Source organism: Polypterus senegalus, chromosome 10 (assembly GCF_016835505.1).
Source record: "Polypterus senegalus isolate Bchr_013 chromosome 10, ASM1683550v1, whole genome shotgun sequence".
Lineage (NCBI taxonomy): Eukaryota > Metazoa > Chordata > Cladistia > Polypteriformes > Polypteridae > Polypterus > Polypterus senegalus.
The window spans coordinates 6,237,601-6,309,421 of NC_053163.1; the positions used below are offsets into that span (position 1 = coordinate 6,237,601).

A 71,821-nucleotide genomic window follows, 5' to 3' on the forward strand; every position below is an offset into this window, starting at 1 on the left:
TCATTGTGGGGAGGGTCCTTTGCGGGGTGACTGCACCATCAGAGGGGGTGACACACAAATGACTGCCTAGAAAAGATTTGTGCAGTTTTGTCAGGCTGAAATCACTAAAGGGGTCATTTAGGACCCCTTACCCAACAAGTTTGACGAAAGAATCGAGTGCCTGTAGGTTGAATTCACTAATGGAGATGCACCCCCGTCACCCCCCCAGATCAAAACAACGGTCAAGTCTTACATGCCAGAATTATGGCAATGTTAATATGTGTTATTTACGTAAGTTTATTCTTTATATACGTTTTGCATTTTTCTCAGTTTTCCTTATTATTTAGCTTCTATGTCTGAGAATTTGTTTTACCACCGTCTATGTATGTTGTGGGTGGTGCCTCAGGAGGCGTGGCCACCTGTTCTTCTCCCTGTAGGGACCGCCCCCTGCCCCATAAAGGCTGAGGAGACAGGCAGTTACATGCGGTTCATTGTATGCGCTTGGTGTTGGTGAGTCTGCTTGTCTTCTGCTTATTGTGGGATTATTGCCCTTCTTGCACTTGTCAAAACTGGTTTGCCTTTTTTTTTTCTTTTATGTTAGCAGATTTTCAAATAAATCTTTAATTCATAAAGATTCTTCATTTGCCCTTTTTGTCTCCTAGCTGTTATATTTCAGAGGGCATCCCCAACCCCACCCGGCTGGGGTTCAAATGCCTCCTTTATGCCTGTTTTGTTCATTTTCTTGTGCTAATTGGGCCCTTCAGCCCAACAAGCTCATCCATCTTTATTCACGGGGATCCCCCAAAATAACGCCAAGTGGAGATCCGAAGGTCCCTAAAGTCCTGTTCTTCAAAAATGATTACCTTAATATGACCGTTTCATCAAAATGTGCTTGTTTAGTTTGTGTCAAAGTATTGTTTAATATGTGCCATGTTGTTTATGGGTGATCGCACAAGAGTTGGAACCCTCCGCCCAGCACCGTCAAAGAAGTTACCTGGAGACCTCAGAGTCCCTTGCGGTTCATTGATTGCGGTACTGTTGGTAAGTTTCCTTTTGCCATTTTTCTCTGCTTTTACGAATGTTTCGGGTGGTTTGACTTTGCCCACTTTTCCTTGGATTTGAATATTGGGATGCTGATGGATTGGCTTGTTTTTATTATTTCAGGTAACTCCTTTTGCTTTGTGCTCCTCTGAAATTATTTTTGTTGAAGACGACTCTTTTTTATTTATAAACATTCTGTCTTTATCCTATTTGTGCCCCTTCTAGTGGACATTTTGAGTCATTTTCTTTGACTCTGTGTGCTTAGGAACTCCAAGTTTATGATACTAGCCAGGGGTTCACGGTCATCCCTTCTCTAGATGAGCATTTGTGATATAAATGGGACAATTAAGTGTACTGAATTATAAACTCACAATGGAGTTGGTGTAGACCGAAGTCAACCAGAATCTCAGGCTGCCTTTGTGTGCATGGGCAGACTGGTGGACACTTCTGGCCATTTTGGGGGCTTCACACCACTGCAGCTTTAGTCTGAGGGGGCTGATCAGCAGGCCATGCTTTGTATATGTGGTCCATCATTCTTCTCTGTGATTGACGTGGAAATAATTTGCTGGTGGTACTCTTTTTTAAAATGACATTTGAATGTATGGATTCATCGATGGTCGAAAGAACAGGTGCCCACCCGAAGATTCTCAAAGAGGTTTTGGTGACCACTGAGTCTCTTAAAAACAGGTGCCATCGCTTATCGTGAGACAGCAAAAGTCGATCAAGATGGGAGGGCCGATGGGAGGGCCGGTTCTCACCGGTACCTTAAGGAAAAGTGTTGGGTACTCCACGTTGAAATGAGCTGAGGTGCCGGTACTGGGTACCATCGAGAACAGAACCCACTTCAGGCATTGGCTCTTCTCCGGTAGATGGACACGTTTAGAGGAGCACAGAAAGGTCCCTGGACAAGGCTTAGTCTTCTAGTTAAGACCACCGTATCCACCGGATACCCCCGGACTTGTCTGATGCGGCATTTTGCATGATGCAGTAACTAGGAAGATGATGGAAGAAATAACACAGCCGTCTCAAGCAAGAACCCCTCTGTTAGTCTGCTATCAGGTTTAGTTTGCTGCATGACAAAGTCGGATTAAACAGACATATTAGAGGTTCGTTTTTGGAGAGCAGGGCCTTCAAATCTTGACTTGATGATGGATGAGCTTGTTGGGCTGAGTGGCCTGTTCTCATCCCAGTTGTTCTCACATTTATCTGCTTCTTTCTTTCTTTCTTTCTTTCTTTCTTTCTTTCTTTCTTTCTTTCTTTCTTTCTTTCTTTCTTCCTTTCTTTCTTGGCAGCCACGCCACCGGCAGTTCAGAGCAGCTAAGTTTGTGCCAAGAATTAGGCAGGGTTGCTGTTGGAAGATGTGTTGGTGGGGCCAGCAGGGGGTCACTGTACTGTACGGTGGTCCAGTACAGTGACTGGGGGAAACTGTGCAGTAAGAATTGGCACCAAACATAAAAGAGGGGTTTGGAATCTCTGGGGTATTAGAAGTTCCCTGGGCATTCTTCTAAAAGAGTAAGGTGTACCCCAGTGGCGTAGCGTAGTGGGGGCGGCAGGGGCGGCCTGCCCAGGGCACTTTTAGGGGGCAAAGAATTACTGTATATTTTAGTCTTTTAAATTGAAATACCTAAATAAGGGGGTGGCAAAATTTTTCTCCGCCCTGGGCTGCTGTCACCCACGCTACGCCACTGGTGTACCCCAATGTCCTGGCTAATTTAGAGGTCACTCTGGCCCCCTAATCCCCACCCCCCCATCTCTGTCTCTTTCACAAATTCAACACCTAATAGATAATGTGTGGTGAGCGGACTGGCACAAGAACAGCTGGCATCACATCGTCCAGGTGGAAGCTGCACAATGATGGTGGCTGAGTTGGTTCTCACTATCTATGTAATGTGCATTGTGTAGGCTATATAAATATAATTATTTATTATTATTGTCTTCTCACTGGAAGTCTGAACTTTCTTTCTTTCTTTCTTTCTTTCTTTCTTTCTTTCTTTCTTTCTTTCTTTCTTTCTTTCTTTCTGTGTGTTAACCATTCTGAATGTTTTGAGAATTCTAGCAAAATCAGGCCCATATTGAGATCTGCCAATTTGTCTCCATCTGGTGAGCGCAAGTGGAACTGCACCAGATAATTTCGGCGGCGGGGAAAGCCCGACTTGGCGACGACAAACAGTTTCCTTATATGCAGGAATTGAAGAGCGTTCCTGTAAATGAGCCCCACAGGTCATTTTTCCGTCATTTTATCCGTCGGCACACATAAGGAATGCAAGAAGGCCCAACACCGACCAGGAAATCCAAGAACAATTCAGAATCCCGCACTCTTGTGCTTCGACATGAAGTCCCGTCGGGCAAATCGCAAGTCGTAACCTGACAGGGAGAACGTGCCTCACAAATGAGATCTAAAGTAACATGGTGAGGTGGGGTGGGTTAACAAAATCCAGCCTCCTGTCTTAGGGGGACAGAAGACCTGCTGGCTGGCAGAGCCCCCGCTGCGTCACTTCATTTATAAGCTGAGACAGCACAGCCATTGTGACAGCAACAGAACGGAATTAGGGAGCACGCACAAGCCACAAGCCTCACAGTTATAAGGGGAGCAATAAAGTCTAATCAGACCCCAATACCACACAGCCTGTGAAAGCAGAGAAACAAAACAAACCTGCCATGTCACTCAAAGGCAGGGGTCCGGTGTGACGCTAAGGCGTTAAACTCCGGCAGCTGCCCACCCAACTAACGAAATAAAACAAATGCAGAAGATGGACAGGCGAACGCTCAGCGGTGACTGAAGGACCCTCTTTAGACAACAGATGTGTGGGCTCAGCGGGTCGAGTTTAACTGATGCCAGGTCAGCACATGACAGCCTGGCGGTGCTGGTGGTGGGCGCGAGGGGGGTTAGGATACAGCTACTTGACTTCTATTTTTACTCTGCACATGCCTTGTGGCATGCATGGGCTGCACAGTGAACCGGCGTGGGGGTCTCCAAACAAGTCCGAGGGAGGGGGGCGCCACGTTGTAGGTAAAGTGCTGCGCCTTAACACTCTGACCGCCACCCAAGCTAACCTGAAATAGATTTATTTGACGGAACATAAATGTTTATTGGGAGTTTTACTACATTTAATTACTAAAGTAAAATAGGAAAGGCATTGGGAAGAAACTGAGCGGTGGTGCCTGTGGCAGTCAATGTGCTGGATACCCGTGGCAAGGAGTGTCGACAGCTCAGGTTTACGGATAATCCCGTTATTTTGGACAGGCCATTCACACGGTGCTATGAATTCCCGTTCCCGTGCTGTCATTCATGTTGCCTAATGAGGGAAACACAAATGAATTAAAATGACTTGAATGGAAGGCCGCGACATAACAAGACTGAATAAAAGCGGAGGGATCCAAACGTGGCACAGCCCACCTGCAGCTAAGCACGCTCAGGCCCGGCCAGTACTTGAATGGGGGAACCAACCAGGGGCTGCTGCTGGAAGAGATGTTGGTGAGGCCAGCAGGGGGCGCTTACACCCTGCGGTCTGAATGTGGATCCTAATGCCAGTGTGCGGTGATGGGGTACACAGTGCTGTTAAAAATGGTGACCCCCCCTTCAGATCAGACGTAAAATGGAGGTCCTAATTCTTTGGGGTCATTAACGATCCCTAGGAATCCTTCATTAAAAAGTAGGGGTAACCCGGGGGTCCTGGCTAAATTGGCCATTCGGACCCCCTAATCACCCCCTGTCTCTAATTGGCTAACTCACTGTCACCACTTCACCCCCTAACAGCTCATGTGTGCTGGACACACTGGAACAAAAATGGCTGCCGTCACATCATCCAGGTGGGTGCTCCACATTGAGGTGGCTCCTCTCGGACTACGTAAAGCACTTTTAGCAGTGAGAAAAAACACCAAATACATGTAAAGAATTATTAATATTATTATTATTATTATTTGCTGCTGAAGGTCTTCTGTTCTGGAGAAGCACGTTGGGCTGATGCTGTTTGGTTTTTCTGAGTGTACGACAGAGCAGAAGATGAAAAAGTGAAGGGGGCTGAAAACTTTCCGAAGGCTGCTGTCTGCATATTTCTACTTTTATCATTCAGTTTACGTAGAGCAATATTTTAAACCTAAAAAAAAAAACTCCAACTAAGGGCACTCATAAGAAACGTAATGATTTACTTCTTGAGGCAGAAGTACGTAATAAACAAGAAGAGTTGCACCTAATATTTGAAATATTTAAAGGTGTGCTTCAATGAAAATACTTAAAGTCCAAGTATTCTCAGCTGTAATAGACACTGGTCAGGCTTCACCCTCTGGTGGAGGTCCATTTGACCCAAAATGAAGGATCAAAAATCAAAAATAACCTCAAATTCGGAATCTGCGACCTTGAAATAGTCTGAAACGATACCCCGCACGCTTAGGATTGAAACTGGTCATTTTGAACCTTCTGGGAGGGGCTCTTAGGGGGGTGGGACCACCGGTAAAGAATCAGATATTCAAAACGTGATGCGGTGCTCAGTAGCCTCGAAACAGGATAAAACGAGACTCTACATGACGACATTACCCCCATTTTTTTCAACGTTTTGTGAAACAGAGTTACTTTGACCCCCTCGTGTCCCATTTTCTGGGGGGTGTCAGTTGATGTGGCCCGCACAAACTCCATTTTGGTTTCATAAGTGTGTCATTGCCTGCACAAAGCTGACACCACTGTCTCTTGTGGTTCTCCGGCGTCGCTCACATACCCCTCATAAGCTGTGGTCGACGAGGCCGTGAGTCCACCGTCGAGGACCCCATAGGGGGTTAGGTTACCCCTCAACATGGAGGCTGGTGGCGCTTAAGGCACTGCAGAAGTCAAGTTTAGGTGAACCCATCGCTGGGGTGGCTGGTGAGAATCATTGTGGTTGTGGGTTTTGTGATGGCCTGGCATCTCATCCAGGGTTGGTTCCTGTGTTGCAACTGGCATCTCATTCAGGGTTGGGTTAGTTCCTGTGTTGCAACTGGCATCTCATTCAGGGTTGGTTTCCTGTGTTACAGCTGGCATCTCATCCAGGGTTCGGTTAGTTCCTGTGTCGCAGCTGGCATGTCATCCAGGGCTGGTTCCTGTGTGGCAGCTGGAATCTCACCCAGTGTTAGTTCCTGTATTAAAGCTGGCATCTTATCCAGTGTTAGTTCCTGCCTGGTGGCTCATACTGATATGTTGTGTGTATATCATTTTCAAACATGCATGTTTCTCGTGGGGAAGACATTTATGGGGACACCAGGGGAATGATTTGAGAGTGGCACAGCCCCCCATTTTCTTTTTGGCCCATTGCTTACTGTTTAGAAGTTTATCCCTGTAGCTTTGGACGCGAGACAGACAGTGACTCTGGTCAGGGGGCCGGCTCATCACAGGGTCCACACTGACTATTTCAAAATGACCAACCCTCTTAACACAAAAGTTTCTGGGGATGTGGAAGGAAAAACCAGAGAGCATAAGAAGAGCATGAGGAGAACATGCAGAGTCCACACAAAGACCAGGTGAGGGACATCAGCCCAGGACACTGCAGATACCACCACTGCACCACCATGTCGCCCCAGACATTTATCTCATCTCACACCTGCCTGTTGCAATTCAGGGTCTTTTGGGGGCTGAAATTTACCCCAGTAGAACTGGGCATAAGGCAGAAAATGGGCATCAGCCCTTTGCAGTGCCCATTTTCTAACACCTTCAGTGACAAATGCAACCTGCAGGTCTTTTGGGATGTGGGAGGAGAGCAGGAGGAACTGAAGAGAAAGGCACACAGACACGAGGAGAACATGCAAACGGCACACCAGGACTGGGTGGAAGGTCTCCTCTTTTGAATATTTCATCGTCGGGTTATCTTATGTAAATGTTTCCCTCTATGGTTTTGTTTTTTTTTTTAAACTCCAAGGAGTCCTTTAGACTCATTTACTCCTGAATGCCCCCTCTGGTTTGGCATTGGGCCGTTTTATTGCCTCCATTTTTATGGCGCTATTGTTTACTCCTGTTGCCAAGACCATCCCAGAGTGGGTGTGTCCTCAGAGGTCATGACCTTGTCAATCACTACACAATGGGATTAAAAGCCATTCAATGGCTTCACAGATTCCAAAGCCCTTCACGCCTTTTTAAATGTTTTCTTGGTTTTGTTTTTCCGGTTTTTGAACTCTCTGCACTCCTTCTGATGCTTGGCTTTGATTACTGGTTGCTGTTCTCCTGGTTTGGCCCCTCGCTTTGGTTTTTTTGAGCATGTCCTTGTGTACCAGTCCATCCATCCATCCATCCATTATACATCCTAACTACAGGGTCACGGGGGTCTGCTGGAGCCAATCTCAGCCAACACCGGGTGCAAGGCAGGAAACAAACCTTGGGCAGGGTGCCAGCCCACCACAGTCATCTACCAGTCGTCCTCTGAAATTTATGGCCTGCTGGGAAAAACAGCAGAAAATCTGTAAGGAAATTAGCACCAACCAAGAGACTTAATTAGAATTACCTGCATTGTCTCTAGGGATGTGGGAGGAAAACTGGAATACCTGGTGAAAAAGGGGCACAGACACGGGGAGAACGTGCAAAGACTGGCTGCAGGATACCAGACCAGGGCAACCGTGCATTGACCTCCTCTCATTCAAAACCTGCCTGTTCCAATTCAGGGTCTCAAAGGGGCTGGAGTAGATCCCAGCAGCAGTGGGCACAAGGCAGAAAATGGGCACCAGTCCATTGCAGCACCACTTACTAACACACCTACACCCACAATCACAATCACTGGCACATCTTTGGGGACATGGGAGAAAAACGGAAAGAAACAATGAAAAATGCACACAGGCATTGGGAGAACATGCAGACTCCACACCAAGACTGGCATGCAGGAAATCCTTAACGGATGCGTACCAACTGCTACACCACCATGCTCTCCGTGTGCTTACCTAATTTCACCTCATTCTCGTACCTGCCTATTCCTATTTTCTTGCCTATTCCTGCCTAGTTTTGGAAGGGCTGGGGCCGATCCCAGCCACACTGGGCGCAAGGCAGAAAATGGGCTCCAGTCCATTGCAGTGCCCACTTACCCCCAATTCATGCCACCAATCAAAATCTCCTCCATGTCTTTAAGGATGTGGGAGGAAAACAGACTGAAGAAAAGACTCCATACAAGGGCTGACCTGCACAAGGGATGCCCACTAACTGCTGCACCACCGTGTAGCAGTGCTTACCTCATCTCATCTAATTCTCATACCTGCCTGTTCCAATTCAGGGTCTTGGAGGGGCTGAAGCCTGTCATGGCTGTGGCAGTACATTGCAGCGCCCACACACTAAGGCCTACACCAGGGGTGTCCAACTCTCATCCTGAGGGGAAGTTTTCATTCCAGCTAAACTGCTAATCAGTGAGGAGCCCCGACTTCTTTTGCCTTCATTGCTATTGACTTGCTGTTTAAGACTCCATCCATCCATTATCCAACCCGCTATAACCTAACTACAGGGTCATGGGGGTCTGCCAGAGCCAATCCCAGCCAACACAGTGTACAAGACAGGAAACAAACTGCGGGCAGGGTGCCAGCCCACCGCAGGGCACACGCACACACACACACACCAAGCACACACTAGGGACAATTTAGAATCGCCAATCCACCTGACCTGCATGTCTTTGGACTGTGGGAGGAAACCCACGCAGACACTCCACGCAGGAAGGACCCGGGAAGTGAACCCAGGTCCCCTAACTGCCAGGCAGCCGCGCTACCAACTGTGCCGCCCAGTTTAAGAATAGGACCCCTTAATTGTTCCTTTTTTCCATAATTAACAGCCAAATGATAACGACATACAAGACAAGCCAGCGGATGACCAGCTAGCCAGCGGATGACCAGCTAGCCAGCGGATGACCAGCTAGCCAGCGTCCATCTTACAACATCTGAAATTAAAGAAAGGAAGTGAAGGTCTCAGGGATGTTCATCTGCTCAGGACCACAAAACATTCTGATGGTGGGAGTACCAACAAGCCACAGGATTAGGTAACGAGTTTAATTGGCTTTAAATATATAAACCAACTAGAGTCCGAGGCGTAAACTTCGCTTCTCGTTTCCGTTGGGCTGCAGCTGAAGAAAAAAGAAGAAGCGATTCAGGGGGCTGAGCCTTTAAACAAACACACAGATACCTGCAGGGCATGCTGGGATCTGTAGTCCCGTGGGGCAGCCCTGTTAGGATCCTTGGGGAGCTGCCAGGACTAATTATTCCTACTTTATGGGACTTCCGTTTGACCCAGAAGTGCTTCATTTGCATTACCCCTTGTGTCCAGAATAAAAGGAGCCACTGAGGCTCATCCAGGCATGTTGGAGTCGGGTGAAAAGTGGGCAAAGCTTGCCTGGGAGGTGCGGAGAAAGAGAAAAGAAGAATTTGATTATGTTATTGTGCCTTTTTAAGGTAGCGTCTATAATAAATACACGTGTGTACACCCGGGACTTGTGTTTGTGCAGTTGGGTTGGGGTGCTTGTTCTCCCCGTGTCTGCGTGGGTTTCCTCCCACAGTCCAAAGACATGCAGGTTATGTGAGTTGGCGATCCGAAATTGTCCCAAGTGTGTGTGTACCCTGTGGTGGGCTGGCGCCCTGCCTGGGGATTGTTTCCTTCCTTGTGCCCTGTGTAGGCTGGGATTGGCTCCAGCAGACCCCCCATGACCCTGCAGTTAGGATATAGCGGGTTGGATAATGGACAGATGGATGGTTTGGGTGCTGAAACGCCCCCTACTGGTCACAACCAAAAAACCCACATTTTTAAACTGTATGGTGACCAGCATTTGGGTTTTTTCTGTCACCGTCAGCTTTCCTCTCAAATGAGCACAAATGTCAACTCACAACCTGCCAGTGGTGGCCCAGAACCCAAAAGGGGGTCACGAGAAACTCGTCACCTTAAGGGAACCACTTTCGAGTCCCCTCTAAACAACCCTGCAGAAAGAATCTTTACTTCTTTAGATCCATAACAGGTTCTTAAATAATGAGTGAATGAGAACAGCTTTGTGAAATAACTAAGGGTTTGAGATTATCTTGATCTCCTCGAGCTGCTACACATTAAAGATGTCGGGTTTGTCCACTTATTAGAACCTGACTGGTGCCACCAAGCACCCAGGATTTCTAAGATTGTAGGTGGGCCCTTCAGATGACCCCCCCACCCCAGCTGCTTTGTAAATTTAACTGCTCCCTGCTACTTTAGCAGCAATAGGAGGCCAGCGTGAAACGTTGCTGACACCAAAAATAGAAAGAGGAACTTAAAGACCACGTCTGCAAATAGTTTGATTCTTTTTTTTTTTTAAGTTGCTGCTACCCAATAGGCCAGCAAAAAAAGCAACCCAGAAATACACAGCGTTATGGCTTTTTACTGATTAATCTTTATTTAGGTTATGCCGTTAATCAGGCTTTAATAATAATAATAAAAAAAATCAATATACATTCATGAGAGAATTGCAAACAGGAATAATGGACTGCATTTCAAACGGACATTCCCAGGCCTCTCAGGTTCAAACCAGGAATCTTAGCTGCCAATGACGTGCAGAACACACCACGAAGAATAAATACGGGCACGCGCGTTTGAATTAAATTAATAGAAAGTCTCCGTCGCACACAAATGTCCGCAGCCTCATGTACAGGTCAGTTAGAAAGAGATGAACTCCGTCCGTTGGAAAAAAAAAAGGAGTTAATATTTCAAAGAAAAGCCTGAAAACGCCGCAGCCTCGTTTGGTGAGCAGCCCCGACATCAGGAGCCTTCGGAGAAAAGTCGTGGCATAAAAATACCAGCAAACGACAGGAGACGGGGGCGCCAGGCCCCATCATCCTCACTGACGCTCGCGTGTTTAGTGCAAAAATAAATTAAAAAATGGCATTAGCACCCCAAGCCGACGCTAAGAGCAGAACCCCACACTCATAATTAATTTGTTCCAAAAACTGTCACCAAAATAATGTTATATCAATCAAAGAAATAAAACCACATCACTCAACATTCACAGCACAGACCAACACAGTACCCCTAAAGCCGGGGTGGTCATTGCAGCGGACAATCGTGAAAAGGGGACTGTCGAGAGGTCACATGATACTAATGGTTAGACATGATTGGATCAAATGAGAAAAAAAAGACATCCAAAGCGGAGTTCAACGGAGAGGTCGATGAACGACATGTAGGGGGCGCGCCCTTTATATACACGGAACACGTCAGACTAAAAGAGGCGGTGGCATCCAGCGCCGCGCCCCAGGTTGGCTGCGTTTTTTTTTTTGTTTTTTTTGAAGCCCATAATTAACCAATCAAAAGTTCGGATCGGACATTCTTCCTTCTCTATTGCAGACCTTTTATGTAATTTGCTTAGCAAGTGTCCAAAAGAACCCAAACCAAATGCTGCTCAGGTCTGTAGTGCTCAGCGCGCCCACTGAAGTGGATGGATGGCGCCACATCCAAGCTCAGCTCAGTTCAGGTCGACGAGGTCAGCCACAGGTGGGTCACCGTGCTGTTGGTTCCGCTTGCTGAGCCACTCCTGCCGGACTGCGTCGACCTCTTTACGGTATCGTTCGTGCAGCTCTACGAAGTTTTCCAGCGGCTCGCTGGTAAAAGTGGACGGTGCTGGCCTATGCGTGGCCGCTCTCCCGTGCACCGGTCGCCCCAGATGAGTAGTGACCTGCTCACTCTCGATACCTAAGACCGTGAGCCGGTGCCGGGGTCCCGAGTCCACGCGCACTTGTTCATACGTGCGCTCCAAATCCTGCACCAGCATACGCAAGCGACTGAAGTTCGCCCATAGCAGGGCCTTCACCCAGGCTTCCTGCGTCCTCTGGTCCTCCGCTGCTAACTTGTAGGTGCGGATCCCGGGTCCCTCGTAACGGATGTCGAAGGCGTAGTTTTCGTTGGATTCACAAAGCTGCACGGAGCAGCCCTCCAGCACGATGACCCCCAACGGTTCGCGGTCACTCCGCTTGTCATAGTAGAACAACAGGTTGCCCTTCAGTATGAACCAGCGCTTCTGATAGGAGGTGTTACGCTCGCCCTTCTTGTACAAGTGGCCCTCTTTGTCGACCGGGGTCTTACTGGTGGCATACCGTATGAGCGGCTTTTCGTGGAGCTTCATGGTGGCAACCGGCAGCACCACCTGCTGCTAGGGGGAAAAATAAAAATGCTAAATTAATGTCTTAAACAGAGTCACCTAGAGTTTACAGATTAATCTAGTCCCGTGCCATCATACGGAGGAATATTTTGGACATAGAGGTCATCAATAATAAAAGCACTGGGAATGCAACTATACATAAATAATAACAGCATGTAATTGGAGTGTAAATAATTAAATGTGTCACAAAATATATTTGTATTGCTTTTATTTAATTATTTGTTCATTTAGTTATTTCAGCGACACCTGTGCAACATGAAATAAGCTCCGAAATGAGCGCTGTGAGAGGGCGGGCTCTAGCGAGTGCTGTGTTCTGATTGGTGAAACATAGGCGGAGCTCCGGCCGCAAGCCGTTAGCCGATCATCCAGTGCTACATTTACGGCAGGCACTTCAGATGCAGACTCCTCGCGATGAGTTCAGAGATTCTTGGATTAAAGTCACCGCTTCGCTGAGATTCTTTTCCTGGCACTCGTATGTGACGCAACTTTTCTTCCCCCCAAGTCAAAAAAAGCGTTTGTGGATGAGTCACCAATCGGAACACGGAACGTGTTTGGACCCGCCCTCTCAAATTTGACGAGTGAATGTGACAGTTTTCATTTTAGGGCTTATTTCATGTTGTGTGCGTGTCACTAGAATCAGTAAATGAAGAAACCGTTAAATAATAATAAAAAGACATAAGAAACAAACAAATTATTTCGTGACGCTTTAAATTATTTATCTTCACATTTCTATTATGTCATTTAATGTCATATTTCACAGTACTTTTATTATTTACGTATTTATTTAATTTTGTCTGAAGAATTCCTCCATGCTGCTCTGCAGTTGTACTGATACACTCCTAAATTTTTTTTTAAATTTATTTTGTTAATTTTATTACAATCCAAACATAGCAATCAAGTTTTTACAAAAAAAAAAAAAGAATTATGTTAAGAACAGATCGATCCCCACCCCGAGAGAGAGAGCAAGCCAAACGGTGTAAGATTTAAAGTTTGTAAACATACCTAAGTTAATAAATTCTCTGTGCTTTATAAACTTATTTTAAAATATTACTGATTAGATCCTGCCATGTTTTGAAAAAAGTCTGTAGAGATCCTCTAACTGAGTATTTGATTTTTTCCAATTTCAAATAATATTAACACATCGGTTTCCCACTGACTTAAAAGAGGAGAGTTTGGGTTCTTCCAGTTTATCAGAATGAGTCTGCGTGCCAAGAGTGTAGTAAATGCAATCACAATTTGTTCCTAAAATTCAAAGAGACAAAGTGGTTATTCAGTGAAGCCATGGGGTAACCATTTAAAAGGCCATCCACATAAAGAACCTTCCATCCTTAGATCTTTACAGGCATACATAAATAAATGACAACAGAGCTGTGAATCCCCACTGGGCTCCCGTTTTGACAGGAATGTCTCTGCATACGGTCACACGGACACAGTTCAGGTTTTCTTCATCTGGTTGTGCCCTGCTTAGTATGTTTAAGCCTCTGTGGCCCACCCCAGTACTTGGATGGAAGACCACCTGGGAAGAGGTTGGGTTGCTGTTGGTGCTTTCCCAAAATCTACATGTTGGATGTATAAAATGAATTTCTAGTGTTCGTCCCCGTGTTGTCGTGCGGGGCGTTAATTGGCGTTGCACCCCAGCGCTGTGCCCGTCTGCTCCTTCAGTGAGGGCGCCAGACGCGGTTAGGACGCTGAAAGGGTAAGGCGCGCTTCTCAAGCTCTCTCTTTCTCTTTGAATTCTTTATATTTTTGATTCATTTTAGAGAATATTAACTTTTTTTTTCATTCAATATAAAAGACACCACATTATCATATGCAGCATTTTATCTCACATATGTGCAGTTTATATTTCAAGTGATTACACTACTCGTAAGGTCCGCGCTTATTACATCACGACGTTTGAAACGACATTGCTTTAATTTTCTGCGTTTTTCATTTTAATATTCCGTTATCTAAATATGGTTGATTTTATTTGAATGTTTTATTTCTTTAGAAGTAAATGAGAGAAAGAGAGAGAGAGAGAAGTTGGCTTCCCGTGCTATGTCTCTATTATCTTTGTATATTGGTGTGGAGAGTAAACTTGATTCCTTGTTTGACTTTCTGTATGTATGTCTATGTGTAAGAATAAAAGAATTGGACCCAACCGACTGTTGTCTGCCTTTTCTTTCAGCCCATACAACACTCAACAAAGATGTGAAGCCATCAGTACACGCTCACCCCAGTGGTCTCTGTGTGGACCCCAAAGCCCCAGTTGGCGTGACGGGGACACTGTGCTTTAAAAAAAAAAACCGGCGACATATTTCAGATGAAATGTAAATTCGAGCTTCTAACTCTCTGGGGTTATAAAATGATCCCTGGGCATCTTTCCTGAACGGTATGGTGTTCCCTCGATGTCCTGGCTAAATTACCCACCACAACTTTGTAAGTTCTGCCCCCCAAGAGATAGCTAACTGCCTCTGTCACCCCTTCACTATACCTGACAGCAAATGTGTGGTGAGTTCACTGTGGCACAAGAATGGCTGCCGTCGCGTCTTCCAGGTGGATGCTGCACATTGGTGATGACTGAAGTGGCTCCTCACTCTCTATGACGTTTTGAAAGGCGCCATTCAACTATGATTAATTAATTAGGCAACCTATTAAACACTTAAGAGTTCGATTCTGTCCACATATCAGGAACCTTTTTCAAAGTCAACTTCACATGCTAAGAACCCGTCCCAAAATTAAACGGTGCCTTGTCAAGCAACCACACAACCCAGCAGTCAAGGGCCGTTTTAGAGGCAAATGTCTCAAGAGTGCAGGCGCAGAGGTTCTCCCGTACACTAATTCCTCCATGAAAAAGCTTTGCCTAAATATTTTAACATCACTCACTTCATTTTTACATAAACTTGACCTGTTTTTTTAAAAAATAAAATTCTATTTTTGATGTGCATGTGATGAAGGCGCAGAGCGGCTGGTTCATCAGAGCTGAATTATTGCATGCACACTTCACACCCTGGCCGGCGCTATATGTCATTTCTTATATTTATTAATATTTGTTTAGCATTTCGGTTTTTCACGTCAAAGTAAAAAAAAAAAGGTTGTTGGTGCCACCAGTCTGGGGCTCATGCTGCATGGTAGAAGATGGCATTTACCGGGTAGGCGGTGCTCACCTGTCCAAAACTATTCCAACTATATCCGCAGTTTTCACTTTACAGCTCCCAACACGACGTCTTCGCTAACTTGACTTAAATTTCAATTTAAAAAGAACGAGCCCATGGCGCTTCACTGACAAATTCCTCATTTGTTATTTATAAGTCAGACAATGGCACGCTGGATGCCAGGTTGCCTTACCAACGCAGCAACTTCAAGAGCTCCACGCGTATGGTGGACAGTGTGTGCGCGTGGGACCTGTAATGACTTTTATCCTCATTTCATTTTAAATATCATTACCAAAAAAAAAAAAAAAGCCCGCCACCGGCTCCGGGCCACATACCTGAACTCGAGTCGTACTCTACGCTGTCCACGTCGCTTTCTCCACTCACACCTCCGCGATGGTGGCACTAACAAAGCTCTCGACAACCTCACCTGCCGGAGCTTCACCTGGCCGGCACTTCCGGGACGGAGAGGGAGGATCGAGGGAGGGCGGATCGAGAAAAAACGAAGTGAGAGGAGGGTCGTGCAACTCGCGGCTTCAGGACGTCGCTTGTGCCGTCCGAACCCGTCCAGTCCTACACAGATCGTCACCTCCGTCATTCACCTCTTGTGCCCTTCAATGCCCAGTCCGATGGCGCTCGCATGTGGTGTTTCCACTGACACAGCAGCCAGTCAGGCAGCGGCGCTTAATCAGTCCCGGAAATAACATCCAGATAAAGAAAGAAAGAAAGAAAGTACGATCGTTCTTCCTGCATGACACACGCCGAAACAACTTTCATGCAAGCTTGGGTGATTTGAATGTGTGAAGACCCATCGACCAGCACGCCCAGGGTCCTAGTGCGGAGAGGTTGGCATGCACAGCGCGAAAGAAAAAAAGAAATCTCTGTACAGTTCCACTTCTGTTACAAGGAAATGCGGCACTGATCGTTAACTATAAAGCCCTTAATCTCACTGTCTAAAAGGACATTTCAGGCTCAAGAAGGGAATTCGTATCAGAGACACATTTATTGGCCAGTTGTGCTCCATACAAAGAATTTGGCTCACACACCTAACAAAAAGACAACACAAACACACAAACTGCAGGGCAGTGTAAGAAACCCTAAATTAAATAGCGAAATAAGCATTTTCTATAGCTCAGAACTAGCTGTGCTACCCGTCGAAGAGGTGCTGAATTCTAATCAACGTGGACCTCAGCATTAAAGTTTGCTGTGCACCATCTATTGGAATGTATTCTGTAAAGCATGTAGTCATTAAATGCATTTCATTTGTCATTCCAACAGGTGGCACATCACAAAACGTTGTAATAAAATGCATTATAACAAGTATTTGTCATATGCCATCTGTTGGAAAAAACAAATGCAAGCATATCTCCCTGTTATGTGAAAGTTGGTATGGGATTTGTAAAAACGGTCTTAATATTTGTGATGCACCATCTGTTAGAATGACAAATGCAGTGCATATGTCTTGTCTTATATGCCATTTGCTAAGGGTTTTGTAAAAGCAGTGTTAGTATTTGTGATGCATTTTGTTAGAATGCCAAAGGCAAAACAGATGTCGTTCTTATTATGCCATTTGATATGAGATTCATAAAAGCAGAGTTAATGTTTGTGATGCACCATCTGTTGGAATGACAAATGCAAAACATTATGTCTAAGTTATATGCCGTTCGTGACCCTTGGATACCTACTGGAGAGACAGTGGGGTCTGCTGTTTCAGACATTTGTAAATCGAATAGTCAGTTCTGAATGCACCCCAACATTCCAGTCACCTGCATTTTGCCATCACGTTTCCCATTAAATTAAATGTTCATGACACTTTGTTTCAGAATGGTCTTGCTTTCCAGTTGGACACGTTTGTTTTGTTTTTTATGAGCCATTTCCTTATTGTGGTGTGGCCTTCAGCAACAGTGCACTTTATCCATCCAGCCCGATGGCCTCCCAAAGTAAGTCAAAAATCTCTTCTTTTTCAGGTTTTAGAAAGTGTTGACACTGCTATGCAAAATTCTAAGCAAAAGCTAGGATGATAGTCTTTCTTCTGTTTTACCTTCCAAATTACGTGTGCTGCACTGGACCGTTTTGTTTTTTAGGTCTTTATCACAACTCAGATCTTCACCTCCACATCAATTTGTGGATACCTGCTTTCAGTTTGATATTAAAGAGTCTGCTTCTGATAATCAGCATCTAAAAGCCAAATTACAGAAAACCTACTGAGATTCAATGGTGTATAATAAGAATATATGAAAAGCTGCAAGAGGGTGAATACATTTTATACTATATAGATGTGCTATCCAACTAAGAATTGTTGAAATCTACATAATCCACATAGACCTCAGTATTAATGTTTGCAGTGCACCAGCTATTGGAATGTATTTTGTAAGGCATGCAGTAATAGTATGCATTAAATTTCTCAGTTCAACAGGTGGTACATCACAAACATTAGTAGAAATAAAATGCATTACTACAAATGTTTGTGATGGACCATCTATTGGAATGCATATGTCTCTGTTATATGCCATTTGGTATGGGATTCGTAAACGCAGTGTTAATTTTGTGACACACCAACTGTTGGAATGACCAATGCATGCACATGTCTCTAATATTTGGCATTTTTATGAGATTTGGAAAAGCTGTTTTAATTTTGTGATGCACCATCTGTTGGAATGAATAATGCAATGCATACATCTCTGTTATGTCATTTGGTATTGGACTCATAAAAGCAGTGTTAATTTTGTGGCACACCAACTTTTGGAATGACCAATGCATTGCACATGTCTCTAATATTTGGCATTTTATGAGATTTGGAAAAGCTGTTTTAATTTTGTGATACACCATCTGTTGGAATGAATAATGCAATGCATACATCTCTGTTAGATGTCATTTGGTATGGGATTTGTAAAAGCAGTGTTAATTTTGTGATGCACCATCTGTTGGAATGAATAATGCAATGCATACATCTCTGTTAGATGTCATTTGGTATGGGATTTGTAAAAGCAGTGTTAATTTTGTGGCACACCAACTTTTGGAATGACCAATGCATTGCACATGTCTCTAATATTTGGCATTTTTATGGGATTCGGAAAAGCTGTTTTAATTTTGTGATGCACCATCTGTTGGAATGAATAATGCAATGCATACATCTCTGTTAGATGTCATTTGGTATGGGATTTGTAAAAGCAGTGTTAATTTTGTGGCACACCAACTTTTGGAATGACCAATGCATTGCACATGTCTCTAATATTTGGCATTTTTATGGGATTCGGAAAAGCTGTTTTAATTTTGTGATGCACCATCTGTTGGAATGAATAATGCAATGCATACATCTCTTTTAGATGTCATTTGGTATGGGATTCGTAAAAGCAGTGTTAATGTTTGTAATGTGCCATCTGTTGGAATGATAAATGCAATGCATTTTATTACTGCACAAGATTGTGATGTGTAATGTATTGGAATGACAAGCCAAAGCATATGTCTCTGTTATACAAAATTTGGTATGGGATTCATAAAAACTGTTAATATTTGTGATGCACCATCTGATAGAATGACAAATGCAATGCATATGTCATTGTTATATGCCATTTCAGATTGGATTCATAAAAGCAGTGGTAATATTTGAGATGTGCTATCCATTGGAAAGACAAATGAAAATCATTTATTTCTGTTATGTGAAATTTGGTATGGGATTCAAAAAAGATTGTTAATGTGTGGTGCACCATCTGTTGGAATGACAACTGCAGTGCATTATTATACTAGAGATGTTTGTGATGAGCCATCTGTTGGAATGACAGCGGCATATCAGTGCCACACTTATACACAGGTACTTATAATTTTATTAACAACAACAACAACAACAACATTTATTTATATAGCACATTTTCATACAAAAAAATGTAGCTCAAAGTGCTTTACATAATGAAGAATAGAAAAATAAGAGACACAGTAAGAAAATAAAATAAGTCAACATTAATTAACATAGAATAAGAGTAAGGTCCAATGGCCAGGGGGGACAGAAAAAAAAAAAGAAAAAAAGAAACTGCAGACGGCCGGAGAAAAAAAATAATAGGTGGATGTTATGTAAAACCATATCAACAGGTAAAATTACAATAACCCTACATTTTATGAAACCCATGCCATAGACCGGGTACATACGCCAGAGCCGGCTGTGTGAATAACGATACGAGTTTGCTTGTATTTCTTTGGACAGCATGTCACATGATCCCTTAAAGTGGCCCATCTGACTCTTGGAGTCTTTTTATGTGCAGTGCGCTTGAATATTACGGCGCTACAGACAACCGCTAAACGCGTCCCCGATTCGCTCCAGGCACCGGTGCGAGTGATCAGAAAGTGAAAGGCTTGAAGCGCTCATGCGTGTGTGTGTTCCTCATTATGCAAATGTTGGATTAAATTGGGTTATATGGGTATACTGTACTTACAACAATGTTACATTCTTCCTCCTGTCGTTCAATACTCGCGAACGAAACTGTAGGAAGCCACTGACATTTGATTATTAACACAAATAGAGAAGCAAACGGGAAGTGAGAATTCAGGCTGAGCAGACCGAGACCGAGAGCTGACCAACAGAAGACTGTGACGGGAAAGCGACACGGACTGTATGTGCCTTATTGGATGGCGCTATTGGGGAAAAAAAAAATCCAATGGGAGGACCCCAGCTGAGCGCACAGCACAAGCAAATCCTGGACCGGGAGACAGCCATCCCAGTGCCCACCAACACCCTCACACAAACCCAGTGACGTATTCACCAAATATGCAAATGATTGGTGGGCTATAAGGAGAGCTGGAGTACCTGGAGATGTGGACGTTCCCGTGTTGTTCATGGGAACGTCAAATGATCGATAATACAGTACACTGATATCTGTCTTTGAGTCTCAAATATGTACAGTACACACACTGTCTGCTTTTCTCTACACTCTGTACACCTCAGACTATAAATATAAGAGCAGGTCATGTCACTTTGTAGATATTCTCATATGATTGTACACTTATGGAGGGAGATGAGACAAAGAGGAGAGGAGTCGGGTGGAGAACCTCGAGAATTGTCTGCAAGTTAACGCACCAAAGAGCCTCCACGTCCATTCACATCCAGTCGAGGAGTGCATGTTGGGGTGGTCCACTTTAGTGACTGGTTGGGCTGATCTCAGAGTACAGAGGAACTATAGAAGGACGGGCAGAGCAGGCTCCTGTTCCTTTAATGTGGGCAGTGACATCCTTCATGTCTTCTGCGACTTTGTGATGCCCAGTGTGGTATACTGGAACATCACCTCAAGAGAGGTCCATCAAATCAACAAGCTGATTAAAAGGACAGGCTCAGTTAAGGCAAACACGTTCCACCTTACTTAAAGATTGCTGAAGACCACTTCCACCAGTTCATGGCAACAGTATTCCCGAATGGCAGTGGCCTCTTTCAGCAGGATAATGCGCCATACTACACTTCAATAGTGGTCTGAGGAACATTAAAAACAGTTCAAGGTGTTGACTTAGTCTTGAAATTCCATTGATCTCAATCCAATTGGGCGTCTGTGGGATAGGCTGGGAAAACAAGTCCGACCCATGGAGGTCCCACCTTGAACTTAAAGGACTTAAAGGATCTGCTGTTATGGTCTTAGTGCAGACATCACTGGACACCTTCAGAGGTCTTATGGAGCCCATGCCTCGATGGTCAGAGCTGTTTTGGTGGCATGAGGGGGACCTACACAGAGTCAGGAAGGTGCTTTGATGTTGTGGCTGATTGGTGTGGATAGACAGAAAAATAATAACGTTAAGTACGCTAAGAAGATTATTATAATTCTTGTTATATATATTTGTGCCTTTTTATCTGCTGCTGTAACCCTGCATTTTCCTTCTGGAGTAATAAAGTTTCTATCTATCTATGGATGATATAGTGCCTTTCATATCTATCTATCTATCTATCTATCTAATATAGTTTCATATCTGATTATCTTACAGTGCCTTTAACTTTCTATTATCTGTATATCATATAGTGCCCTTCACATCTATCTGTAAGGTCCACCTTCATTTGTTTAAGGCCTTCTTTATCTTACCATCAGCAGAGTGGAGCAGGGTAAGGGGATTTTTTTTCAGAAATAACATATGCCTCTGCATCAAATCAGTACACATTTTATGAAATAATATTTTATATTTCATAAACATTACACATGGGCATGAGTTAACTCACGTACATGTGCACGCACAATTATCCAAGTTTGGGACATTGAAAATCCGCTCACCTTAGTTACCTGGACAGTAAATAAGTAAGTAAGTAAGTAAATAAATAAATAAGCTAAGCACAGAGCAGGGGGGCACAGTCCCACCAGATGACGTTCATGCGCTAAATATGAAAATAGCGTCCCACGAGAATTGTGTTATTGAAAGGTCTATAGTGAAATCAGTTGTGCCATGTTAATCGTCTCCTCTTTCAGTTCGTCACCATATGTCCAATGCACGATATTATTCAGAATTTCACCGCGTTTTTCGGCAGCCGGACTGTTTCCGGGTGGTTGGCCGGTCCGGTTCTGCGCATGTGTGACACAAGCTTTCAGTCACCCGGTTGTTTTGTTTTATTCTGTGACGCACAATGTGCGCGTCCTTGTCTTCAGCAAAAAGAGTGTAAAGCATGGTTATTTAAGCAAGTTGGCGTTATGTTGGGATCGTCCCTTTCATCATGAATCACGTCGATTATTTATCTACGGTACGATTCAGCACTTTGCCGATTAAACAACAACTGGAAATTAAACATTTGGGACCGCACCAGCCGGATGAGCTTGTAATCATCCAAGAAGGAAACGGGAAAAAGAGATCATTCAACCCGGAGTGGTTTTATAGGAAATCCTGGCTAACGGCCAGCATCTCCAAAAAAGCCTTGTTCTGCTTTCCGTGCCTTCTTTTTGAAGGGGAATCCGTATGGACGACGACGGGGTTTACGGATTTAAAGCACTTGTCTGAACGACTGGCCAAGCACGAGAGCTGCGCCTCCCATGTGGATAACAGCATCAGACTGGGCTTACTGGGGCAGACGAATGTGCCCTCCGCGCTCGATCGCGTGCACGGACGGGACATCGAGGAGCACAACCGACAGACTGAAGAAAACCGGTATGTTCTTGGCAGGATTATTTCTTGTATTAAACTTTGTGGGAGATGCGGGTCTGCCGGCTCTTTAAACCCGGCCATTTTTAAATGTATTTTCGAGACGATGTGCGAGGGGGATTCCAGACTGAGGAGGCATTACGAGGCTGAGCCTTATTTCAGTGGCATCGCATCTGCAGCCATTCAGAACGAACTTTTGGACTGCATGTACAGCGTTTACAGGGACGAGGTGGCCCGCCAGCTGCTGCACACGCCGTTCGTCGCGGTGATGACAGACGAGTGCACGGACGGCTCCTGCAACTCACACATGGCCGTCGTCCTGCGCTACATGGTGAACAACACGGTGATCGAGAGGTTTTGGGAGTTTATCGAGGTGAAGGACAAAACGGCTAACGGTCTGGCCACCGCCATCATGGCATCCCTGGACCCCCTGCACATCACCAACAAGCTCATCGCGCAAACGTACGACGGCTCTGCGGGGAGGTACGGCAGCGTCCGCGACATCGAGGCGCGCGTCAAGCAGCGCTACCCGCTGGCGCACTTCGTCCACTGCTACGCGCATCCGTTGAACGCCACGCTTCAGCAGGTCTGCTCGGCCAGGAGCTCGGACTTGAAGGTGTTTTTCGCGGACCTGGCCACCTTCACCAACTTCTTCTCCAACTCCTACAAGAGAATGGCCGCCCTGAACGAGGCGCTGAGCAGACGCGTCTCCAGGCGGCAAGCCGCGCGGTTGAATTTCATCAGCAAAACGGCGAATTCGGTGTGGAAAGGTCGCGAGGAGATCAAGGAGTGTCTGCAGAACATTCGGACGCAGGAGGGATGGGACAAGGCCACCATCAGCGAGGCTTACGGTCTAGCCATGCATCTGCAGGACCCCAAGTTCTTGCAGTTCTCCCAGTTCTTCTCTGAACTCATGCCGGAGGTGGACCTTCTATACGGGGTGCTGCAGAAACGGAAGATGAACGCCAATGGCATCCGCCTCGCGATTCAGACGTTCAAGAAGAACGTGGGGCTTCTGAGGGAGAGAACTGACTTGATAGCCCAAGACGGCACCGAAGGGAGTAAGAGAATGAAAACCGACGCGGCCGCCACCATGCAGGAGGCGTGTGACGCGGTGCTAAGCCAGGTGGACGAGAGGTTCCCCGAGAGTGACCACTTGATCACCGCCCGCCTAGTGGACGGCGCGCTCTTCCCCCAAGTTTGCAAGTTCGTTTCCAGTGGTCGAGCTGGAATTTGCAGCCAGACTGTGGCCCGTGGTGAATAAGGAGAAGCTGAAAACGGAGTTGACCTCGCTGTACCAGCACGTCGAACTGATCAGAGGGACCACCATGTTGTCTCTGTTGAATTCCGTCCACGAACACAACCTGCAGGATGTCCTGTCCGAGACGGTGACACTTCTTAAAGTTGTCATCACGACGCCGATGACCAACTCTGAATCCGACAGGAACCTCTCCACTCTGAAAAAGGTCAAGACGTTCGCCCAGAATGCCACGGGGCAGCACAGGCTGAACGCCTTGGCTATGCTCGCCATCGAAAACGGATTCATCCACGGACTGCTGAATTTCGACAGCAAGGTCATAGAGCAGTTTGCACACATGAAGGACCGCTGTGCCACCTGCCTCTTCATGAAGTGACCTTCATCGGTAAGTTTTGCTGTTGGCTTTTGTGCCTTCCGCACATCACTGGATAGTTGGAAGTTCACAGTTTGGTCTTTGAGGTTGCATGAGCACCACGTTTAGCGTGACAAACATCAAGACAATAGACCATTTGTTGCCACACGAGTCCATTGGTCCCCAGTTTGCTGAATTCACAGCTTCCTCAATTCAATGTCATGGGCTTAGGTGGAACAAACACTCTTTCTTTAATGTACGCCCATAGATAAAAATCGCAGGGGGTGTACGGCCTGGAGACCTGGGAAGGCCAAAGACGACGAGCAAGATCTTGTTGTCCACCTCTTTTAATCCATCGTCCTGGAATGGTGTCATTCAGGTAACACCGGACCGCCAAAGTGGAAATGAGGTGGGGGGCACCATGTTGAATGCATGCAACCACAGGACCACACTTTGAACTTCCAACTAGCCAATGATGTGCACAATGCGTTTCTGTCTTATACAGTTTGTTTGAAATACATTTTTTGAAATCTGCTCTTTTATTTTGAATAACCCAGTAAATAAAAAAAAATAAAAATAAAGGCTTACCCAGAGAAGAATGAAAACGGTGGGAGCTTTATAAAAAATAGAAACGTTATGGAGTTTGAAGGAAATCGCAGGATTGCAGCAGCAGACATCTAAAACGCACAAATATACACGCCCGGTCCAAAGTCTTACAACGCCTCCGGTCTTCTTCAAATGTTGAAATGCAATGAATGACCGAAAAAGGGTGAGCAGTAAACCTCCAGAGTGTTACATTTTAAAGTTTAGGGTTAGCAGAAACTGAAATAAAAAAGGGGGAATGTCAGAATATTACAAACGGGGTCTCGTCAGGGAACAACTAACGGGTTACGATCTACCGATGTCCTGCAGCCATCCAAGTCGATGAAGCCTTTGCATCCAGTTTGCGCAGGTGTCCCAACTTCTGTTGATTACTTAAAAAAACAAAAAAAAACCCTCTGGTGTGTCGGTCTTAAAGTAAACCCTGTCGCTACACCCTCTTGGACAATATATTCCAGTGATAACAGCAATTAAGAAATGAGACGAGACCGGGCATCATTACCGTTAGAGGTGTTGGCTTTTCATTTGGAGAAATTGGGGGAAAAAATTAAGGGAACTCGGGAAGAGTTAAAGAGTCTAATGGCTCCGGGGACAAAAGATCTCTTGTATCGGTCCGTATTGCAGCTCTGTGATAGCAGCCTACCACTAAACACACTCGCTCCTCTGCCTAATTGTGGTGGTGTGTCGCGGGTGGTCCAGATCTAATTACGCAATTTTCATTACGCTATAACTTATTACATAGAAAAACACCTGAAAGATCCCGGACCATCGAGAAGTGTGCGAACTGACGACATGAACAATCGTCTTCATGCCGAACTGGGATTGCCCCCACATAAATCAAAGTCATCCAGACGATTTGGATCTGCATAATTTGATCTGGACCACCCTGTAGATGGCCGCTTGCATAGTGTCCTCCTCTCCGCGGTGGGAGTGATGGAGGTGGGATTACATCAACAACATTTATTTATATAGCACATTTTCATACAAGAAAAAATGTAACTCAAAGTGCTTTACAAAATGAAGAATAGAAAAATAGAAGACACAATAAAAAAAAAATAAAAATAAGTTAACATTAATTAACGTAGAATAAGTAAGGTCCGAGGGCCAGGGTGGACAGAATAAACAAAAAAAAAAAACTCCAGATGGCTGAAAAAAGAAAAAAAATAATAAAAAAAAAATACAAAAAATATAAAAAAAAATAAATAAATAAATAAATAAATAAAAATAAAATCCTAACATCAGGGATCGGCTCTGAGTCCTTTCCTGTTTGCAATGGCGATGGACAGGTTGACAGACGAGATTAGACAGGAGTCCCCATAGACTGTGATGTTTGCTGAGGACATTGTGATCTGTAGTGAGAGTAGGGAGCAGGTGGAGGAGACCCTGGAGAGATGGAGATCTGCTCTAGAGAGGAGAGGAATGAAGGTCAGGAGGACCACCACGACAGAATACGTGTGTGAATGAGAGGGAGGTCAGAGGAGTGGTGAGGATGAGGGAGTAGAATTGGTGAAGGTGGATGAATTTAAGTACTTGGGATCAACAGTACAGAGTAATGGGGAGTGAAGAAGAGTGTCAGGAGTGACAGGGAAGGTCTACAGGACAGTAGTGAGACCAGCTGTGTTATATGGGCTGGAGACGGTGGCACAGGGGACAGAGCTGGAGGTGACAGAGTTAAAGATGCTAAGATTTGCATTGGGGGTGATGAGGATGGACAGGATTAGAAATGAGGACATTAGAGGGTCAGCTCAGGTTTGGAGACAAAGTCAGAGAGGCGAGCTGGAGTTGGTTTGGACAAGTGCAGAGGAGAGAGAAGGATGCTAAGGATAGAGGATAATGCGTCGGCCACACACTCCTTCCAGGGCTCTCAAACCTTCACTCCCTCTTTCATTGTGTCTTTTTTTTCCCTCCCCTTCCAATTCTCCTTTTTATAACGGGGATGTGGCACAGGTGTGGCGATTAGCTGACCCCGGCATCAATTACGGACACTGGCGATCCCATACCTGTGCACTTCAGTGTGGAAATGCCCCCGCGAACTGCTTCCTCCATGCTACCACGCCCCCCTCAAGCCGTGAGTGCGATGATTATTTATTTAAAAACTGGCCATCCGTTTAGAGCCGTGTACCCACTATACCACCCCCCCAGTGTAGTGTGCTGTTAAAATGGCGCCATCCGTCTGGTGAGATGTTAAACCGAGGCCCTGACCCTCTGTGGTCATTAAAGATCCCTGAGCATCCTTCGTAAAGAGTAGTAAGGTGTACCCCGATATGCAGGCTAAAGTGCCCACCACGGCCTGGTCGTTGTGGCCCCCTAATCAGCCCCAGTCTCTAATTGTCTCTCTCTCACCACTTCACTACCCAATAGCTCATTTTGTGGTGAGTGTACTGGCGCAAAAATGGCTGCCGTCCCATCATCCAGGTGGATGCTACACATCAGTGGTGGGTCAAAGTGGCTCCCCACTCAATTAGGCAACAGACAGAAAAAGGTTTGGGGATGGCCACCCCGTGTACTGAAAAATCGGCAAAAGAAAAGCGGAGTTCACAACTGAACTGAACTACCAGGGTGAGTCTTCTCTATAGATATGCTGGGTAGGAGGAAAGAGGTGGAGTCAGCGGGGGCCAGAACAGGAAATGATGTGGCAGGGAGGGGCATTCTGGATACCAGGAAATGATGTCTTCAGGGTTTGCCAGCAGTGATGTCAGTGGTGGGTGGACCGCTGCTGATGTCATTGGGAGGCGGGGCCTTTGGCTGAACTGCAGATGATACAAGAGGAGTGAGGATCAGGTGGGAGCGGAAACCCCCCCGATCTGGCTAATGAATAACACTATCTGAGCCCATAAACGCCCCAAACACGGACACACGTGTGTGACACGTGAAATAATCAGAATCGACACACATGAAAAGGTTTGGGACAGCCGCCCGTATCTTAATCCCTGGCTGCTCAAGGGTTTGAAAAGTCGCACTGAAGAGTCCAAGCGTGAGGTACATTTGAGTTGTCTGTCATTTTAAGGCAGGGGACCGGAAGTGACGTCATTTAGGTCCGAAACCAGAAGTGATGTTCTTGGGGCCGGAACCAGAAGTGGTGCCGTCAGGGCTGAATCGGGCAGAATTTCCCGAATTTGGTCTGCAGAGACAACGGAGGAAGATTTAGTGCACACCGCCACCCCCTGGCCTGGCATGGAATTACCTTCATTTGGTCCATTCAGCTCCCTCCTGTGCTGTGACACACACTATATACACGTAATAGAAGTATCATCTTGTCAGTATGGTGGCCCATGAGCATCGTGATTTCTGTTTTTTGCAATGGTAGCATTGCCACTCCAGGAATATCGCTAGATTCACACTGTGCTTCAGTTATCAAGGGGGGCTCCTTCCTGCTCTGACATTTGCCAGCCTTCTCTCCCATGAACGGGTCACGACACCAAAATGTTGAGAAACACAGCACTATCAGTTATAGACCTTGCAGGTCCCAAACCAGACAGGGGGTCCGAATTCTCTCGATGGTGGGAGTTTTATACTCCTGTTTGCGTGTGCGCCCGGCCCTGTCTGAGTCAGTATATTTGGGTTGTATTATTTATTACTTTTATATTAGTTAATGCGCTTCTGCACCTTTAGTTAAACACCTGCTTAGTCGTCGCTGTGCCCCGTAACGGCGTCCGTTTTCCGTTGAGGCAGGATTGGTATGACAACCGAGGAACGAGCTGTTATCACCCTGTACGTTTGGCCAGTGGGGGCTGGGTGGTCTCTTGGCCTTGGAACCCCTGCAGATTTTGTTGCGGCCCATCTGACTTTATTTATTTATTTTTGGTTTTTGACCCTCTGACCGTACTTAATTCTTTGTTACTTAGTGTTGCCTAATCTTATTTTTGTTTCATGTAGACGTTTCTTTCTTCATCTGGTAAAGCACTTTGAGCTGCGCCATTTGTAAGAAAATGTGCTATTGAAATAAATGTTGTTGATATCAGGGACCACATGCATCTGTTTTTAGTCACCAGGACATAAGGAGACACCAGGGCCGTCTTAACGGGGGGCCCAGTGTTCTACTTTGCCCGGGGGGCCCATGAAGCTGCTAAGAGAGCCCTGGGAGGGACCCCGATTTTTTTCAAGTTAGAATACAAAATTAAAGCATAACTGATGGGCACGCTTACTTCTTCACCACAGTGCTGTGCGGGTTATTTGAGATTTTTTTGGTTAAAGATAAGTTAACCTTATAAATAAAATAAAGGACGCTTTTTTTCCGCTGCACTTTCAGCTGAAGTCGCGGCTGCCGTGTAAAACAATGCATAGAGTGTGGAGCACCCAGTGAGAAAACGTTAAACTGCGTATGCAGGAAACCGAGCATTTAGTATCATTTCGAGGATTTTTACCTTTTGTTACTTTAAAGCAGCCAAAATATAACGAACCTTGTCAGATCTGTGCAAGTATGAAAATGGCGGATGTGTGCTAATGATACTTTTATCTCTTCACAGGTTTTTATTCTTTGAAGTTGAAGAACGAGGACCAGCTTGACATTCCCGAGTGTATCACAGTTGTAAATAAATCATGTTTTGGATCTCTGATGTGTTCTTCTCGATAATACTGGGGGGCTGATCAAGTGCTGGTGATCACATACAATGGCTAATGTGCACCATGTGGCGCAGGGCCGATTTTAAATAAATCATTGCTCCCCCTGTAGGTGTGGGATTGTTTGACCGCGCCGCATTCACGCGCAGAGGCTCCCAGAAAGGAAGGGGCGCAGGAGCCGACCCACACTATGCCACACACACATGAAGCAGGACATCCCCTGTCCGGCTCCTGTCACTGGTGCCTTCTGGGTGTCCGACGTTCGGTCTGTGCTTTTGTTGCCTCACACGTCCGTCACACAAACTCTGCAGGCCATCCGTCTCGTGGAGACTCGGTTGTCCTTTGCATTGTCAGGATGTTAACAAAGCGGTTGCAGCGTCTCCAAAAAGTATTCGCCGCTTTGGAAGTTCTCACATTTTCATGTTATTGACTCGCACGGAATTGAATTTGGCTTTTTTTGACCAAAACGGGTCTGTAAAGTCAAACGTGAAAGCAGATCTCTGCAAAGTGGTCTAAATTAATGAGAAATATGAAACATGAGGTCATTGAATGCGTTAGTACTCACCGCCAATCACATGTGTATTTAGTCGACGGCAGCCGTGACGCCCTTGAGTCTGTGTGCTCAGGTCTCTCTCTCTCTCTCTCTCTCGATTGGCTCGGCCATTTTTTCTTTGCCAAACTCCTCACCCTCTGTCGGGTGTCATGGTTGGCCGTAAGTGAGCAGCCTTTGACATGTCCAGCCACAGATTTTCCATTGGATTGAGCTCTGGACGCTGACCCGGTCACTCCAGGACATTCACCTTGTTGTTTTGAAGCCATTCCTGCGTAGCTTTGGCTTGACGCTTGGGCTCGTTGTTTTGCTGGTCTTCTCCCAAGGTGCGGGCTTCTTGCAGGTTTTCCTCCAGGGTTCAGCCATATTTAGCTGCATTCATTTTCCCCCTCACTAGCCCTTGCTGCACAGAAGCCTCCCCACAGCCTGAGGCTGCCACCACCACCACCCTGCTTCACGCTGGAGATGGTGTGTTTCTGATTATATGCTGTGTAGTCTGATGGCCAAAAAGCTCAAGTTTGGCCTCTTTGGACCACATCACTTTCCTCCATCTGACTCAGTCCCCTGTGTGCCTTCTGCCGAGACTTCCTCTGTGTTTTGTTTTACTTTCTCGTATACGAAGTATAGGGAAAGGATTCCAATCGTCCAAAGCTTTGATGTCAAGATTTTGATGAATCGCGACGTTTTAGACCTCCCTGACTTTCTTGTATATGAGGTATAGGGAAAGTATTGTAATCCTCCAAAAATCTGACCTCGAGATTTTTATGAATCTCGATGTTTTAGACCTCCTAGAGTCTGATTTACTTTCTCGTAGGGAAAGGATTATAATCGTCCAAAGCTTCGATCTCAAGATTTTGACGAATCTCAACATTTTATGCCTCCCTGATTTCCTTGTAATTGAGTTATAGGGAAAGTATTGTAATCCTCCAAAAATCTGACCTCGAGATTTTTATGAATCTCGATGTTTTAGACCTCCTAGAGTCTGATTTACTTTCTTGTAGGGAAAGGATTATAATCGTCCAAAGCTTCGATGTCTATATTTTGATGAATCACGCGTTTTAGACCTCCATGACTTTCTGGTATATGAGGTATAGGAAAGTATTGTAATCCTCCAAAAATCTGACCTCGAGATTTTTATGAATCTCGATGTTTTAGACCTCCTAGAGTCTGATTTACTTTCTTGTAGGGAAAGGATTATAATCGTCCAAAGCTTCGATGTCTATATTTTGATGAATCACGACGTTTTAGACCTCCATGACTTTCTGGTATATGAGGTATAGGGAAAGTATTGTAATCCTCCAAAAATCTGACCTCGAGATTTTTATGAATCTCGATGTTTTAGACCTCCTAGAGTCTGATTTACTTTCTCGTAGGGAAAGGGTTATAATCGTCCAAAGCTTCGATCTCAAGATTTTGACGAATCTCAACATTTTATGCCTCCCTGATTTCCTTGTAATTGAGTTATAGGGAAAGTATTGTAATCCTCCAAAAATCTGACCTCGAGATTTTTATGAATCTCGATGTTTTAGACCTCCTAGAGTCTGATTTACTTTCTTGTAGGGAAAGGATTATAATCGTCCAAAGCTTCGATGTCTATATTTTGATGAATCACGACGTTTTAGACCTCCATGACTTTCTGGTATATGAGGTATAGGGAAAGTATTGTAATCCTCCAAAAATCTGACCTCGAGATTTTTATGAATCTCGATGTTTTAGACCTCCTAGAGTCTGATTTACTTTCTTGTAGGGAAAGGATTATAATCGTCCAAAGCTTCGATGTCTATATTTTGATGAATCACACGCTTTTAGACCTCCATGACTTTCTTGTATATGAGGTATAGGGAAAGTATTGTAATCCTCCAAAAATCTGACCTCGAGATTTTTATGAATCTCGATGTTTTAGACCTCCATGAGTCTGATTTACTTTCTCGTAGGGAAAGGATTATAATCGTCCAAAGCTTCGATGTCTATATTTTGATGAATCACGACGTTTTAGACCTCCATGACTTTCTGGTATATGAGGTATAGGGAAAGTATTGTAATCCTCCAAAAATCTGACCTCGAGATTTTTATGAATCTCGATGTTTTAGACCTCCTAGAGTCTGATTTACTTTCTTGTAGGGAAAGGATTATAATCGTCCAAAGCTTCGATGTCTATATTTTGATGAATCACGACGCTTTAGACCTCCATGACTTTCTTGTATATGAGGTATAGGGAAAGTATTGTAATCCTCCAAAAATCTGACCTCGAGATTTTTATGAATCTCGATGTTTTAGACCTCCTAGAGTCTGATTTACTTTCTCGTAGGGAAAGGATTATAATCGTCCAAAGCTTCGATCTCAAGATTTTGACGAATCTCAACATTTTATGCCTCCCTGATTTCCTTGTATATGAGTTATAGGGAAAGTATTGTAATCCTCCAAAAATTTGACCTCGAGATTTTTCTGAATCTCGATGTTTTAGACCTCCCGGAGTCCGATTTACTTTCTCATAGGGAAAGGATTATAATCATCCAAAGCTTCGATGTCAAGATTTTGACGAATCTCAACATTTTATACTTCTCTGATTTCCTTGTATATGAGTTATAGGGAAAGTATTGGTGTCGTCCAAAAATTTGACCTCGAGATTTTTATAAATCTTGGATGTTTTAGACCACCTGGAGTCCGATTTACTTTCTCGTAGGGAAAGAATTGTAATCATCCAAAGCTTCGATGTCTATATTTTGATGAATCACGACGTTTTAGACCTCCATGACTTTCTTGTATACGAGGTATAGGGAAAGTATTGTAATCCTCCAAAAATATGACCTCGAAATTTTTATGAATCTTGATGTTTTAGACATCCCAGAGTCTGATTTACTTTCTCGTACGGAAAGTATTGTAATCATCCAAAACTTCGTTTTAGATCTCCCTGACTTTCTTGTATACGAGGTATAGGGAAAGTATTGTAATCCCCCAAAAATTCGACCTCAAGATTTTTATGAATTGCAATGTTTTAGACCTCCCGAATTCCGATTTACTTTCTCATAGGGAAAGTATCGTAATCTTCCAAAGCTTCGATGTTGAGATTTTGATGACTCTTGACGTTTTGACCTCCCTAAGTCAGAAAATGCCATTTTTGGAATTATGTCTGTGTTTATGTGTGTGTCTGCGAACACGATAACTTGAATACACTCTCACGTAGGTCAACCAAATTTTGCATACACGTATTAGGTACAACACATAGATTTCTATCAACATTTGCATTATTTCCACTAACCAGAAGTTGTAGTTTACCTTTTATTCATGCAGCTGCAGAGTCCAATTTATTCAACTTTACTTTTATAATAATCATTCAATATATATTTGATTTGATTTGTTGTTGATGGTTCTATAATATACATAAATATAAAAATATAATCATTGTCTTGCGGTTTTCTCCTCAAATATCCATCCACATATCTGAGTGTATGGGTAAGTCGAGGGGAGACCACTCGCGGTTGTTTCTCTTTACCGCTCTCCTATTAAGGTGAAACTAGTGAAACTGTGATGTTGTCTGCATGGTCCCACCAAGGTGATTCACTGTAACTTGTGACTCCTTCAGAGATTTCGTAGGTCTCCTGGTGGCCTTCCTCACTCGTCCTCTTCAGTTTTTATGGCTGGTTCTGGAGGTCTCCTGGTGGTCTACCTTACTTGTCCTCTTCAGTTTTTATGGACGGTCCCAGAGGTCTCCTGGTGGCCTTCCTCACTCGTCCTCTTCAGTTTTCATGGGCGGTCTGCTTTAGGCTGCGCCATTTCCTCATGGTTGATTTAAGTGGATACCCCAGTTTTTTAGTTTGTCATTCCGAGGTATCGAGTGCTGCTTTGATGACGGGGATAATGAATTTAACGGAGTTAATTTACCACAAGGCTGCAAAGTAACAAATTGTAATAAAAGTGGAGGGGTCTGAATACTTTCTGAAGGTATTCCAGTTACCCTCTTGTGTGGAAAAATGTTGAAGATGTCCCACTGCTGAAGTTCCGTCTCTAGTCTTCTGTTCTGAAGGAAAGCCGTTGGGCCGATGCTCTTTGTTTTTTGAGTGTTTCAGTGCGTTCGCGGGGTTTGTCGATTACTGACTTGGGAGAAGCAGCACTCCTCCGGGCAGACGTTCCATTTCTCCATCATTTCCGTCTCTCACAGTGACATTTGACCCCCCACCCCCCTCAAAGGAGCTCATCTGTACGATGGCAATGGATTCAGAGAAACTGTAAGGAGACTATTTTTTTTTCACGTTCGTTTTAATTATTTGGTCCTTTATTCTCATAGCACAAGCAAATGCATTTTTGTACAATGCTAGCAGTTACCGCACTCAATTTATTACAGGTTAGCAGATTCTGACCCCCCTATACAATATGGCGTCTGCAGTCTAAACTTGAGCTACGAGACTTTCACACGTGTTTAGTTAGAGAGGTCGGCCTGTTTTCTGTTTTGTATTAAACTTCCAAAGCTGCGTTAATGACGGCGTCTTTAGAAGGTGCAATAGAAAGCAGCACGAAGACAATGCAACGTATGGAGAATGAAGCGTAAATCAACTCGAAAACGGCATTTGCGTTGTCTTCTAACAGTATAGCGCCTTTCACAGCCGTTTTCTAACAGCAACAAAATTTTTTTTGCCTCTTAATGATCATGTGACCACAATCCCAGACAGTTGTTATCGACTTTACACAGCTTCGTGTCTTTGTGTACTCTGAAGTTAAAACATTGCAGATCAACAAAAAGAAATCATGGAATTGTTCAACAGTTAAATCTAAATTTTTGACTCGTCAAGGTCTGCACATTTTGTGAAGATAACTGACGAAATCACTCGTGGCGTTCTTTCTACGGTAGAAATCGAGTATTGTCGAGAACGTTCCTCCCAGCAAACTGTTGCAGATGTTCCCACACTGCAGGTTGCATTGCTTGCATTCTTCTGTCCAGCTCATCCCAAAGCACCTCGGTGGAGTTGTGTGACTTGAAGCCCACCATCTTGTTCTTTTCTTCTAAGGTAGTTCAGACTCTCCCTGGAAGTGGGCTCTGGGATGTTATCATGGCGTGAGATCAACCTCTGACCACCGAGGAGCAGACCACAGGGTATCGCATGGTGTTACCAAATACCGCTGTAGGTCTTTTTAGGTTGAGGGTGCCAGTCATTCTGTGCAAATTCCTGCATGCAGCAAGTGAGCCGAAGACCCTCATGATTCCTCCTCCATGTTTGACCGTTGGTGTCACACACTGTGGTGCCATCCTCCTGATTTGTTGTGCAAAAGATTTAAAATTTTGTTTCAGCAGTCGAATGGTAGAGGGAGTAGAGTTGGCAAAGGTGGGTGAGTTTAAATACTTGGGATCAACAGTACAGAGTAACGGGGAGTGTGGAAGAGAAGTGAAGAAGAGAGTGCAGGCAGGGTGGAGTGGGTGGAGAAGAGTGTCAGGAGTGATTTGTGACAGGCAGGTATCAGCAAGAGTGAAAGGGAAGGTCTACAGGATGGTAGTGAGACCAGCTATGTTATATGGGGGGGTGGAGACGGTGGCACAGGAGACAGAGCTAGAGGTGGCAGAGTTAAAGATGGTGAGATTTGCATTGGGCCCTGGTACAGTTTCATCCAATTTCCAAAGCTTCTTTTGATGGTGTAGGCTTGGCATTTCTTCAGAGGGAGTAGACCCACAGTTTGTTCCAACGTTGCATTACAAAATTCGCCAAAATGGCCACCATTCAGTTAGAGTTGGTGAGGTTGAATCATCTAAAGTTACAATGCCCAGTTTCAGTACATCTCAAATTTCTTTCCAACTTTACGACGCACTTCTCTTTGTACTTCGCATTTGGTTGCCAGGAAGAAGAAAAGTCACAGTGTCTCCTGAATACACCGCATGTTTCCACTTGTGTGCAACAGGGGGGCGGTTATCTCGGGTTCAATACACTACATTTTGTTGAGGCTGAAGGAAAAAGTGCGTTTCTTTCTTTTTAAGTTTCACAATGTGTTTGGTACTATGCATGTGAAAACGATAAGAGGCTTAAATGGCCAAATCCACATACAGCAAAGAAGTATCGGGGGGGATAATGGTGTCCACATAATATGAACTCTCGGCCAGCCATCTCACAGTGCGTCAGACTGCTCCCCTTGACTCTGCTGCATCTGCTGCTGCATCATCTTCAGCATCTCCTGCATGCGGCGCAGCTGCAAGAAAGACAAAAGGAGACATCGTGAAAATGTGAGGAGACGACAAATTGAACTGTCCATTAGACAGCCTGCTGATCGACAATATTGAGGACCTCTGTCTGCTTCGTAGAGCAATTGAACCCAACACTGCACCCATGTTCAGAGGGGTAGTCACTGGCACTCACTGGCGCAATAAAGGGGGAAGGGTTTGGGCGGTTTGGACGATTACGAGGGCCTCTGACTGACAAGGGTCATCAACAAATTACCAGTATCTATCTATCTATCTATCTAAATCCTACCAAATACACTATCTATCTATCTATCTATCTATCTATCTATCTATCTATCTATCTATCTATCTATCTATCTAATCCTGCCAACTACGCTAAATATCTATCTATCTATCTTGTTTTACTTAAACGAAAAGCCAGGAGGAGTATAAAAGCAAGCTGCTCACAAAAGATGGCGTCTCATTCTGGACCCCCGACTCGTCAGAAAAGGAGCTCCAAACCAGACCTGATCTGCTAAGGATTCCTTGCTATGGGCAATTTAGGTTCTGTTATCGCACCATTGGGTGATGTTTTTGTTTCTTTCTCGAATTGTTATAAACGGGGTGACCCGGTTGACACCCCAACATCGCTCCATTCCAGTTGTCATACCTCACATGACCACAGTTGGCAGGTGCATTTGAAGATCATCCTAGATTTGGGTAATTCTGTATTGGAGATGAACTCTTTAGTGGGCTGATTTTGGTACAAATAACTCAACTTCCAGTTGTTAGGTTCTTTGATTCTTGGTTTACGAAAGATCAGCTAGATTTCTGGTAAGTGAACTCAGCCTGACTTATGAGTTCATCTCGCCTCCTGGTCCTCTTTCTTACAAAATGTCACTTTGTCATTTTTGATTCAGTACTGGAGGAGGAGGGACAGGCACAGTGTTTGTTGTTTTGTGTCTTACTGGGTTCAGAAATCACTCCAGGGTAACCCTGTTGGTCACAGTAGACATTGTAAATTTGAAAAATTGATTTCAAAGATGGGTGAGAAGCACAGCTAAATTTAATATATAATACAATGCTAGGTTGTGTGTGTGTGTTCAGTCCCTTCATGCAACCTGATTGGTGAGTTTGAGGATGCGATTGAAATGTGGAAGTGCGAGTGTGAGACATCCCAGGAGGAGTGAAGGCGTAAGAGGCACCCTGAGAGTCACCTTCAGACTCTGAAGGGAATTATAAAGCCAGACAAGAGGCGAGCAAGACGCCCTGAAATTATAGAGGTGGAGGAGCAGGCTTTATGGGAATGCTGGTCATGAGAAGTTCAGACAGATGAAAATACCAAAGAAAAGTGCTGAAGGCATACGTAAGGAAAGAGATATCAGATATTTTTACATTTCTTCTGTGACCTGTATTCAACAGCTAGCGTGGCTAATAATCAAATAATCCACTGATGATTCTCCACAGCTAGAGGTGTTTTGTGAGTGGATAACTCACAGGCATCGGTGAGTAGATAGGAGCTTCTAGGAGACTTGAGACACCTGTTGTATGTTATTCCAGCAAATTACTTGACTTGTAGTTTGGCAGCATAACAAACATCGAAAGGGCAATGCCCATCTTAGCCCCCTTCTAGTGCTGGTCCCAATTATCATTTGCCTGCCATTTCATTTCTTTGAATAAAATGTGAATCTTATGACAGGGATACAAAATACACTAAGAAGTCTGCGCTTCTGGTGACTTGAGAGCCCCCTAGTGGTCCTATGGTGTTCTACCTGAAAAAGTGGGAGAATCCTGCCGCAAATGCACATGTGCCACTGTAAACTCTGCTATATTTCCCCAAGCTCAAGGGCACCACAGCGTCAAAGTTCAGAGACACACTGGCATAAGAATCAAAGGGCGGGTTTTGGCACAAGACATCCATGACAGAACTTTGTCAGAATGGGACCTCCTCACCTCCTCATCTTTCTCTTGGATCAGCTTTTCTGTTGCGGCCAGTGGGAGCAAAGACAGCTCTGTGATACTCTGCCGGGAGATTTTGCTGAAATAAAAAAAAAAAAAAAAAGAAAAGAAGATAAAAAGAAAAAATGATGGAGGAGCTGCATGAGGACACAGAGAACTTCACATAAGACTCAGGGGTGTCCAACTCTGGTCCTGGAGGGCAGCAGTGGCTGCAGGTTTTCATTCTAACCATCTTCTTAATCAGTGCTTAGTTGCTGTTAATTAACTACGTTTGCCTTCATTGTAATTGACTTCTGCGGTGGGCTGGCGCCCTGCCCGGGATTTCTTCCTGCCTTGCGCCCTGTGCTGGCTGGGATTGGCTCCAGCAGACCCCCGTGACCCTGTGTTAGGATATAGCGGGTTGGAAAATGACTGACTATAATTGACTTGACTCAGAGCCCTGAATTGTTTCTTTTTTCCTTAATTAGCAGCCCAATAATAATGAGACACAAAACGAGCCGACACAGGACCAGCGAACCTGCGCCAAGCAGACAATATCTGAAAATGAAGAAAGGTGAAGATCTCAGTAAGGCCGATCTGCTCAGGTCACAAAAACAACTTGACGATGATCTTAGAAAAAAAAAAGAAAAATCAACAGTTTTGCTGTGGCAGAATGAGAGGAGCAACAAGCCATGGAATTAAATAACAGGCTTAATGAACAATAATTATTAAATTGGTTGGAGTTTGATGCCCCAATTGCTCGCTTCACGTCTCATTTCTGTTTGGCTGCCATTTAATAAAGAAGCGAATCAATTCAATCCTTAAAAATCAGGGCTATTAAAATGAAGGGAAATGGAGTTAATTAGCAGTGAAAACTGATTAGGAAAAGAGTTAGAATGAAAACCGCAGCCACTGCGGCCCACCAGGACCGGCGCTGGACAACTTTGACATACTGTAAGTGGACTCATTCTTTAGAGAGTCATTACAGGCTTCAGCCAGCAGATGGCAGGATTGGGATTTACACAGTGTAGCCAGTAACAAACGAATAGGGGTGAATAAATGAATGGGGTCTCTGCTGCTTTAACCAGAGCCCCCAAATTACCCCCCAGTCCACACACTTGTGACCCCATTAGCATTTTATGGCCAACACAACTGCACTTTATGCAGATTATGAAACAGCAGGCCTCCTGTCAGCATTTTCAATGCCAAAAGGGATGAAGCTCTCTGAGATTACGTGTTCCTCATCAGTTTTGCAGCTATCTGGGGTGATGGCTGCCGATTTTGAACCCCTTGGGGTTACCACGAGTTGTCCACGGCTGCTTCGACTTACTTGCGGCTGCTGCGGTCCTTAGTGCCAATCCGGGTCAGGCTCTGAATGCATTGGGCTCTGTAGTTCTCATAGTGGACTTCCTGGGTGACATCTTTCAGGTCCTGCATGTGGGTCTGAATCAGCATGTTTCGCAGCATGGAGAAGTCACAGTGCACTTTGTTCTCCACTGTGGGGGGTAAAAAGAGTTATTAAGGCTGTCGGAGCTCATGCGTCCAGAGATGAGAAGACCCTGAGTGTGACAAGGACACCTGAACTGAATTTTCCGAATGAGAGAAAGTCATCTAACAGTTAGCCCCACCCACTTACCCTCAGCCACACCCCAGGGATAAGCACGTCCTCTGATTGGTCGGGCCACATTCTCATTTATCATTTCATTGCTGCCAATCACTGCAAAGGGGATGCTATTCTGTGGAAGAAGAAGGAAAAATGGAAAGTAGATTACCATGAATTACAATTCTATAGATCCAGCAAAGCCAGAAAAGCAGATCAGTTCACATCCTGGGTGTGAAAGGAAGTACAAATTGAAAGCGGCAAGCGTTCTGCTTCAGAGCTTGAAAGCTGGCTTTGTTTCAGTGTAAGTGGTGTACCTTTAGAGCGAGGTCCTGCTGCTTAAACTCCTCGTCTTCATCAGAGTCACAGTCTGGAAACTGATAGATGTTGATACCATATTGCTCAATTTCGTCCCGGATCTGAAAAGAGAAAGGGTCCTTATGTCTAAAGCTACATCCTTAAATATGGTGTTCAGAACGTTCTTGGGGCAGCTGTGTAAACTTCAAAGTCCTTGGTTAGTCACTTTTATTGTTTGTAATTGTTGTCCTCGTTACTAGGACTGTTGTGAATTTGTGCCCTAAAAATCAGAAATTCCATACACTGCACAGAAACAATCAAGAGGGCACTTCATCAATAAGTAAAAAAAAAAAAACACGTGGCAAATCAGGGGGTCCTATTAGTGCTCAGGTGTTGGGTGGACACTGAAATCTTACTTTGATTTCATGAAATATACAACAAGTTAAGTTTGGCGAATGCTATCACTTAGGATATGCATATATTAAGTGAACAATTCAATATAATATATGAAAATGCACTCTCTATTCACTCGAAATGAGACAATTATGACCCTATAAACGAAACAGAAGCCACTTTGAACTTCTGACCAACATCATGAAGAGCAGACAGTTTAGTAAAAGACTCCGCTCTTATCATTTCCTTTGGTCATCGATTGCCTTCAAAATGCTCGCCAATCAAAGTCTTCTTCCGTCAGTCGCCTGTGCTCTCCTTCTGACTGCTGGGATTGGGAGTCCTCTCGGTAGCACTACAATAGATTCATCTTAATAACTGCTCTGTCAACAGCAAGGCAAGCAAACTGACACTTAGAAGGACCAGGAAATGAATTATAGTTATGTACGCTAAGGTCAAAACCGAGAAAACAGGACAGCACTTTCGTCAGAACAAGGGCGAAGTTCATAGTCGGAAACAAAACAAAGAGTTGTAAACCAACGGAACAAAGTATAGAAATTAGCGCAAGAGAACTTTGACATCCAAAGTTTTCTCTTGATAAAGCAATCTGGCGTGATTTCCAGGGAAACGCCACTAGCACCCTGAAAAACAAAATGGCGATGTCCATAAAGACAACAAGGTGTCGCAATAAAAAAAAAATATCTTGGAAGGAGACGAAATGTGACTTTCTCAGAGAGACTCTTTCATGTCCTGTGAGGCGAGTCTTTGTGCCAAGAGATTGAACCACTCCTGGTGCCGGAAATAAAAGACAAAGAGTAGATGACAAAGTAGAACGTCGTAAAGAATTGAAAAACGTTGGCGCGATACACATACAGAGCAGGTTAGAGAAAATGGAAGTACAAAATTCGAAAGTCTCATAAAAATGATAGCAAAGATCGCATTAGCTAAAACAAATGGAAATGATTACTCGGTGAAATAACGGAACAGCAAAAAGAGATCGTATATATTGTTTGGGTATAAACTTTAAGTCGGACACTTGTAGATCGTCTAATTTGTGTTGCCATCAGGGAAAAGTAGTGTTTCTTCCCAATGAAGAGGCGTATCCACGAGAACTAAAAGATTGGTTGTTTGGTGAAAGTGAAATCCCACGAGAGAAAATTTCAAGCCCCGTGAGAGAAGAGTTTATGCAAAGAGATTTGGAAAAGTCCCACCCACATAACCATGCACACGGTTCAATCATCTCTCATTTGTGTGAATGCTATTGTCATACACAGTTCAGGTAGAGAGAAGGAAACGATATTCACTCACGGGCAGTTATACATTGCGTTGTCACGATGTAATTCCAAACATGGAATCAAAGTTCAATGCGATATTGATGAAAAGGTAAAAGCGAAAAGAGATTGAATATATGGACTTAGGCGATATGACAGAAGTATGTAGATATTGTTTGGCTTTAAACTTAAAGTTGGAGACCAGATCGTCTAATTCGTGATGCCATCAGGGAAGAGTAGTGCTTCTTCCCAATGAAGAGGCGTATCCACGAGAATTAAAAGATTCCAAAAACGTTGTCGCGGTACACGTGCAGAGCAAGTTACAGATAATGGAAGTGCGAAAATTAGAAAGTCTCAAAAAACTGATAGTAAAGATCGCATTAGCGTAACCAATGGAAATTATTACACGGTGAAATAACGGAACAACGAAAAGAGATTGAATATATGGACATAGGTGATATGACAGAAGTACGTAGATATTGTTCGGATTTAAACTTTAAGTCGGAGACTTGAAGATCGTGTAATTCGTGTTGCCATCAGGGAAAAGTCGTATTTCTTGCCAATGAAGAGACGTATCCGCGAGAATTAAAAGTTTTGTTGTTTGGTGAAAGTGAAATCCACATACACAAGCAAAAGAGACGCGAGGTTGCTGGCATGTAGCGCAGGCGGCGGTTTGGCAAGCAAAGTGAGCAGGGGGCGAAGCCCCCTAGTAAATAAATAATAATGACAATAGAAATTCTGTCTTTTGCTATTTGCAGATTCTGTTCCTGTGAATTCACTTATCCACTGCTACAAAAGTGTAACCAATTTTACCATATCCACAGTTCACTCCCACCTATTTGTGGTCATGCGCAGCAGAAACAACAATTCTGAGAGGCCTCTCGTCCAGCGGCCAAACATGAGACTGAACAGTTAAGTGGTCAGCGATGCCCTCAGACGTCCAGGACTGCACTTGTGCCGAGCGAATTGATCAACGTGTGTCTATCTGGTGCTGAGAGGGGTGGGTAAGCCATCAAACCCAGTAAGTGGTGGTTCTTAAGCTCGCACTGATTGCGTTCCTTCTACCCTTAGTACACACTCTTGTCGCTACTACCGATTGGATGGCTCAGCGAGGTCCTCGGATTGGCTCCCTGCTGTGGACAATCGCGGCTTCTGGTAGAGCACTTTGAAGATGGTCAACCTGAAGCTCTGTGTGCCTGACTGATGGAGTCACGTCTGTTGCTCACACTTTGAGGAGCTTCTGAACCAGATGCTGCAGGTTTGCAGTTCACCACAGAGCAAAGCCACGAGGCTTCGTGGTGGGAGTCCACAGCAATACAAGCAGACACAGTGGCAGCACTGTCCACGATCAGCTCTCATGAATCCAGATTTACACTCCACTTCCTGGCTGCACCCATAACTTTCTAAGAATGAGGTAAGCACTGAACCCTCTGCCTTATGTTTTAATAAACACAACCTACCCTTTGCTTCATGACCATGACCTCCTTGGGCGTTAGGGTGTCTGCTTTGGCAATGATGGGCACAATGTTGACCTTGTCGTGCACAGCCTTCATAAACTCGACATCGAGAGGCCGTAGGCTAGATGGGGACAGAGTGAGAAAGAGACAAAATGACAACAGGAAACACACGAGGGTCAGTTCTATAGGACACCGATGTACACATAGGACTCATGGTGGCTTGGTCTTCACCTTCAGATCTCACAGGTTCTCAATTAGGGGACAATTACAGGGTAGATTTGTTAGCTAATCGATGCAATGTAAAGACTTCTACTAACTCATTTCTGCATGTTAATAATAACAGACCATCATGATAGAGGTGTTGTCTCAAGAGGATTTAGGAAATTGGCAGCCATGGTGTTCAGCTCTGGGATGGCAGGGACACCAAGAACCACTAGATGGCGCTCTAGCCTGGTGCCTTTGGTTCAAAAAGGAAAAGTCTGTATACTTTAGGGGTACTTTAGGTGACCCTGGAAGTGGTCAAAGGCTGGAGTTTACAAAGTCCTCCCTGCCACAAGGTTACTGAGCTTAGAATCGGGAGGATGAGTGTTGGCAGGAGGATGAGACCATGAAGGTGGTGAAAATGGAGTCATGTGGCATATAATGCACCAGGGAGTTAGGCGCTCCAGAGTGAGACACCATTAGCATTCACTGTCGGCAAACACCTCACCTCATGATATACAACCCGTCACCCTTTGACACCCGGTACCCCACTTACCCGTGGCCGTACGGTGAAATAAAGTAGAGTATGCAGTGCACACGATTATCCTGAATGTTCTTGCGATTCAGACCACTCTCATCCCGGAAGTACTGCTCAAACTGCTGGTCGATGTACTGGGCGATGGGCTTCCAGCTTCAGTTGTCACATACATAGAGGGGGAGAGAGAAGTGGGATACGTGTCATATTTCTAACCGCCAGCTCATACAACATATAACGTCAGTCCAGGTGTTTAATGAAGATTGGGTGAAGATAGTCCTTAGATGGATGGATGTCTAAAAGATAATGGGCACTAGTCGCTAGTCAGTAAAGCCTGAACGCCACCGACGGTATCAGAATTAAATGGCTGCGTCTCTTCATCGTGGTCTGCGCTGGAGCCCCCATTTTCAGAGGTCTTTTTCTTCAGTGAGTTCAATCACACGTCTTATGCTCTTATCCTTTAAGGCTAAGGATGTACAGATCTGTAAGTGACACCACGGCAGGAAACGCAGGAACAACAACCTCTCTGGACTTTGTAGAGGGTACGGCTAAACAGTTTGCACAAAATATGTCAATTATTGACGAATTTAACCAAGCAATCTTTAAAATTTGACACAGGAATGCTAAACGATGTGAACTTTGAGTTGCCACTCCGCGTCTAGCATTTTGTGATCTTCTGTGCCAAGGCTGTCTGATCTCTCGATCTCATTGTGTTATGTGTCTACCCATTCAAGTTCTGTATTTTCTGTTTACGCTTCTTTTTTAAATATTTTTTGCTTTTTATACGCTCATGAGTTATTTATTTTGTGTTCATATTCCCTCATTGTTTAATACAGTGTACCAAATACCAGTTTTTCAGCTTTGTGCAAATAGGCATCTACAGTATGTGGAAGTCTGTATTCTGTTACGTTCCTTGTCTTTATATATTTTTCCTCCTTCCTAATTATGGCTGACCTGTGTTTGAAAAATCTTTCTGACCATTTAGCTTCTGAATCTTAGTCATTCTGACAGCAAAATTCATGTCTTCTTGTATTATTTGCTAAGGCCTGTGTAGGCCATAAGCCTGCCTCTTGAGTGTGGTTAGGCTCTTCACTCCCTTTGCTCCTCTCCATTGTGACGCCCTAACGTTTCTACACATACTAACCAATCCGAGTTGTCCAGGGCATCCCCAAATCCTGGAGTGTCCACTATGGTCAACTTGACTTTCACGCCTCTCTCTTCGATATCCACTGCATTCTTGATGATCTCCAAAGTCTGGGGAATGCATTCTGAAAAACAGATGGCGGGCACAGTTTGTTATTTTTACAACTTGACCCATGATAGTAAAGGCACCTTAGGGCTTGTAACCGACACTAACCTTCAGAGCTGGGGATTTCCCGGTCAGTATAGAGATCTGTTAAGAAGAGACTATTGACGAGCGTTGATTTACCGAGGCCAGACTCACCTGTGGAGACAGAGGAAGGTAGAAGTACATCCGAGCCCATAGCTGGAGCCAGCAGAGTGAGCAACATTTTGAAACCAAACTCTCTCACCTACAACCATGAGGGTGAAATCAAAGCCTTTCTTGACCGATTTACGGTGGACTTGGTTGGGCAGGGTGGCAAAGCCGACATACTCTTTATCCTTAGGGAAAGAAAAAGAGAAGTCAATTGCTGGGTCGTCTCACCTCATCAACCTGGCCACCAATAAAAAAAGGTAACCAAAATGGCAGCTTCAACAGGAAACAAAATAGCAGCTTGAAAATAGATTCAAATATCGATACAATTTTGCCACACATTGATAGTGAAAAAAGAATAATACAAAAGACCAACATGAACCCTGCACTGTTCAAAACCTGAAATCATGATGACCTTCAAGACACAGGCCTACAAACAACCACTTTATGAAAATGTTCGGTTTCTTTAACAATTCCTCCTTTTTATAAAGATTTGTTACCCATTTCATTTACAAGCCAGGGGTTTATGGTAATCCCTTCTCTTGTGGGGTATTTATATTAATATAGGTATATATATATTATGTTGGAACTTTGCTCAAATATTTTTGCATTTTTTGAAGTCATAAACCACTTGGTCTGGTGTAGGCCGAAGTCAGCCAGTGGGCCTGATGGGAGTGAACCTTTTCTGGGCAGGCTGGTTTGGATTCTGCCCTGCTTTGTCATAACGTTTTGGAGGCTTTCTCACCACTTTGCCCATTTTGTGTGCTGCACTCGTAAGACATATTGAAGGCCACCAAGTTTAAAATGAGGACCAGGAGAGGAAATGAAATTTGGGCAGAGAATTGAAACCAAAAAGCAGTCCTTTGTTTTGACTAAGAAATCGAAGTAAAGCAAATCAAAGCAAAAGGCAAAAACCAGGAAGTCTAAATCGCAAAAAGTAGTAAGTGTTTTTTGTTACAATTTTAGGTATTCGTTATTATTTTTTGCATAATGTCAACACCACTTTGAGAATTTGAACAAGCTCTCGGCAATCAACCCGGGAGTTGTGTGTCTCCACTTCTTAAGTCAAATGTATAAAGTTCACCTCATATCACCATCGCTAATAATCAGAGTTTGCATATAATTTAAAAGAACTAACAAGAGACTGTTGTTATTTTGTTCCGGACCCCTTTTCCTGATTCTGAGACTTCGTTCCTTGATTAATGATTTGGTACTTCTGCAAAGACTGGACGGACTTTCGGTTTTTTCTTTTTGTGTGTTTCCTTCTGTTTCTTTTCTGGTCACCTCCATTATTTTTCATAATTTCGTAGTTTATCCTCCTGATAAACCACAATTGTTTTTTTTTTCTTAGAGTATCTATAAACTCGAGGTAGGGATGTATCTGAGCAGGCGATTCTTATAGCAGCATGCTGGTAACATCAATTTGCGTAACTCCCAAGGCTGAGTTCCATGATGCTGCATCATGTCAAAGGTATCACAAAATGGTGGCACCCAGGGAAACCCAAAATGGTGAAGAAAACAAGGCGGTACAGCGCATTGCCACACCCACTTCACGACAAAACACTCGGTTGGCAACACCCCAGGCAGAAACCTAAAGGGCAGTGACTGAACCACCCAAAACTTTGAAGGGTTGTCCCCCCCTGGATAATAATTTTTCTAATTAAAAAAAAACAAAAAGTACAATCCAAATCTCAAAAGATCAAGTCCACGTCAGGATGAATCAGCACATCCTCATCATCATATCCTTTGGATTCAGATCATGAAAGTCTACTCCCGTATCAGAGTAGGCAGATTTAGATGTTCTGTATTTAAAGTCCATCCATTCCTCTATCCATCCGTCCATCCATCCCGACATTAAGAACATAAGAAATCTGATAAACGAGAGGAGGCCATCCAGTCCATCGAGCTTGTTTGTTTAGCTCGTAGTTAAGCTCTCCCGATATCTCATCCAGATCCTTCTTCAAGGATGCCAAGGTGTCTACTGCATGACTTGGAAGTTTGTTTCAGATTCTCAACACTCTTTGTGTGAAGAAGAGCTTCCCAAATGAAGGAAAATTCAGAATTCTTCTGTCACGGGATGGCTTCTGAATTTGACAGATGTGCGTCTCGTTCTACTCTTGTTTAACTCTCTTTCAAGACTTTGTCTATATATTTTTTCTTATTATTGGATGGATGCCCTTATCTAAGGTGACTTCCTACATCTGAGCTACAATCGGTCACATTTCTTCTGTTTTTCCAGGCATATAAAGCGACTTGTTCACGGTCACACACTGGTGTCAGTAGTGGGATTTCAAGTGTAATGTCTTAGCCACTGTGTCAAGCTGCCTTCCCTTTCTTCTAGAATGAGTGTGACGTCATTGGAGTGCAGCAATACAAGTTAGAGCAACTAGAACCAAGGACTACAGTTTAGCATTCCCAGTAAAGCGACTTATTAATACGAACAACTGTCCATACCTCTCACCAGCGGGGCTGGCGCCACCATTAGGGCAAACTAAGCATTTGCCTATAAGGAAGGGAAAATGCAGCCACACGGGTTAGCCACCGAACAGTCGGTTGGCACATTAATAAGTTTGGCCTCGGGCGCAAAATAACCTGGCATGGGCCCTGTTCACCAGATATTACTGAGCACGCAATGCAAATACGTTCAAATTCCAAAAAAAAAAACAACACCAGCGTATTCGGTTGAAGAAGGTTCCTCCAAACAAGAAGAAGATTCCCCCCCAGGCAGACACGCGGTCCAGTCCCACCCTCCAGAAATGACCCTCTATCTGCCATAGCCAGGTGTTACGTGAGTGACCCCTTGGCCTGGTCCAACCACTTGGGTCCCCAACAATAAGGATCCTACGAGCTGTATCACCCTCGGGTAAATGCGCCACACGGCCGTAGTGCCGTAACTGACGCTACCTCACAATGCAGGTCATGTGCCTCATTCGGGACTCCATGAGCAACACAAACTCAAACCAATGGTACCCAAGGATTTTCCGGAGAGACACACATGAAGGAGTCCAGTCTTCATCTCAGGTCACTGGATAGCATCCATGTCTCACAAACAGGGAGCACCAGGACTCTAAAGACTTGGACCTTCGTCCTTTTAGAGAGATATCGGGAGCGCCACACACCCCTTTCCAGTGACCTCATGACCCCCCCGCCTCATGCTCTGCCAGTCCATCTACTAACTTCATACGAAGAGTCACCAGAGTCATGAATGGCACTACCTTGGCAGTGAAGAAAACTGCACGAGGTGATTTCCAAAAACTTCAAATTATTCCCGTTATGAGGAAAGATTGCAAATTTTCATACTTAGGGCCTAATGGAACCCAAAATGGGACACAATCAGCAAGGAAAAAGGGCTAAATAAGTCCACAACATTAACCAACAGACAAAACCTTAACACGTATCCTTAACTAAATCCTAATCCTTTCAATATCAAGTTTACCGTACATATTCTGTAGTACCGGAGTTCAGAGTGCCAGCTAACGGGACCACCGCTAACAACGGGGTGTTTTGTAAATTTGATTCTGACCACTTTTGGTTGGCCTTGAGTTTTTCCAGAAGCTCAGACCATGTAAGGCCCTGTTTTAGATTTCAGCAGACTGAACTCGACTCCTGAACACGTGGTAGAGATGATGAGGTGCTTAGAGGGTCCTACGATTTCTAGCTTTCCAACCAATTATTTTTTTAATCGTGCTCAACTAAGAGTACAAAAATAACCCACCAAAAATGTTATTTTCGGTTCAGTGAGAAGGAAGCAGTTCTTGATTCACTCTCAGTGACTCTGCCTGCCCTTTCATTTCCTGTAGCAGACACGGCCCACAGCTTCCTGTCGCCTATCGTGGAGAGATCAGGTCATACTTGTCTTATCTGCTCGCTGGGTCAGCCCAAGATAATGACTCATCTGAAGCTTAGTTTGGACGACTCCACTTATCTTGCTAAGATACTAACGGTCCCTCTTGCTAACCAGGGTGACACTGGCCTTATCTCAAGTGCCTTTGCCTTTGGATGAAGTTGGCCTCATCATTAACCGCCAGATTTCACCTTACATCCTGACTCGGAGGCCCCATTTCCAACTTACAGGAGTGAATCCAAAATGTGAGAATAGTAAACTTGATCCCAAAGAGTTTCAGGGCCTGTTAAGAGTACGAGGGCACAACGTTCATCTCAAGAAGGAGGCTTCACTCCAGCGTCTGGGTCAGTTTTGAGATTCTGACTGGACTTAAAGCAGAGTGGTGGCTCTGAGGCTTGGGATCTGAGCGGGTGCCGGTTCGAATCCCGTAAAATGCCAAAAGTGACTCTACTCCATTGGGCCCTTAACCTGCAATTGCTCTGTCCTGGGCGTAACGTTAATCTGCATGGAGGCCCTCCATTCTGCACTCCAGCCACCATGAAAGATCTCCCACTTGTTCCACTCCATCTGAACTCGTATGGTACTGAGGTGTCACCTGTTGCTCAGCTGCACTCGGGTTCTAATCTGGGATCCTGAGTTGGTTTGTCATGTGGCGAGTGTGGCAATGCGCTGTATCAGCGTGGGCTCCTGACCTCAAATGTCGTTCATTTTAGGGAAACCCAAAGGGCAGGGACTGAACCACCCAAAACTTTGAAGGGTTGTCCCCTCCTGGATAACTGTTTCTCTAATTAACAAAAAAAAACAAAAACAATCCAAATCTCAAAATCTGCAAAGACTGGACGGACTTTCGGTTTTTTCTTTTTGTGTGTTTCCTTCTGTTTCTTTTCTGGTCACCTCCATTATTTTTTGTAATTTCGTAGTTTATCCTCCTGATAAACCACGATTGTTTTTTTTTTCTTAGAGTATCTATAAACTCGAGGTAGAGATGTATCTCAGCAGGCGATTCTTATATCAGCATGCTGGTAACATCAATTTGCGTAACTCCCAAGGCTGAGTTCCATGATGTTGCATCATGTCAAAGGTATCACAAAATGGTGGCACCCAGGGAAACCCAAAATGGTGAAGAAAACAAGTCAAGTCAAGTTGGGGAGCATGCACCGGTACAGCGCATTGCCACACCCACTTCACGACAAAACAACTCGGGATCCCGGTTGGCAACACCCCAGGCAGAAACCTAAAGGGCAGTGACTGAACCACCCAAAACTTTGAAGGGTTGTCCCCCCCTGGATAAAAATTTTTCTAATTAAAAAAAAACAAAAAGTACAATCCAAATCTCAAAAGATCAAGTCCACGTCAGGATGAATCAGCACATCCTCATCATCATATCCTTTGGATTCAGATCATGAAAGTCTACTCCCGTATCAGAGTAGGCAGATTTAGATGTTCTGTATTTAAAGTCCATCCATTCCTCTATCCATCCGTCCATCCATCCCGACATTAAGAACATAAGAAATCTGATAAACGAGAGGAGGCCATCCAGTCCATCGAGCTCGTTTGTTTAGCTCGTAGTTAAGCTCTCCCGATATCTCATCCAGATCCTTCTTCAAGGATGCCAAGGTGTCTACTGCATGACTTGGAAGTTTGTTTCAGATTCTCAACACTATTTGTGTAAAGAAGAGCTTCCCAAATGAAGGAAAATTCAGAATTCTTCTGTCACGGGATGGCTTCTGAATTTGACAGATGTGCTTCTCGTTCTACTCTTGTTTAACTCTCTTTCAAGACTTCATCTATATTATTTTTTCTTATTATTGGATGGATGCCCTTATCTAAGGTGACTTCCTACATCTGAGCTACAATCGGTCACATTTCTTCTGTTTTTCCAGGCATATAAAGCGACTTGTTCACGGTCACACACTGGTGTCAGTAGTGGGATTTCAAGTGTAATGTCTTAGCCACTGTGTCAAACCGCCTTCCCTTTCTTCTAGAATGAGTGTGACGTTATTGGAGTGCAGCAATAAAAGTTAGAGCAACTAGAACCAAGGACTACAGTTTAGCATTCCCAGTAAAGCGACTTATTAATACGAACAACTGTCCATACCTCTCACCAGCGGGGCTAGCGCCACCATTAGGGCAAACTAAGCATTTGCCTATAAGGAGGGGAAAATGCAGCCACACAGGTTAGCCACTGAACAGTCGGTTGGCGCACTAATAAGTTTGGCCTCGGGCGCAAAATAACCTGGCATGGGCCCTGTTCACCAGATATTACTGAGCACGCAATGCAAATACGTTCAAATTCCAAAAAAAACAGCACCAGCATATTCGGTGGAAGAAGGTTCCTCCAAACATCAGGAAACAAGTTTCTTCTGCGTGCTAGTATTTAACCCAAAAATCTGTGAAAATACCCATAGGAACATTTGACTGCTGAAAGGTTGATCTTTAATGGCCGAGGAGACTTAATAGAGAATCTCATTTATGTTTCAATTAACAATCCACTTAGTGACAGATGTCCATCCATCCATTATCCAACCCGCTATATCCTAACTACTGGGTCATGGGGGTCTGCTGGAGCAAGGGCGCAAGGCAAACCCCGGGCAGGGCGCACACACACACACACACACACACCAAGCACGATTTAGAATCGCCAATCCACCTAACCTGCATGTCTTTGGACTGTGGGAGGAAACCCACGCAGGGAGGACTCGGGTCTCCTGACTGCGAGGCAGCAGTGCTACCACTGTGCCACCGTGCCGCCCCCTGGTCACGAATGTTTCTTCTAAAATTATTTAGGGGAAATAACTTTAGACAAAAAGGAGAAATGAGACACAACGGAGGTACAAGGAGTCCAAAATGTAAATCTGCTCTGAGGAGCATGTGCTGTTTTGTGAGATCTCTTTCTAGTCTTGCTTTAAAGCTCTTTCAAGACTTCATATTTTTTAAGGTATAATCGGACTGGCGCCTATGTCTATGGTGACTTACAAACTTTGAGATGCGATCGGTTCCACTTCTTTGTTCTCCCAATTGGAGCTCAGGCAGATGACATGCCTTGCTTTGGTGTCAGTAGTGGGATTTGAACCAACAACCTCAGGGTCTGAAGTCCACTACAAAACACTGCCTGCCTTTTCTTGTAGAATGAATCTGATTGAGTTGGAGCAGAGTAATAAAAATTAGGGAAGCTTACGGGTTTGTAATCCTAGGAAAGTGTTTCATTACATCTTGTATCACTCTTGTCCCAAAGATATCAGGTCCTGGTGAGCTGAATGACTTCCGGCCTGTTGCTCTGACGTTAAATGTGATGAAGACCATGGAGCGCCTGCTGCTTCACCACCTGAGGTCACAGGTCCGTCACGCCCTCAACCCTCTGCAGTTCACATACCAGGAGAAGGTGGGAGCGGAGGATGCCATCATCTGTATGCTACACTGATCTCTCTCCCACTTGGACAGAGGCAGTGGTGCTGTAAGAATTATGTTTCTGGACTTCTCTAGCGCCTTCAGCACTATCCAACCTCTGCTCCTTAGGGACAAGCTGACAGAGATGGGAGTAGATTCACACCTGGTGGCATGGATCGTGGACTATCTTACAGACAGACCTCAGTACGTGTGTCTTGGGAACTGCAGGTCTGACATTGTGGTCAGCAGCACAGGTGCGCCGCAGGGGACTGGACATTATGGTCCTGTTTAGCCAAAATACATCAGACTTCCAATACAACTCGGAGTCCTGCCACGTGCAAAAGTTCACTGACGACACTGCTATGGTGGGCTGCATCAGGAGTGGGCAGGAGGAGGAGGAGTATAGGAACCTAATCAAGGACTTTGTTAAATGGTGCGACTCAAACAACCTACAACTGAACACCAGCAAAACCAAGGAACTGGTGGTGGATTTTAGGAGGACCAGAGACCCTCCTTGACCCCGTGATCATCAGAGGTGACTGTGTGCAGAGGGTACAGACCAATAAATACCTGGGAGTGCAGCTGGATGATAAACTGGACTGGACTGCCAATACTGATGATCTGTGCAAGAGAGGACAGAGCCGACTATACTTCATTAGAAGGCTGGCGTCCTTCAACATCTGCAATAAGATGCTGCAGATGTTCCATCAGACGGTTGTGGCGAGCGCCCTCTTCTACACGGTGGTGTGCTGGGGAGGCAGCATAAAGAAGGACGCCTCACACCTGGACAAACTGGTGAGGAAGGCAGGCTCCATTGTAGACACAGAGGTGGACAGTTTAACATTTGTGGCAGAGCGACGGGCGCTGAGCAGACTCCTGTCAATCATGGAGAATCCACTGAACAGGATCATCTCCAGACAGAGGAGCAGCTTCATTGACAGACTGCTGTCACCGTCCTGCTTCACTGACAGACTGAGGAGACCCCACACTATGAGACTCGGGGTTGGGATAAACGTTAACATTATACAAAGTTATTGTCTGTTATACCTGCATTGTTATCACTCTTTAATTTAATATTGTTCTTTATCGGTATGCTGCTGCTGGAGTATGGGAATGTCCCCTTGGGATTAATAAAGTATTCTATCTATCTATCTATCATATAGTGCCTTTCTATCTATCTATCTATTATATAGTGCCTTTCTATCTATCTATCTATCTATCTATCTATCTATCTATCTATCACCACAGAGCACTGTGCTTACATTTTACTAAAGATTACAGAGAACACAATGTAGATAATTTCAAATTGTTAATATAAAATGTGAAGACACTCCTTGGAAGATCTGAGCATACTGTGTGGCTTTGCTGAGATCTCTGCTGAACTTCAAGATGAGACACTTGTGGGGGATTTTGCCAAAGGAGAAACACCTGAGAAGAACGAGGCAAAAGAAAATGTCTCCATTTATTTCTGTTCTGATCTCGGTGTTGTCCGGTGTTTGATTTTTCATTCCTCTGGGAACACAAGCCCTATTTGTGGGCCGCTAGGTGGTGATGTTTTCTGTTCTCACAAGGGTCCCCTCTTCAGTGGGCCTAACCTGCGGCACCAGAGACTGATGACGGCCTCACTGTTGGGGTACCCAGAAGACGTCTGGTCTGCAGTGTAAGAAGGGCTGCGATTCCTTCACGTTGAGAGAGCTTCGAGTTGGGAAGCAGATGGTGACAAAGGATCAGCTGACCAGAGTGAGGACGGACAGGGAGAGCTGACAGTGAGTCCCCGTGTGGAGTTCTGGGACCATATAAAAGTCACCATGCTGCACGGCCTCACATCAACTGAGATTAGATTCATTATTTACAAATGACTTATTTTATTTGGAGATTTTTTTGGGATTGAATTGTTTTGAGCTTCGACTTTCTGAGATTGCGTCTCTGAATTTGACCTCCAGTTTCGACCACTGGCTGCGTTTTCTACCCTTGTCTTTTTCTCCTGCCTTCTGTCATAAATTGTTTCTGACCACTCTCTGAAGTCAGCACATAGAGTTTGCCATCTCTGATTTACTTCATGGGTGTTGCCATCAGCCAATGATTGTGCTTCACCAGCCTCAGTCACATCATAAGCTTTCGATTAAGACCAAGATCGAGATTGTAGCCCCATTGGTTCGCGAGTAATCATATGACGGGCAGACACAATCCTTAGCATTTTATAGATCTGCTTGCTGTGATCTCTGTTTAAGATGACTTGAAATCTAAATAATCAGTGTAGGGCTCACTATTAATGTTTGCTGTGCACCATCTATTGGGATGCATTTTGTAATGCATGTGGTAATGAAATGCGTTACATTTTCCATTCCAACAGATGGCACATCACAAACATTTGTAGAAATAAAATGCATTTTTGCAAATGTTTGTCATGTGCCATCTATTGGAATGACAAATGAAATGTTCTCTGTTATATGCCATTGGGTATGGGATTCGTAAAAGCAATGCTAAAGTTTTTTGATGCACCATCTGTTGGAATGAAAAATGCAATGCATGTGTCTCTGTTATAAGCCATTTGGTAAGGAACTCTCAAAAGCAGTGCCAATGTCTGTGAGGTGCCATCTGTTGGATTAACAAATACAATGCATTGACTCTATTGTAAGCCATCTGGTATGGGATTCGTAAAAGCAGCACTAATGTTTGTAGTGTGCCATATGTTAGAATGACAAATGCAATGCATATGTCTCTGTTATATGCCATTTGGAATGGGATTCGTAAAAACAATGCTAATATATGTGATCTGTTGAAACAAGTGCATTTTATTAGTAGAAATGTGTCTGATTCGCCATCTGTTGGAATGACAGGGACATAGCAACCAGATGGACACAGAGACATTTCTCCTTTTATTGAGGTGGACTGATTCTTATCCCAATCATTTATGCTTTTTAAAAAGGAACAGCATCCTCAGCACTGACCCCTGGTGGTCACCACCTCTAACTGCCTTATTCAGAAAAATGACTTTATACCCAAACCCCGGCCTATAGCGACTCGCGGGCCACATGCGGACCAGAACCAACCTCCGAGTGGCCCACTGGCCCAGCCTGTAGTCCCGTCAGAAACACAGAGAAAAAGCGAGAAAAACACAATTCAGGAGCCTTCAGACATTTCTGACAGGAATGCCTACAGTAGTACGGACTTTGAATGCAACACTTCGCGTAGCCGAGCAACAGTCAACCCACAATGCAGCGCACTGTTGTGTGTCCGGAAGTGGTGGTAGAGGTCTATGACACCGGGATTTTTATTATTTATTTTTGTCACGGTAGTTGGTGGCGACAGCTGGTCATGGAATCGACTACATATTAAATGATTATGTGATCAGTTGTGTGCCGGGTCTTTGTTCGTGAGGGAGTGAGTGAGTGAGTGCGAACGTGAGTTCTCCTAAATGAATCGAATTGTTAACTCCAATGAGAGCCTCAATGAGAGCCTCATTACTAATAAACGCCGCCTTCACTCACACGCTTTGATCCTGAGGATTCACGGCTGTTACGAGGACGACGATCGGTCATCGGCACTCGAAGCAAAAACCGAATTAGAAGTTTGGAATTTCCTTTAAAACTCACTCAGATTAAGCACGGATTGCTTTGCGGTGCTGTGTGACTTTTCTGTAGAATGTACAGCTCATTATCATCCTGCGGTTTCAGAAATCTTATGTTTGTCATTTTAAACTGTTAGGCACGGCGATACACGTACGCAGGTGGCTTAATGATAGCGCCGCTGTCCGCCAATAAGGAGGTGCTGGATTCGTGTCCACTTCTGTGTGAAGCTTGCAAAGCATTTTGAGAAGCGAGTATGGCGCTATATAAATACAAAGAATTATAATTAAACTCATCTGTTTATCAGTTTCAAATTTGAAATAAAACAGGAAGCGCTAGGACTCTCTGCCTCTATTTACCTTCCCGGTATCTCAGACTTGATCCAAACGTAACGCATGCGCACCGCCACCTTTTTCGTTTACAGAAGACATAGCGCTGATCACATGCGCGGTGATTTAAAACGAGTCCGTGTCCCATCGGTGTGTCTGCCACTGTGCTGTGTGTCTGTGCACTGACGGCTTTGATAGTATGGATAGTTGTGTTTTATTCTGTTAAATACATTTTATGGCGTGCCAGGGTCACATATGACCAAACTATTTCATTTTTTTATTTCAAAAGGGAAGCAACTTTTTCTGCTAAGACTGTGCGCTGTTTTGCTTTTCTGCACTTTGAAATGCGCCTGGGTCAGATATGACCAAAATGTTGTATTTTGTTATTTCAAAAGTGGGGAAAAAAATAGGATTACTACTACCTCAGATTCTGCTCAGTGATCACTTTTTTGATGGTATTCTTTATGCGCATTTTGACGTGACCGCATCTTTTAAAAGGCAATCAGTGAATAAACACGACCTGTTTTTTTTTTTCAAAACGTTTATTTGTGTTAGTTTACCGGCCGCTGAGAATGTCTGGCCCAGCTACATTTCTTGGTTTGGGAATCTTGTAATTGAACAGCCCTGCCATAACGTTTAGGCTAATTTTGCACCCAGGGCCGCACTGCATTCCTTAAGTTTGATCACAAGCTGCTGTTATCAAAAACCTGAATAAGTCCGCCGCTCTCACTGTGTGCCTTTGTTGCTTCTTCACCGAATTGCAGCGCATTAGTGACACACGACCGCCCCGTCTGAACCCGTGCTGACTGCTCAATGACTCACCGGTTCTACACTTGAGTTGCCTGATCTTCTTCTTCTTAATAATCTCCCCCGTTATTTTACCCATCATGCACTTTAAGCTTACTGGCCTATAGTTATTTAGATCAGGCCGGTCCACTTAATTAAATGGGGTAACATCTGTAGACTACCCCCGTGCCCCCGTGTGTAGTGACTTTTAAAACCCTCACTAACCCCCTTTAGCACTCCAGGAGAGACCCCGAGAGACGAGAACAGAACGCGTCCACTCACCATCTTCCACAGCTTATGAAGCTCCAGGCGTCTGAGCGTCAAAAGGGTCACAGATACTGAGGTAGGTAGGTGGGTGGGTGGATGGGGGGGCAGCTCTCGAACTCACATACAAGGACACGCACTCCAGAGATGTTTAACCCACAATATGAATCTTCTTTTCTTCATATCAGAACTCATTTGGAACAGGAAGCGTCTGCGCACACAGGAAGTGAGAAACCGCTTTGCTTCTCCGTTTGACTGATGCGCATCTCTCAAATTTCAGGTGCTTCTGCTGCACTCGGAAAAAAAAAAAAAAATCATCAAGGCGAGTAAGTGCTATGGGAGGTCAGAGGGGCAGATTTGGGGGGCATCCTATTCTGAGAAGTGAGAGCGGACAAGGTGGACCTTTCATTTTGGCAAGACCTGGTGTTTTAAGAAAAAGAGCTGAGCAACATTCACACGTCTTGTGGGCTCCACGACTTGGCCCTAATCGTGAATTCCACGAATGAAACATTTCTAGCAGTCACCTGGCTGATGACCTCCTATCGATTCAATAAGGTGGCTTACTGGCTGATGTGACCTCCGCTGCCTTAGGTGTCGTGGCCTCAGAATTAATTTGAGGGGCCTGTCAGATGGGATGTCTGTCTGTCTGTCTGTCTGCCTGCCTTCAGTCCAATACTACAATACAGTTGATTAAAAGACCTGTGGGTGGGGGACTGGAGGTGACTTCATTACAGCATCGCAGATCCTCCTGTTCAGGTCTCCTCAGCCACCCACCACCTTATCGTGAGGTTTTCCTGTTTACTCAAAGTTCAGCTCCAGCCTACACTGACCTCTGGTGGCCACTTGGGTGTACTGAAGACACTTCATCCTGCTTCGCTTTACACAGCCATAGCACGCTGTCTGCTCCATGTCCTCCAGTTTAAGTCCCATTTACAGTTCCAGGGTGTGCCCGGTGACTTCCTGTTTCCTGCCTGCTGCTGAGACTGGCATCCCCCTCTCAAGACCCCGAGTTTCATTAAGCAGGTTTCAGAATTTGATGTGATGCTAAGTTACAACACACAGCTTGTTTGGCTCTGCTGTGGAGACTTGAACAGACATAACCACAGACCACCGAGAACATGGCGTATGAACAAAACACACATTAAAACACCACCATGACACACACTACAGGGGGGCTTAACCCTTAACAGATGGTCCTGAAGGCCCTGGAGAAATAAAAAAAAAAATGACACATTCACAGCGCTTTGTCACAACCCCGTCCAGCCTTTGCGCCCTCCACTCCAATCTCCGTGTGATAAGCGGACTGCAGCAGGGTCTTGGTGGTCTACCACTGGAGCACTCATACAGTCCAGGACCAGCCTCTCTCAAAGCTCTTCATGACTCTGCAGTTTAAAATTAAAGCAGGCAGTTAAGGGTTCTGAATCGTAACAAACATGTTAGCTAAAACTAAAAAAAAACAAAAAACCTAATTAATAAATACATGGGTTCTAATTAGGAAACTGGTTAAAGCAAAAACCTGCAGCCACTGCGGACCTCCAGGACTGTAACGGAGTGCCCTGACCTATCGGAATGTATTTTATAATACATCTAGTAATTAAATGCATTGCATGTGTCATTCCAACAGATGGCGCATCACACACATTTGTAGTCGTGTTTGACTGCCCTGCAGATAATTCAAATGAACATCGTGGGTGGGCTGAGAAGTGTGTTGAGTGGTCTTATAATAATAATAATAATAATAATAATACATTTAATTCATTTTTAAACACTCAAGGACACCGAACAATAGATGAAACACACAATTTAAACAAAACAAAAATACAAAATTTAAACTCAGACTGAACGAGTGAAAGCAATCTTAGTTTAGATTTGAAAAGTGAAAATGATTCAATGTTTCTAAGCTCAGATGGTAGTGCGTCCCAGAGCTGGGGAACAGAGCAACTGAATGGTGGTAAGACGGACGAAGGGGACAATCAAGTGGATGGAGGAAGAGGATCTGAGGGTGAGGGAGGGAATGACAACATGGAGGAGGTCAGACAGAGATGGAGGGGCGGGGCTGTGGAGAGCCTTGAAAGTCAGTAGGAGAATTTTGAATTGAATTCGGAACTGAACTGAAAGTCAATGAAGCTGCTGCAGGATGGGAGTGATATGGAGAATAGAGCGGGGTCCTAGTAATGATGAGGGCGGGCAGCTGAATTCTGGACCAGTTGAAGCTTAAAAAGAGATTTGTGAGAACGACCAAAGAAAAGGGAATTGCAATAATTGAGACGAGAAGTGACAAGGCTATGAAGAAGGATAGCAGTGGTGTGGGGAGTAAGGGATGGGGGGGGCGAATACGATTAATGTTACGCAAGTGGAGACATGGAGACCGGGAGATGTTACTGATGTGGGACTGAAAGGATAAAGTACTGTCAAGGATGACACCTGTGGGGAAGAAGAGACAGAGGAATCAGTTCTGGATAATGTTGACTTTGTACCAATGAGGAGAACCTCAGTTTTGTCACTTGTTATTTAATTGAAGAAAATTTGAAGAAAACCAGGATTTGATTTCTGCTATGCAGTTAATAAGTGAGGAGGGTGGAAAGGAAGCAATAGGTCTGCTAGTGAGATAGAGCTGGGGGTCATCAGCATAACAGTGGAAGATAATGTTATATTTACAAAAGGGGAAGGAGGTCAATAATGAAAAGGAGGGGCCCAGGACAGAGCCCACCTGAAGTAACAGCGGTGGGTTGAGATGTGAAAGTTTGAAGCTGAACAAACTGAGTGCGGCCTGAGAGGTAGGATCTGAACCAGTCTAGTGGAGTGTGGGTAATGCCAATCAAAGATAATGGATCTGAACCAGTCTAGTGGAGTGTGGGTAATGGATCTGAACCAGTCTAGTGGAGTGTGGGTAATGCCAATCGAAGATAATGGATCTGAACCAGTCTAGTGGAATGTGGGTAATGCCAATCGAAGATAATGGATCTGAACCAGTCTAGTGGAATGTCGGTAATGGATCTAAACCAGTCTAGTGGAATGTGGGTAATGCCAATCAAAGATAATGGATCTGAACCAGTCTAGTGGAGTGTGGGTAATGCCAATCGAAGATACTCTATTGAGAAGAGTCGTGTGACAAATAGTGTCAAAGGCCGCACTCAGATCAAGGAGGATGAGAATAGGAATTAAACCAGAATCAGCTGCCAGAAGGGGGTCATTAGTCATTTTGATAAGTGCCGTTTCCTTACTATGGAGGGGACGAAAACCAGACTGGAACTGTTCATACAGAATATTTGGAGATAAATGAAAGTGAAGTTGAATAGCCACTATTTTTTCAAGAGTTTTGTAAATGAAGGGTAGATTAGAAATAGGACGGAAATTACTGAAATTAGTCGGATCAGCTGTCACATGACCATCATCATCAAGCCCTTCCATGAGAACCCTGAATACCATGAGGGCTGAATGCCTAGAGGGGGCTGGCTGGGTGGTTAAATGGCCTCTGAGTCCCTGCAGATTTTATTTTTTCTCCAGCCGTCTGGAGTTTTTTTTGTTTTTTCTGTCCTCCCTGGCATTCGGACCTTACTTTTATTCTATGTTAATGAGTTTTTTCTTATTTTAATTCTTACTTTGTCTTTTTTTTCTTTTTTCATTCATCATGTAAAGCACTTTGAACTACATTATTTGTATGAAAATGTGCTATAGAAATAAATGTTGTTGTTGTCGTCATAACCCACCGAAACTGCAGATGTGCTGCTTGTAGTTGGGACCGACCGGGACCGTAGTTGAAAAAGAAAAAAAACATACTAAGATATCAAGATGCTAAAACTAAAGAAGTTGCAGTTTATTGCATACAATCCTTTTCAATCTGTGTTAGGGTGCAACCATATATACTGTACAGTGAAGAAAAAAAAAGTAAATATCCATTATCCATCCATTATCCAACCCGCTATATCCTAACTACAGGGTCACGGGGGTCTGCTGGAGCCAATCCCAGCCAGCACAGGGCACAAGGCAGGAAACAAACCCCAGGCAGGGCGCCAGCCCACCTCAGAAAATAAGTAAATAAAAAACAAATAAAAAAAATGATCAAGTCTCACCTCCCAAAAAAATAGACTCTGCTGCAGCCCAACTTCTAAACAGAACCAATAAGACTCCCTCAAATAAAAGAACAAATCAGGGGGTCATCACTGGCTTACTTGAGTTGTCATTTTTGTACCCGCCAGCTACTGAGCCACACGATCTCTTTTCTCTACTGTGCTCTCAGTTTTTCCAACACTCTCGTCTACTACGTCTCTGCAGTGTGGGTCCCCACCCGTCTATTCAGCCTTAAATAACCTAAAACCAGCCCATCTAATGATACGCTTCACCAAGGCATCTCCATTCTTATCCTTGGGAGGGGGAATACAATCACTTTACCCAACTCCCAACCGTGACAAAAACGAAATCAAAACTGTGTCCCACAGGCCCAACACAGTCCCAAAGCACAAACTCACAATTCTCCACCACTCCTCCCAGGCAAGCTTCGTCTCCTTCTTCCTCCCAACTCTGGCTCACCGAGTGGTGGTGGCTGGGCCCTTTTATAGCCCACCTGGAATCGTTCCAGGTGATTAACCACCTGGTCCTGATTGCACTTCCAGGTGGGGCTGAAAGCTCATCCAGCTGGGCTGTGGGAAGAAGGCAGCTCCCCCTAGCGGCCACGCCGGGCCCCAACCAAGCTGTGGAGGACTCCATCTCCCATGGAGCCCTGCGGGCGGTTGGGGAGTCACCGTCGGCCAGGGAGGCTCCACCAAGCGTCCCGGGGGAGGTATTGGACTGCCCATGGCGGCTCCCCCGGAACATAAGTAGCAGGGGCGTCCCTGCCGGGCATGGGACCCGGCTGTCCTTCACAATATATATATATATATATATATTTATCTACCAGGTAACGCCGGTGGTTGGTCTGCAAGTAGGCAGACATGCGCCACGGGTGCCCTCTCAGTTGCGAGAAGAAGGTCATAGAATGTTACACAGTTAACTGTCAAATAATGCAAAGAGTACGCGACACGTGTTTCGCCCTATTTTGGGCTCATCAGGCGTACACACTCACTGCACCCCTCATCGGGGATCGAACCTCAGATGTCAGACAAACGCACTTCGATTGTGACATTATGTGAGAAAGAAAATCCTCTTCCAATTCCACCTGCAGCCCATACCCTCCCTAAACATTTTTTTAAATTCCTATTTTCGATATAAATTCGAAGGCTAACTAGATCACAGTCGGAGTTTTACGGTAGCTCGCGCGTTTGATCGTGCGTGCGGGATGACCAGTGTGTGAGAAGAAAAGAGATCTCAAACTGGTCGCCCTGTATGTCAATCAAGTGGCAAATGCCATAGGGAGGATATACGATAGACTAACGTTTATTTATTTATTTTTTAATGCAACGCGATCGCGATCGACACATTGGGCACCCCTGGTATAGACAGTGCGCCACGTTTAAAACTGACGATGGCTTTGCGTGCGCCCGTCCCCAAACCGCGCAAAGCAAATCCCAGCGAACACAATGGAAAAAAAAAAACAAAAAAACGAACGAGCACGACGTGCACAAAGCCCCCCGAGACGGTACGTTTAATAAAACTCTTTATTGGTTTTTTTTTTCTTGCCTTTTCTTATGGCCCTCTCCTAGCGAAACGGGTGAATGCACGTCCCCAAAAGTTACATAGGCTTCTGTTACCACCATATGCATGGCACCGGGAGGCTCGTTACCTGTGTCTCCATGAGACTCACGGTCTGACATCGGCACCAGGTTTTATCAGTACTGGGGTTATTGCAGCAGTTTTAAAAAAAATGAAGGAACAGTACCAATAGTGAGAGAAGAGTGGATTATAGCAGAAATAAGGGGGGCCAGAGAGGGGAGGCCAGAACTGTAGGGAGGGGGTCCAGTTGACAGGTGGATGGCTAGACGGACGAGATCTGAGATTTCTGAGAAAGCAGGAAGCTGAAAAGTGGAAAATGGGTGAGCAGGAGGATGGAATTCAAATGAAGTATAGTGTACTGGAGGAATCAATTCTTACATCGAATGCCCAGCAGGAGGCGAGATGTCATTTTATAGTCGCAGCCCCCCTAAAGAGTTCCGATCTTCGGTGCAACTCTGCGCAGAGATGTGATGAATTCACGAGTTTCCGGGTTATAATTAGGAAGTCAGGAAGCTGTCGGCGATCAAAGAGCAGGATGGCTACGATGACTTCCGGGAAGAGATGTCAGCAGGCGATGGGGAAACAGGAGCGGACCCCCCTGCCGTGCACCCAAACATCTACAGGGAATGTGAAACACGCAACCGGTCCGTTCCTCACCATTCAACTTCTTGACGTAAATCAGTCGACTTCTTGAGGGTCTAAAGCTGGAAAAAAATGTAATAACAAATACGTAGAAGTTCGACAAGAAACAAAAGAGGGAGGATGTGTAGGGGTTTTCTCTCACGTCTCACAGAGGCGTGCGCTGTGGCAGCTGGTTACTCTAAACTGGCCCCACAGGAGTGAGTTAAAGGTGTGTGTGTGTGAGTGTGAGTGTGAGTGTGTTTGAGGACTCATTCAGCTTTAAATGCCAGGCCGGTTGGAATGGTCCTTTATGGGATCTCTTGGTCTTATTATACGGATAGAAGTTTCCGGAACCCTGTGAACCCACGTTATATTTTCCTGGGACACCCCGGACTACTCAAAGCATGTGTGTGACTTTTATGTAAGCTGGGCGGGGCGTCAGATTCCATACGCTGATTGGCTGTAGCGTCGGGACTTTTCCGTGTCATTCTTTCCAACGCACTTGTCACACACACCGTTGTGCTGAACGGGATGGCAGCTGCTGCCATGGCACTTTAGTGAGGTCTGCATTGTAAGAACTTTGACTTTATACAGTAAAAATAATCATTAAAAAAGTCTGAATTAGCGTAAGCTTCCCAAATGTAATGGTTTACTCACTAAAAAAATGGCATGTCAGATTAAAATAAAAAAATATGTACATCGGTTGCACAAAATAAACTTGTTTTTATCAAAAATAATTTAATGATTCTTAATGCACAAAATTTATATATCCTAAAACAACATGATTTTTTTTATATAAAATGAATGAAACGTTTTCATACTCTGTTAAATTAATTATGTTATGGTAAATGAACATGACTCATGTCAATAAAGCAAAATATTTTAATATTTGTCTTGTAAACTTTTTAAAAAATGCATCTCACTGAGTTACTTAGCTATAACCTTTTTTCGGTTGTCAATTATACTTGTTCCAGTATAATTTTATAGTTCATGTTCAAAGTTATTAATAAGAAATAAACAGGTTTGTTTATACTAAAGCCTATTTGGTAACAACAATACAAACTAACAACAATATAAAAGATTCGTATTGAAAAGCTGAAATGTACAACAGTTATATAAAAACACTGCTGCTTTGGCTGTTCCAAAATGCCAAGACCAATAAATATTAATACAAAATGCACCTCGGATAGATTATAAAATACATTTTATATTTATGTAACTGTATATATTATAGAATAAATGTTAAATATTAGTAAAATATAAAGTGCAAAAATTGCTGTTAGGTACCGCCATTAATCATCCAACCCGCTATATCCTAACTACAGGGTCAAGGAGGTCTGCCAATCCCAGAGCGAAAGGCAGGAAACAAACCCCGGGCAGGGCACCAGCCCACCACAGGGCGTGCAAACACACACTAAGCACAAACTAGGGACAATTTAGAATCGCCAATCCACCTAACCTACATGTCTCTGGGAGGAAACCGGAGCACCCGGAGGAACATGCAAACTCCACGCAGGGAGGACCCGGGTCCCGTAACTGAGAGGCAGCAACGCTACTCACTGCGCCACTGCGCCGCCTGCTTGGCACTTTTTTCCACTATATATATATATATATATATATACAGTTTGAAATATATATATATATATATATATATATATATATATATTGGAAATTTCGGGTGTATTATTAAGTTGTCTGTATTAATAGTATTTTTCTGGTTGAGCAATGTTATGATAATAACATTGGGCATTATAATTTCAACTTCAGCCGATGTACTCATGACTCAGGCGCCGCCACGAGTGCCAGCCTTTGCAGCTTCGTGTACGACTTTATTTTTTCACCTTTTTCTCCATTTTACTGATCACTCCGATTACTTTCTTTTATGTGGACTCGTTCCCTGGATCTATCTATCTATCTATCTATCTATCTATCTATCTATCTATCTATCTATCTATCTATCTATCTATCTATCTATCTATCTGTCTAATACTAATGAACAGCAAGTTGTTGACCCAAAACAAAAGTCAGAAGTGTATTGTTTTTTTAAGTACGTAAATCGACTAAATTTAGACAACTTAATAATATATTTACTGAGTTTTGATGGTAAGCACAGTTTGTCAAAACATTAAAAGAGAATACAACGAAAAACGCAAAACGGAGTAACGTCAGTCAGTGTGATGAAGTGTTTTAAATGAACATCTGAATATTTCTAGTCTCTTTGTTTTAAATTTTATTTCACTAACCTTTTGCTCCAAACCGCCGACAAGAACTCAAACCCGCAGCCCGATGAGTCTTTGAACGTCACGTGACTTTACCGCCAAGTTATCCATCCTCCGCTGACGGCGACGCCGCTCGGTGCGCTTATTAATTTACGGTGAGGACTAAACAGAAGCATTTTGACTGAAGTTAGTATATTGCACAGCCCACAAGATTCAATACATTAAACATGATCGAGTTATGTTAATACATGTACTATAAAGTAAATACATTTTCGTAAATGTAACAACCTGCCGTTTCCCTTTTTTTAGTGCTTCACGAATGCACAGTAAAGAAGAATAGCTGGGATCAAATCTTTATAACATGAAAACGTGAGCTTCGATCGAAATGATTACAAATCTTCCAGACTGAAACTGAAATCTGTCATTTTTCATTTTCTCATGGAGGTCCGTGGAGGTCTGCAGTGTCCTCCGTCATGTTTGGGGCAGAGACACTTTTTTTTTTTCTATGACGCCCCCCACTCCACGGTTGAAAACGACAAATCCAACAAGTCGGACATTGTGATTCCAGTGCACTTTCATTAAAGGGGATCTGCAGACATTTGAGTCACACAGCATTTCTTCTACCGGCACAACCCAAAGTCAGATTCATTAAAGCCGTTGTCACATGTCTTTTCTTTGTCACATGTCGTTTCTTTGTCACATGTCATTCACATGCAATGACGGCTTGAAGTCTGCGATTCAAAGACATTGGCGGGTGCTGAGGGCTCTTCCCTGGTGATGCTCATGCCAAGCCTCTCATGCAGCCATCTTCAGCTCCTGCTTGTTTCTGGGGGGCTTGTCCCCTTAAGTTTTCTCTTCAGCATATGGAAGGCCTGCTCCATTGGATTGAAATCGGGTGATTGGCTTGGCCATTCCATAATTTTTCATATTTGTAGCTTTGAGAAACGCCTCAGCAGTGTGTTTGGCTCCTTGTCTTGTTGTAGGATGAAGTGCCATCCACCGAGTTTGGAGGCCTATACTAGAACTTGAGCAGATCAGCAGTTTCTACACACCTCAGATTTCATTGCTACCATCAGCACTTCCATTATCCATGAAGAGAAGTGTGCCAGTCAGGACCTGTGGCAGCCATAAGTAATAAGTGGTCTGCTTTGCATTTTCTTCACATCTCCACACTTTGCTCTCGCCATCACTCTGATGAGGTTCATCTTCGCCTCGTCTGTCCACAAGACCTTCTCCTAGAATTCTGCTGGCTCTTTGAAGTCCTTTTTGCCAAACTGTAATCTGGCATTCCTGCCTTTGTGGTTTCCATCTTGCAGTGTGTCCTCTGGGTTTCTGTTCATGGAGTCGTCTGCTGATTGTCCCCTGAAGACTGTTTCTGATCTGTCGGACAGACGTTGGGGGCTTTGATTTGACCATAGTGAGGACTCTTCTGTCATCAGCAGTGGAGGTCTTCCTTGGGTTACCAGTCCCTTTGTGATGGCTGAGCCCACCAGTATGTTCTTTCTTCTTCATGATAGTCCACACAGTTGATTTCGGTCATCCTGAGGTGTTACTGATGTCTTTGAAGGTTTTATTCTCGTTCTTCTGCCTCATGATGGCTTGTTTGACTTCCATTGGCACAGCTCTTGTCCTCATGTTGAACAATGGCAACTACAGACTCCAAAGGGGAGAAGCCAGCCGAGGTGTCTTAGGAAGCCATGAGACACACCTGAGGAATCCCAAACACCGGTGACGGCTAGTGTCCCAAATATTATGGTGTCCTAAAATGGGTGGGCCATGTAGAAAAAGTGTTGTGTGACCGAAAGGCCTGCAAATCCCCTTCAATGAAAGCCTTCAGTGCGCACTTTAATCACAATGTCAGAATTTTTTGATTTGTAATTTTAAACTGTGGAGTGGAGGAAAAATAAATATTTGTCCTAAAACTCAGCAACTGGAGGTGTGAGGGTGGCAGACCACGCCAATGGACAGGTGGAGGTGCGTCTGCCAGAGTAAACAGAGGAACGTGTCGACTGGAATGGCCTGAAAACTCACTGACTTCTGCTCCTTCTCACAAAGGAGTACTCGGTGTGTTCAGGAGGGTGGGCTTTGATAACATTGAAAAAAAAAACCCACCTGCTTCCAATAAAACAGATAACAGTAACGGTAACACTTGCTAAAAGCACACCGACGCAAGCTGAAAATAATCCAAATCTGATAAAAATAATCAGGAGGCTCAACGTGAAAGGAAACTTTCAGTGCAAAGAGACACAAAGCAAATAGCAGCCCAAGGCCTTCACGTTTCTCGCGCCAGTTGGCATATCAGATGACGCTGACCCACCCAACAGGGGAAACACAAAGTCAAGGTGGTCATGTGAGAGTGGCGTCTCACTTTCTAGCCAGGAGTGAGCGGACACACCTGCAAATACAAAGCCTCTCACAGACATGACAATGAAGAAAGGATGAGGTGAATAATTCTCAAATGAGGGACCTGGTTAATTTAATAAGGCGCCCTTTTGAAAGATGGGAAAAGAAGGAAGAGGAAGAAGAAGAAGAAGAAAAGATCTCATAATTAAAAGTGGCCTTTGTGGTATCAAAAGTCTAGGAGGGAGGGCGGAGCCTGGGGGAGACGGACATGATGAGAAGGGGTGGGGCCTGGGAAAGAGACACACACATAAGGGCCACGCCCCAGGAGAGAGATAGGGTGAGAAGGGGCGGAGTCTGGGAAAGAGACACACACATAAGGGCCACGCCCCAGGGGAGAGATATGGTGAGAAGGGGCGGAGTCTGGGGAAGAGACACACACATAAGGGCCACACCCCAGGAGAGCGATAGGGTGAGAAGGGGCGGAGCATGGGAAAGAGACACACACACACACATAAGGGCCACGCCCCAGGAGAGAGATACAGTGAGAAGAAGAAGAAGAGCCTGGAAAGGAGATGCAGCCTGAAGAGTTGTGGCCATCCTGAGAAGACAGGAGTGTGTAGAAGGTGGAGTGGTGGCACTGAGACTAGTGATCTGCACTGGCAATTGGAAGGTTGCCGGTTCGAATCCTGTAAATCCATGGGACTCTGCTCTGTTGCGCCCTTGGCAAGGCCCTTGACCTGCAATTGCTGAGCACTTTGAGTAGTGAGAAAAGCACTATATAAATGCAAAGCATTATTAGCGACCCCCAAGGGGCTCACTTCTGGTACTGAACATGGCAGTGTGTGGCATTACAGGTGAGACTCTTAGCTCTAGGCAGACAGATTAACGGTCCACTGGGATATATGGGAAAAGATGAAGAAGGACTTAACCGGGAGTCAGTGTAAGGATTTAAGAACTGGAGTTATGTGTTGATATTTTCTTGTTCTTGTAATAATTCTTGCAGCCGCATTTTGGATCAACTGGATGCTGAATAAAGAACAGTTTGAACATCCAGTGAACACCGCATTGCAGTAGTCAATCCTACTAGAGATAAATGCAGGAATTAATTTCTCAGAATCCTGTTTATTTAGAAAGCGTCTTAATTTCCCAACATTTTTAAGATGGAAGAAACCTGATTTGGACAACTTTGTAATATGCTCTTTAAATGACCTGCTAGAGTCAAAGATAATTCTGAGATTGCGGGCTGATTCAGCAAAATTAATGGCGATTCCAACTGAGTTAAATGACGACAGAATATTGTTGTGCTCAGCGTCATTCCCTCCAACAATTAACATTGGTGTTTAAAGGCAAGTAGTTCTCATTCATCCACTCCTTTAATTCACTAACACAGCTAATTAAAGACAACATCGGAGAAACTTCATTTGATTTAAATGAAAGGTATAACTGGGTGTCATCTGCCTACGAGTGAAAATGAACATTATGTTTCCTAATGAGAGATCCCAGTGGAAGCATGTAAAGTGAAAACAGTAAAGGTCCCAGTACTGAGCCCTGCGGGACACCATATTGAACTTCTGTGTATAAAGATGGAGTCCTGTCTGTACATTTCTGTACATATTAGAATCGATTTGATAAATAAGAACTAAACCAAGCGAGTCCCTTCTACTGCTTGTGCTCCAAGTCTAGAAATATACAAACAGTTAATCTGACTTTGTGACATGCTCTTCATTTTGAGAAGGATTCATAACCGAACAAATTCATCTCGTATCATTGACTCCCCTCCTGAACCTGAGTGTGTTCGTTTCATCTGCTGGTGGGAATACTCAGACTGGTGTATCGTTTTGTAAATGGTAAGCCTGGATTTTATTTACTGCGTGAAGCTGGTGTCCTAGTCAATACGTGACAGTGTTTGGTCAGTGTCACTATAGCTAATAATGTCACAGCATAGGATATGAGACTCTGCTGATGAAAGAAGAGCTGTGTCTGCTGTTACTGACTTTAAGAGGAAGAATACGAGAAGGTGAAGCTTCAGACGCTTTGACCAAAAGCCGTGAGGGAAAGGCGAGTGTAATTGAGTGGGTCACTTACAGGATGAACAGATGCATTTCAAATGTTTCTACATGCCGTCCTTGTGTTTTGACGAGTTGTTGGATCATATTCAGCCCTTGGTTTATCATTCTGCCATCCAGCCTCACCATTTTGGATCCACGGCAGCCACTTAGAAAGTTTCCGCGCGCGCCAGTCGCGTACAGGGGCGTGGCTCCAAATCTGACTCCATTTTCGCCTCGATACACTCGCGCCTCTACGAATAAAATCTAAATTGGGTTTAAAGTATTTTAATATCCCGGTCACTGTAGAATGGAGCCATGTAGAGTTTAAGAGTTCTCACGTTTCTAGACAACGCCCTATTAGAAAAACTCACCTCTTCCAGTCACATGTTGTCGCTTTCATTTACAGTAAAAGTGCTTGGCGTAGTGATTTATTTTGATTTATTTTTCTGTGTTCCTCCTCGGTTTCTGCGATTCTTTTCTGCCACAGCCTGCTTGAATTCAACCCCATGCCCCAGAGGCAATGAACAACTTGGCACATTTATGACCTGTAACATAACAGCTGCACTTGGGACAGCTAAATGGAGGTAAAAATCCACTGGACAGAAGTTTGATTGCATTTGGCATCGTGCCACATGAGCGCAGTCAGCTGTGTGCCAGGAAGTCGCCCGCCTGCCCAGCGGGCAGCTGGAACAAATCGAGGTCGCCTGGCCGAGCCTGAAGGTCCTGTAGTATAAGCGAAAGAAATGTGAGAGCATTGCCAAAGCTGCAATAAGTGACAAAGCCGTTATTGTTGTATTCCCATTGTGCAATCCGTAGCCGGCTTATATAAAGAGGCAGGGCACGCGGAAGAGCGGGCATCGAGCAGCGGGCAGCGGAGAGGTGAGTCCGGCATGCGGGGTTCGCTCCGTTTCGTGTTTATCACGAAGTGTTTGCAATACTTTTTACGGTATAATTTGATGTAGATCAAACCGTGTATAATAATAATAATAATAATAATAATAATAATAATAATAATAATACTGCGGGATATTTTTCCTGCCTTCCGCCCTGTTGGCTGGGATTGGCTCCAGCAGACCCCCGTGACCCTGTAGTTATGATATAGCGGGTTGGATAATGGATGGATGGATAATAATTATAATATATAGAGAGTGGGCAGAGTATTGAAAGACCCCCATCCTATAAAAAGTGTCATTTAAGAAGTAGCGCTAAAGAGTCGGGTTATAGGCGGAGTTCAAGGGGGCGCCAAGGGGCCCGTCTCACCCCTGCAACAGATGCACATATTGCTACAATAATTGTCCAATAAAAGCTTTTTTAAATTTTTAATGCCACATCCAATGCAAACGTGTTAATAATCGACGAATACGGTAATTTACTTAAGCAACTCCTTCTTGCATGTGGCATACATAAAAGAGGGATAACCTTAAATAAGTTTTAGTATAGCTTGAAAGAGATAACTTCGACTTGTAGATTTTGTATTTAGTTTTTTCAACTTTTAAATGTCAAATAGCGGCTCTCCGTCCGTAAACTTTTTAAATGACCGCCAAGTCGGGCGCGTGGCCGTGAGCGCGCATCTTTTTTTAGCCAACCCCCTTCCACTCACATTTGTCTCGTTCTCTTTTCAAAGTGCTTTACGTGTTTTATTTTGATCTGTGTTTTTATTTGTGATTTTCCTCGAATGCTCTATTTGTTTGACCCAGTAAAGGCTGTCAGGTTCCTGGTATGTTAGGACGACCACATTGAAATTCATGGGTTTTCAGACTCCAAAAAAAGACACAGGCGTACAGAAATATACAAGTCCGGGGCTCGCAGTTTTCTTTGCCCACGACATTCTAACTCC

The 71,821-nt window shown here is 44.3% G+C and overlaps 4 protein-coding genes across 5 annotated transcripts in view; 2 read left to right on the top strand and 2 right to left on the bottom strand.

Annotated features, from left to right (window-relative positions):
* Positions 1 to 10,332: 10,332 nt before the first annotated feature.
* Positions 10,333 to 16,025, bottom strand: pheta2 (PH domain containing endocytic trafficking adaptor 2). 2 transcript variants are annotated; one of them, XM_039765034.1, is made up of 2 exons: positions 15,583 to 16,025; positions 10,333 to 12,101 (listed from the first exon to the last, which is right to left on the bottom strand). In XM_039765034.1, exon 2 carries the CDS (start codon positions 12,075 to 12,077, stop codon positions 11,421 to 11,423), a length of 657 nt encoding a protein of 218 aa, XP_039620968.1. In that variant the 5' UTR covers positions 12,078 to 12,101; positions 15,583 to 16,025; the 3' UTR covers positions 10,333 to 11,420. The 2 variants fall into 2 exon arrangements, with proteins under 2 accessions (XP_039620968.1, XP_039620967.1); XM_039765033.1 differs by having other exon boundaries at positions 10,333 to 12,104.
* Positions 16,026 to 21,808: 5,783 nt separating this feature from the next.
* LOC120536622 (zinc finger MYM-type protein 1) lies at positions 21,809 to 29,105 on the top strand. The gene is made up of 2 exons (XM_039765035.1): positions 21,809 to 23,982; positions 29,016 to 29,105. Exon 1 carries the CDS (start codon positions 21,918 to 21,920, stop codon positions 23,601 to 23,603), a length of 1,686 nt encoding a protein of 561 aa, XP_039620969.1. The 5' UTR covers positions 21,809 to 21,917; the 3' UTR covers positions 23,604 to 23,982; positions 29,016 to 29,105.
* A 6,600-nt stretch (positions 29,106 to 35,705) lies between these two features.
* LOC120536624 (septin-4-like) lies at positions 35,706 to 57,852 on the bottom strand. The gene is made up of 12 exons (XM_039765036.1): positions 57,669 to 57,852; positions 57,123 to 57,393; positions 45,023 to 45,113; positions 44,848 to 44,934; positions 44,635 to 44,758; positions 43,512 to 43,646; positions 42,758 to 42,875; positions 39,657 to 39,758; positions 39,376 to 39,475; positions 39,070 to 39,235; positions 37,755 to 37,839; positions 35,706 to 35,830 (listed from the first exon to the last, which is right to left on the bottom strand). The coding sequence occupies exons 2-12, from the start codon at positions 57,123 to 57,125 to the stop codon at positions 35,750 to 35,752; spliced, it is 1,092 nt and encodes a 363-aa protein (XP_039620970.1). The 5' UTR covers positions 57,126 to 57,393; positions 57,669 to 57,852; the 3' UTR covers positions 35,706 to 35,749.
* A 12,871-nt stretch (positions 57,853 to 70,723) lies between these two features.
* Positions 70,724 to 71,821, top strand: part of LOC120536625 (CD59 glycoprotein-like) — a 3,122-nt gene continuing 2,024 nt past the window's right edge. Inside the window, exon 1 of the mRNA XM_039765037.1 lies at positions 70,724 to 70,863. The gene's annotated coding sequence lies outside the window, so the exon portion shown is untranslated. The remainder of the gene's footprint in view (positions 70,864 to 71,821) is intronic.

Coding starts and splice junctions, on each gene's coding strand:
- pheta2 (XM_039765034.1), bottom strand. CDS start 12,077: ATGAAGCTCCACGAAAAGCCGCTCATACGGTATGCCACCAGTAAGACC.
- LOC120536622 (XM_039765035.1), top strand. CDS start 21,918: ATGAATCACGTCGATTATTTATCTACGGTACGATTCAGCACTTTGCCG.
- LOC120536624 (XM_039765036.1), bottom strand. Junction 44,935..45,022: donor TTTCACCCTCATGGTTGTAG/GTGAGAGAGTTT, acceptor CTGTCTCCACAG/GTGAGTCTGGCCTCGGTAAA. Junction 37,840..39,069: donor AAGGACCGCAGCAGCCGCAA/GTAAGTCGAAGC, acceptor TTTTTATTTCAG/CAAAATCTCCCGGCAGAGTA.